Source organism: Canis lupus, chromosome 11, assembly GCF_048164855.1.
Source record: "Canis lupus baileyi chromosome 11, mCanLup2.hap1, whole genome shotgun sequence".
Classification (NCBI taxonomy): domain Eukaryota; kingdom Metazoa; phylum Chordata; class Mammalia; order Carnivora; family Canidae; genus Canis; species Canis lupus.
In genome coordinates, this window is record NC_132848.1 from 41565787 (window position 1) to 41637875 (window position 72089).

The following is a 72089-nucleotide window of genomic DNA, read 5'->3' on the forward strand; positions in this document are numbered from 1 at the left end:
TAAGTAAATGGAATTCAAGTGACTTGAGTTTGGAGATTACTGAGAAATTCCTATATATAAAATTCCTGAGCTCAATAAAGGCCTGTGTAGGATACTTTATTTTTTTTTAAAGATTTTATTTATTTATTCATAGAGATACAGAGAGAGAAAGAGAGAGAGAGAGGCAGAGACACAGGCAGAGGGAGAAGCAGGCTCCATGCAGAGAGCCCGACGTGGGACTCGATCCAGGGTCTCCGGGATCACGCCCTGGGCTGCAGGCGGCGCTAAACCGCTGGGCCACTGGGGCTGCCCTGTAGGATACTTTAGATGGTAAATATATATTTGCATTTTGACCTTGTGATCAATTCCTAAACTTTACCAGCTATTTTAGTTTTTTTTTTTGTTTGTTTGTTTGTTTTTTTTTTTTTTTTTTTTTTTTTTTTTTTTTTTTTGGCAGCTGCTGCCTGGGAATAACCCTTTTTATAGCTTTCAGATACTGCAGCATCTATAAATAGCCTTAGCATTACATTAGGTAAGAGAGAGTCCAATACTCTATTGCATGAGCATGAGCATGGAATTTTGAATTTTGAATTAAAAAGTAGTTTAAATGGCATTTTAGTTTTAGTAGTGAAATTAAAAGCAAGACACAAATCACAGAAGAGGGACAAACAGATGTTTCTCTGATAGTTAGATTCCTTAGAAAATTGACTATAAATTCAGGAAGATAATTATTAACACTGGATTATATAATCAGTCTGATTTGGCTGGTTATCTACAAAGTCATTAAAAAGTGTCAGAAGAATCAAATGTATATTGTATACCCAGCAGAAGCTGCTGTTGGTCTTCATTGAAATCCTTTCCGCATATCCTTTTTGTATAACTTAATTAGCAAAGTTAAAATTAAGATGAGACTCCAGTGTGTTTAGATGAAACAATTTCTATGAGAGGACACTTCATTAAAACATTTTAATAATGCAGTAAACTCTTGGTTATCAAAGAAATCTCTTAAAATTATCTTTTCCAATAAATGTGATTATTCAATCTAAAATATTTGTGCTGTTCAAGAAAAAGCCAAATTCTGCTCCTGCCATGTTACATATGTCAGGCACCTGTTATGTGCCCTGCTAACAATCTTCACTTGCTCATCTTTTTTAATGATGCTATCACTAGAGTATATTCCACAGGTATTTGTTGAGTATCTAGTGTATGTTTGACACCATTCTAGGCTCTATGGAAACAGTAGTGAAGTGGACAAAATAACTATTCTCATGAAGCTCACACTCTGAGGAAGACAGGCAAGAAAACTGATACATAATACAGATATTTAGATAGTCATAATGTTGTGCAACCATCATCAAAATCAATTTTCATCAGCCCAAAAAGAAACTCTATCCTATAGCTATCACCCCCAATTCTCTCATCTCCCCCAACCCCAGGCCTAGACAACCAGTAATCCACTTCTGTCTCTATGGGTAGAATTACCCATCCTAGATATTTCATAAAATTAAATTATGCAGTATGTAATAATTTGTGACTGGCTTTTTTAACTTAACATAATGTTTTTACGGTTTATTCCTGTTGTAGTGTGTATTGATACTTTTTGTTGGTGAATGATATTCTTTTAAATAGATTTTTATTTATCCATTCATTAGTTGATGGGCACTGTGTGGTTTCCACTTCTTGGTGATTATGAATAAAGCTGCTATGAATATTCAGGCACAAGATTTTGTGTGGACATAAGTTCCCACTTCTATTGGGTATATACCTTGGAATGGAGTTACCAGTAAATGGTAATTATTTGTTTAGTCTTTTGAAGAGCTGCTGGAGTGTTGTTCAAAATTCTTGCATCATATTTTATTCTCATCCATGGTGTATGAAGGTTTCAGTTTCTCCACATTTGTTCCAATATATGTTATTATCTGTTGTTGTTTTTCATTTTAGTTATGCTAATGAGCATGAAGTGGTATCTGGTTGTAGTTTTGACTTGAATTCCCTTGATGACTAATGATGTTGAGCATCTTTTCATGTGCTTAGTGGTCATTTATATATATTTTTTGACAAGTGTCTACTCAGATCATTGCCTATTTTTAAATTAAGTTATTTGTCTTTTTGTCATCTACATAAAAGTATTATTTGTTATTTATATATATGTTCTAGATATGGCTCTTGTTGAATAAATGGTTGGCAAATATTTTCTCCCTTTCAGTGTGTTGTCTTTTTACCATCTTGATGATATCCTTTGAAACACAAAAGTTTTTAATTTTCATGAAGTCCAAGTTATCTGTTTTTTATTCGGTTCCTTGTAATTTTTGGTGTGATATATTAGAAACCATTGCCAAATGCAAGGTCACAGAGATTTACTACTATGTTTTCTTTTATAAAAGTTTTATAGGTTTAGCTCTTCCTTTTTAGTCTTTGATTCCTTTTGAGTAAATTTACAAATGTGGTGTGAGGTAGGGATAACATGCTATTTTTGATAGAGCTATTATTTTCCAGGAAGGAATAAACTTTGTTTTGATAAAAGTGGTTTCAGAAAAATAGCGTTAACTTATTAAAAGCTCTTTGCGCATATGTAGGCACTTTTCTGAGCATCATATAGAAAAATCTCTAGCTTTCAAGGGGTTATATTGTACATTGACAGATGTAAATGAATAAATATGACAGAATTATGTCATGTAAAAATATGAAAACTACCAAATAATAAAAGGGGATGGAGAGGGCTGGATGCTGTTTTTATATTGAGTTATCAGAGAAGATGTCTCACGGAGGGCAATTTTTGAGTAGAGACTTGAAAAAAGTGGGGAAGTAAGACCTGAATATATGTGGTAGAAAGGCATCTCAAATAGAACAGCATATACCAGGGCCCTGAGGTGGGAGCATACCTAAGGAACAGCTAGGAGGATGGTATAACTAGAAAGAGGAGGGAAGTGATAGGCACGGAGAACTGTGGGTACTGGTGTGCACTTGAAGCCTCATGGATGGTGGTAGCAACATTGCATGTAACATTGATCAGGACTGGAAGACATTGGAGGGATCTAAAGTGGAGATATTAAGTATGACTTTATGCTTTACAAGGATCACCTTGTTGCAGGTTGGAAAATAATTTGAAGCCAGTTGAAAAAGCGATAATTCAGGCTACAGAGAAAGGAGGCTTGGTTCAAGGTGGTAGTGCTGGAGATGATCAGATAGAAAGCATATTTTGAAGACATAACCAACAGACGGGTATTGTGAGAAAAGGAGAGACATTGGGCAATTGGAAGTATGAGTTGCCATTAACTAAGATGGGGAGTACAGGATATGCTTATCTTAGGAAACAGGTAGACTTCAACTTGGAGCATATTAAAATTGAGATGTCTATCAGAGAACCAAGTGAAAATGAGTATTTGATACAATTCTGAGTATGAAGAGTAGGGTCTGACCTGAAGGTATAAATTTGAAGGTTTACGGCATAGAGTTAGTGTTTTCAACCTTTAGACTGGATGATGTCACTCAGGGAATGAGAAGAAAAGAGGGAGGAGGCTTAAGAAATGATCCCATGAGCTGCTTCTAAGTGGAAGGAAGAAAACGAATTGGCAAAGATGTCCAAGAAGTTGTAACTAACAAGCTAGGAGAACCCAGAGAAGGTTGTGCCATGATTGGTGTGGGTTCTAGAGGAAATTGAGGGAAAGGGAATAGAGGTAGTAAGATGACAGTAAGTTATTTAGATTTAACAAATAGTAGGCACTTCCTATATTCCAGCAATAGTTTTCAAGATAGCTCAGTGAAGAAAGGGACCCAAACTTAGCCTTTGTAGTGATGACATTCTACTGGGGGGACACAGACAATAAATGATAAATATGTAAATAATATAATATGTGAAGATAATTCCTGCACTGGAAAATAAATAGAGCAAGTAAGAATTGTACATTTTTTTCCTGAACAATGGAAAGAGTTGAATATCCTTCACCTAAGATGGAGAGATTATGGGTGAAACATTTGGAGGGTAGAGGTTATTTAATATCTCTGTTTGCTCAATTACTATCTCTAAAACACTAAAATAGTAAGTTTTCAGGGAATTTCCATTTAGTAAAAAATGTTTATCAATAACAGTCCATTGAACTTAATCTTACTTTCACATTTCTTAAGGTCTTCCAAATTCCATGATTTTTATTGTTAATGTGGTATTGTCTTGCCCCTACAAAAAACAAAAAAAAAAGAAAAAAAAAACGTTTTTTTTTTAGATAATAAATCTTTGACATGAGTTAGTAAATGTTTTCTATTAAAGAAATCATATAATATGTTTTTAAAGGCTCTTTTTTTTTAACTCTTCAATTCAGATACTGAATAAACAGCATCTACTATGTATTCGTAACTCATGTTTGTGAATGATTAACGCTCTTAAGAAGCAAACACCTTTGGTCTGGGAAAGTAAAATAAGGCTTTTAAATATTTAAACTCTATGTTTTTTTTATTAAATATAAAATCTACATAACAGAAAAGATCTTGTCTGCCATATTTTTTACCTATAACCTATGGTTCTGTGGTATGTTATTTATCAACCCTGGTTATATATTCACACATTTAGCTGAATTAAATGAAATAAAACCACTTCCAGTGCCTTTTCTTTTTTTCAGTCAAAGTGATTCTGTTGATGACCTGCTGCCCAGATATCACACTCATGAAGCATGACCTGATTCCCCAGGAAGCTGGCTGCTCATTGAGCTGCTCTGTCCTACTGGTTTGCTTATATCTTGATTATAAGCATTATCACATTGTATTTCTTTTCTTTTTTCCCCCCACAGTTGAAATGTATTGTATTTCAATTATATGCTTGCACTTCTATTCCCTTGGTGTTACTAGAGAACAGAGGGGCCCCAGAGTCTTAATGGTTCCTGATATATGGAAAATGTTCAATAGATGTTAAAAGAATGAAGATATCCACCAATGGTCAAAAGCTTCCATTCACTTCTACCATACATAAATGCTGTATTTGAACTTCCTTCTTGGGAAGTTAAACCAGTGACAACGCCAAAGCAGTATGTCCCTGTTCTTTACTGAAGCCAAATTCCAGACTTCAGGGGACCACCTAAGGTATTCTTCTATGGACTGCTAAGTAGCTGAGAAACTGAAAAGAGAGAATAGGGTAGAGTAACCAGAGCCCAGGTGCAAAAATGACCAAACCTTGTGGACCCTTCTCAGAATTATTATTTTTCATTCTTGCTACAAAGTCAAAGTTTTCTTGAAGTTTCTCAAGCTTCTTGAAAAATAGCACTTGAAGGTGTTATTTTTATAAAGTAAAGAACTTAGTTTTTCAGATACTACACCTAAACTAATGCACACAAATAGGTTATATTCTTTTCTGGCTACTCTGGACCCCCAAAACATTCTGGGTGGGGAGACTAAAGCTATAAAAGCTATTTTCCAGCACGCTAAAGGACAGACTTTAGTGGGACAAGTAGACCTTTATAGACAGTCTTCACTGTCTCACCTTTTCCTCTGATGTCACTTACGTTATCAGCATTTTGAAGAGTGCCTATTTAGGCCAAGAGAAAAGGCAGCTACCTAAGTGTTTGTGAGGGGCACGAGGCCTAGTACAAAAATATCCCACTGGTCTAGGATTTCTCCTTTGCTCTGCCGGAACAAGGGAATTCTCTAGTAGCCATAGTTAAGGGTCACTTTAGCAATTGGAAACAATGATCAAGCAGCAAATTGTTGGCAGGGGAAATCCAGACAGAAGGTAGCTTAAATTGATGGCTTCTGTGGAGGCCAAGGGAATTTGAAACAGAATTTGCCTGGGATTTTGCTTGGCCAAATCACCTTTACAAAAGAACAGTGGTGCCCAAACAATGCCCATACCCCAGATCACATTCAGAAAGCTGGAATCAAGAATTCCTAAATGAATAAAAATCATTCTAGAGGGAATGCCCATCTTCCCAAAAAGGCTTCTCCAATTTATTGTCCCAATTTACACTGAAAGTTATCATTACTCTCCAATTATTCCAAGGAATTCATTATCTGGTGTTATCAGGTGCTAATCAACTTCGGAGGATCTTACATATGATTTACATGAATTTAAACTTTGACTGTAATTGCTTACAATCTTTTTCATTAAACTCATTGGACACGGACACCAATCCAACCCAGATAAAAGATGGATGAATCCAGAGGGATATATATCTTTGTCCTGAAAAGATTCAGATGATAGTGAACAGTACAGTACTGACTGTCCTGTTGTGAATACCAAGAGCCCTCACAAAGCCCATGCCTCTCTGTTGGTGCTTCTCCATAGCATGTCCTGTCCTTACCTCTTCTCAGTACTTACTGTGATCTTCTGGATTATAATTGTCAGGGATATAACTCTCTTCTGGCTATTCCCAGTACCTAGTTCCTTGTAAAAGTGCAAAGCATATTTAATGAAAAAAAAAAAGAGAGATATAAAAAATCCACCAAAAACTTCTGAGAATTTTTGCCTTTAAAGAAGGAAAAATGGTATAAAAGAGAAAGAAAAGCCTGATATTGTGTTACCAAGGCATGAGCTTGAACCAGCTCTGTTACTTACTACTCTTGCTTCTTTAGGAAGTCACTTCTGTTCTAGAAGGCCCAGTTTGTGCATCTGTAGAATAAAGGTGATGACACTTTTCTTATAAGGCAACTTCAGTAGTCAAAGGTTTATTATCATGTAATAGAGTCAGTACAGTATTTGGAACATTCTTGGTAATAGTACAATTATTTATCATGTCCACGTGTATACCGGATAAATGTTCATTAGTAATGCTGCTGGGCAATACCAATTTCTTCTTTCTCATGCAGCCTCTTCATACCTTTGGTGAATCTCCATGAGTGAACACCAGAGACTCTGCACAGTTATCCCCTCAACTTCCTTACAGGTGCACACACTGGAAGATTGAGGGGAAAGCAGTGTGGGTCCATCATACCCAGACCCTTCCAGTGGATACTTCCAGGTATTCTGGCCAGAGAGAAGGTGTTGTGGTCTGTCTTTAGTTGATGTTAACTTATTAAATGTTATTAAATAGGGGCACCTGGGTGGCTCTGTCGGTTAAGCATCTGCCTTGGGCTCAGGTCATGATCCCAAATCCTGGGATCCAGCCCTACATTGGGCACCCTGCTTAGTGGGGACTCTGCTTCTCCCTTTCCCTTTGCCTGCTACTCCCCACCATTCACGTGCACAGTTGCTCTCTCTCAAATAAATAAATAAGTAAAATATTAAATATTATTAAGTGGTATTTACTTATGGTCCATGAAAACAATAAATCAAGGAGAGGACTGGAGTAGAAAATGTAGAAGGTTTCAATGCTGTGCTTGTGTACTTTTCAGTATTCATTAGCGGGAATCTTTAATAGTTCCTATTAAAGGGTTAGTAGCTATTTCTCATAAATTTGCCATCATTTTCAAAGGGCCAGGTAGAGTGCTTGCTTCAGCAGCACATATACAGAGGGCCAGGTAGGTTGTTTTATTTTATTTTGCTTAAAAAAGGATGTTTTGTTTTCAGAATACAAAGGTGCTGTCAGCTTTTATAGGTGACAATAGTAAGTTCTAACAACAATAAAAGTAACATTAATTGAGAATTTATTGTGGGCAAATATGGTGACAGAAGCATGGTACATGTACCATTTGATCTAGATATTATTCTCCAGTGATGTTTGAGAAGATTTCAAACGTCAAGAATATACTACCGAATCCCTAGTTTCCATAGGGAGAAGGAAGTGTTTGGTTCACTTTTCAGAAGAGAAAAATACAGAAAAATTTACAGCTTAAATCTGTCCCAGCTTCCCTTCTTCCTGGTTGGGTAGGCATGACTATATGTGAACAGTGAGTTTGAGAATACGAGCTGAGTATGATGGATTCCATGTAGCCTGCTCTCTTGCTTGCACTTGTCCACCAAGCAAGTGTGTTTAGGCCTGGGCTTGACTTTTGGTAAGCTTAGAAGACTGTTCTTGCCCATGTAGGACCGTGATCAAATGGTAAAATGACCAAATGGACCAAACGGGTGTACACCTAAACCAAATTAAGTCAGTTTTGGCAGTAATATAGCTGATACTTTCATTCTCTTTTCTGTCTCCTGTGTCTTAGTTCTTAATGCATTCTAAACCAGGAGGGAAAAGAAGGTAGAATTTTTATTTGCCATCCCAAAGTTCCAAACCAAAATTTTAAATGGAAAATGAAACACTGAATAACCACCTTTGCATTAAGAACACATCGAATGAATCTGTAGCGGGACATGCAGCACTGATTCATGAATGAAGCAAGTAATTTGGAGCAGGCTCAAAGAAATGGAATTTATGAAGATCTAGTCTTCAGAATACTTTCCTTTTGAAGACAGAGAAGAGATAGATTTGAGTAATATGGTACTGCCAAAGTTTTGCCTGAGTTTAAATGCTTTGAGTCCACACACACACACCCTATAAAACAAAAAAACAATCATTACTTCTAAAACACACATCATTCTCATAGTAGAACAAAATGTGACATTTGTTAACAGAATCCTACCATTCACCTTCTAACCTGATCTCACATTTATTGTAGAACATTGTCTTGTTCTGGATGACAGTAGCTTTTCTTACCAGTTCAGAGTAGTATTTGTAAACTATTTGTAAAATAAAAATATTCTGGTCATCAACATATTGAAAGTGGAGGAAGGTAAATATATACAAGTATTTTTTTTTATCATATACCTATTGTTAGTCTTAACAATAAGATTGTATCCTGTTTCCTTCAGATACAAGTGTTTGCTGTGTCTGAATGGCATGCAGAAGAGCCCCAATAATGCTTTTGGGAGGAAAAAATGAATTGAAACCTAGTCCTCCTCCAGCCCTGTGACACATACACATTTTCTGAAAATTTCACAATGATATTAATAAAAAGACATATTGTTTTATTTGTAGGAGCACAGTGTGTTTTAGAAACTCATACAGGTAAGACTGTATTGCAGGTGAATTTTCACAGCTACTCCTAGGAGGCAACAATGCACCAACATTGCTAACTCTGGGTGTTCCAGTCATTTCGATCTCTTCTCTGAGTTATACCCAAAATTTTAAGGGATAAAACCACAGGACCCCAAGATGGAGTAAAGCCAACTAGACCCATGCTTCCTGGCAATCAGACATTGTACAGATTTTTTCCCTTTTCTCTGAGACTATAAAAGGAAGGTTAGATTAGGTCTGAGAGCACAAGGAACTTCCTTGGGAAGTAAACTTTTCTATACAGTCGTGAAAAGTACGGCTCAGAGGAGTCCAAGAGATAGCCCTCTCACCCCAAAGTCAATAGGAAATTCGAGGCCATTGACATTGTTATTGGCAGAAGGAGATCCTGGATGATTGACATAAATTGCTATCTTAGAAGGACTGTATAGAAATGTCATTTCCAAAATTAAATAGCTCACCTCTCTGTGGCCAGGGGAGGGGTGGCAGGTGGATGGCCGGCGCACAGCAGGGAGCTCACTTGGCATTTAGCTCAGTTACACCAGTGCACGGAAGATACACATCTGAGAAAGGAAAAGAAAGAAAAGAAAAGGGGAAAAGGGATTCCATGGCTTAGAAAACCAAAACCTCACTCCACGCAAACCAGACAGAGAGGACAGACCCCGTTTATGCCTTGCCTGGCTTTGTATCATATTTTCATCTCTAAAGAAATGAAAAAGTAGAGAATTTTTTTCTGATGAATCATCTGATGTGACAAACAAGCGAAACAGAAGCCCTTTCTCGGAATCTCTGCCCAGGAGCAGTGACTACCTGGGCTTGCAACATTCCCTGAGAAGGAAAGAGGAGGAGAATGCAGAAAGTTCCCTCTCTGATGAAAAACATCTCAGCCGACCATTTGCCAACGTTTCATCCTGGTACAAGGTATTAGGGAGAAGTCAAACAAGGGCAGCTTTCAGAGGTGGAATTTGGCAACTGCAGAGTCAGTGCTACTGGCCTTAGATGTGAACTTTGTTCTTTGTTGGCACGCTAATTACATTGTGTCAACAGAAGCAATTTCGGAGGGAGAGAATATAATGGTGATTTATTGATGATAGAATCTGTGCCTTTGAAGAGTGAGAAATGCTCTAACAAATCGCAAACATTTAGACTTGTGGAAGGAAGGCTTTAGAAAATGAGATGTGTACTTAAATCATCTCAAAGTAAGTGTTGATTGTTGCAAGGAATAAAGGATTCCGTTAGAAAGTGCACTTTGCAGGGTTCTGTTTGCCTGTGTTTTGTTTGTTTGTGTGATTGGTTGATTTCAGATGATTGGAATCATTTTGCAGATTTTCAGGGGAGTCAAACAGGCGATATATTGTTTATATAGGTATTGTTTTGTCCTTCTGGTTAGTCCTACGTATTACTGCGGGAAGTTGTACCAACTAGCAGTTCCAAAGCCCTAATTTCTACATCTCTTCACCTTGCCTAGACCGACCTTCTTCAAAGTTGCTAGGTAAATTTTCCAGTTATCCATGACTGTGTGGCACATCATTCCAGAACTCAGTCCTTAAGAAGGGCCATTTTATTATACTCGAAGATTCGGTGGGTCAGGAATTCAGAGTGGATACAAGGGGTGCTCGTCTCTCTGCTTCGTGTTGTCTGGGCCTCAACAGGGAGGACTTGAAACTGGTTTTGTTTGTGTTTTGCTTATGATTCCTTGTAATTTTAAAGGGTATTTCACATCTGATTTAAAAAAATATTTATTGATTGACTTGAGAGAGTGAAAGAGAGGGAGGGAGATGAAGAGGGAGAGAGAATCTTGAGCAGACTCCTCACTGAGCATGGAGTCCATGCCAGGCTTGATGTCAAGACCCTGGGATCATTCTGGAGCCAATAACCAAGAGTTGGATGCCTAGCCGAATGAGCCACTCAGGCATTCCTCACATATGATTTTATGTAAAAGGATGGTAAGAAATATATTTTGTCCCCTTTGTTTTAAAATGTAAAAGTAGGACTAATCACAGATGATAAAATTTAAAGTGTAATGATGGAAGATTTGCTATTTTTTTTCTCTGAGAGTTAGAATCAAAGTGTTAAACATTAGAAGCACTGATGAGCTTGGGACCATGTGCAGGGAGGCCAAGGAGGAGTTCCCACCTACATGAGTAGAACTTGAATGGTCAGGGACAGGAACTGGGAAGAAACTTACTGTGTTCTGTACTTGAACTCACAGCCTCTCTGTCTGGCTACTGAGAATCCCATGGAGAGATTTTTATTTTAAAGAATTAAGAAAGATATCATCTGAAGAGGCTGCCTAGTGTAGGACTGTGACTACGTAACATTTTGGAAAAGGCAAAACTCATTTTAGATCAGTGGTCGCCAAGGGATTGGGAGGCAGGAGGATGCCTAGGTTTTTAGGGGTGTGAAACCACCCTGTATGATGCTATAATGATGCATGTTAGTATATATGTAATCATGTACATAGTATATGTGTTGTAAATATACATACATCCATGTGTAATATGCATACATCATACATTTGTCCAAAGGCACAGAATGTGCAACAGTGAGAGTGAACCCTAGTGTGAACTGGGGACCCTGTGTGACTGATGTGTCGATGCAGGGTCATTGATTGTAACAAAAGTGCTGCTCTGGTGGGAGATGCTGACAGCAGGGAGGCCGGCTGTGTGTGGACAGTGGGTAAATGAGAGCTCTCTGTTCAATTTTGCTGTGAGAACCTAAACCTACTCCAAAAAACAAAGTTTGTGTTTGTTTGTTTGTTTTTTTAAGCCATCTCAGGTAAATTTGCTTTAATTTACAATTTGGAGAACAAAACTTTGATAATCCACCCCAAGAGCTTTCTTTGAAAAAAACATGCCAACAAAGTGAGGGTCCAGTTAGTGCAAATAGTCCAGCAAGTGCAACTCTGTTGAGAAGGGTCTGAAAACTCGTGAGAGGAAAGGCAATCAATCCCCTCTCCAGGTGCACTGTTTGAGTGGAGAACATAATAAAGTGCCAGCAGATATGACCGTCTGCCAAGAAAAGTTGGACTATAGCCGTTGATGTTAAGAGGTGCTCACGTTTAAAGCAAGCTGCGCAATTATTCAGTTTGACTTGAGCTGGATGGGCTCCATTTGGAGCCTGTTTTGGGGCATCCCGCCTTTCACAGACAGAACAAATTAGAGGGAGCTCTGACGGGAACATCAGAAATGATAAAAGGTTTAGAAAATGTGACCCATGAGAAAAGGTTAAGAGAACTGGACACATTCAATCTACAGAAAAGAAGGCCTGAGGGAGACATAATAACTATTTTACTCCTACATAAAGGGATATTAGAAAGAGGATGGGGACCAATTATTCTCATTAGTCAATGGGGACAAAACAAGAAGTAATAGGCTTACACTGCAGCAGGGCAGATTTAGGTTAAATATCACGATGAGCTTTCACACTATCAGGAGTTAGAGAAGATGAGCGAGGGTTTGTGTAGGCTCATCTTGCTGAGAAATGGCTGAGGTTGAGTTTAATGTGTGATTAATTGCTATGGGTTTGGGATTTTCAAATTGAGTCCTCTCTCGCTTTATGTATCATTTAATCCTCTCCCCCCTTTACGTCATAGATTCGGGGACCCATGTGAATGGGAACAGATGTATATATATAAGGGTTTCCCATTCTACATCTTTACATTAGAATGTCAAGGGAAGGAACAATATTCTTAAATTAGCGTCAAAATACATTTATTACATCTGTTATTAGAGAGTGCACAGTGTACTACTTCATAATTCGTGAAATGTACAACTTCCATCAACCTTTGAAATGTTTTACAGAAACATAACACTCAATAATGTCTAAACAAGTATGTGACAAGAACATTGAAACATGCTTTCTATAAGGAATAAAATCCTATTGCTGATAGATTCTCTCTCTCTTTCTCTCTCTCTTTCTCTCTCTCTCTCTTTCTGTCATTTCCTGGTTTCAATCAGGCTTTAGAAAACCCTTGGCACCTGAACCAAGGAACGTACAAGCCCAAACACTCACCCCCTACTGTGGCTTATTGGAATTTTATCTGCCTAAAGATTGGGCAAGTTTACCTCATTATTTCTCCACTCTCTTATTGGTCACAAAGTTTGTAGCCCTTGATACATCTTTTCATGGAGCCATTAAGTGAAACAGCCAGTAATGAGTATCTTCATAATGACTCATTTAGTTCCTTCCACTGGAAGGGATGCATATTACTTCTGCAACACTTCACCTACTCCATTCAAGAAACCAGCAGCCCTGGTTAGTTGCCATTACAAACTTAACTTCTCTTGAAATCACTGGTGCTACAAAATGTTCTTTTAATCTCCTATAATCTTGAGTTTTTAGATATGCAATATTTTGTCTATTGTGAAATCAGTGAAATGGTTTTAGAGATCCCTGTGGTTCTCATACATTTATATGTATCCCAAACTCTTTCAACTGCCAATTGTTCATTAAAATAAAGTAAATTGGAATCATTCATAAGAAATAAAAGCACTTTATACTTCACTATGTTGATTTTACCAGAATATCTTTGTGAAAATAGCATACTTTAAAATAATTCTGAATTTCAAGATTGATTGTTTAAAGGCAAGCTCTCATTTATTCGGAAGTATGCTTACATTTCCTAGTAGGTAGATCCTAAATTACCACTCAGGCCCTGAAGATGGCCAAGATCGTTTCACCATCACTGAGCACAAGGCTCTCTATAGAGAAGTGTTTTCGAGTGAACATAATCCAGGAAATATGATTTAAACAATTCAAAAAAAATAAAATAAAAAAATAAACAATTCAAAGTTGCTTTCCTGGCTTTGTATATGTTTTTAATCTACAATAATGAATGATGGGTTTTGTATTCTTAAAAGAAATAAGTCGTTAGAGTATTTCACTAGATAATCACTAAACATTAATAATTTAACATTCTAACTGTATTTGAAATTCTGAGACCAAAATTAGAAGGTGTTTGAATTTCTTAAAAGAACATTTTAGGCAGTGGATGGAAGTCGCTCTGGGAATCACCAATTAAATGAAATGCTTCTAATTTATGATTTATAAATGTACACAATTTCAAATCCTTTATTCCTTTACAGAAATATAACCTCAGTCTGCCTCTTGTTCTCACTGACTCCAAATTCACCTTCTAAATTACAAACTGACCATTCACATACCTTGTTCAAAAATTCTATTGACTCTGCATTGTCTACTCCAAAAAGCCCGAATGCTTGCAGGATCTCACCTTGTTAACCTTGTTTTTTTTTGAGCATTAGCTCTTTTGTGTTTTGATTATACAAACAGTAAAAGTTTACTGCATACCACTTGGAAAATATCAAAAGCAACAAGCCAACCAAACTTCATACTAAGCAACTTTCGATCCAATAAATATGTCTGTATTTTCTGTGTCCATCCTTTCCCTGTAATGATTTCTGCCCAAAATACCTTCCTCCGGCTCAGCCTCTTTGAGACAGACCTTTCAACCATTAAGATTCAGATAATATAGGTCAGTAATGCTTTTGACGGCCTCTGACTCCCAGACCTAAAATTTCATCTATTGTAGTTATTTCTTCTAAGTACCTGCTACTCCTTCCCATAGGATGGTGAGCTACCGCAAGGCAAGCATGGCCATGCATCTTTATATCCTTGGCACTTAGTGTCATGCCTGCATCAAACAGGTTCAGTGAATTTTTTCTTAAAGATTTTATTTATTTATTCATGAGAGAGGCAGAGACACAGGCAGAGGGAGAAGCAGGCTCCGTGCAGAGAGCCCAATGTGGGGCTTGATTCCGGGACTCCAGGATCACACCCTGAGCTCCAACGCCGAGCCACCCAGACACCCCATCAATGAATTTTTGATAAATGAGCAAATGAGTCAAATTCTCCCAGTCACCACAGCATCCAGTCAACCCACAGCCATCCCTGCCCTGCACACCCTGATGGGAGCAGGGAAAACTGTCTATTATACACATCTAGGTTAAAAAGAGCAGCATCCTTCCCTCCAGTTGGCTCATCTCCTGATCTTGCTATTTAAGTCAGGTTTCTCGGACACAGAGTTTGAGTGTATAGTACTCATCTAGTTATTGCATTATCTGTTTAAAAGAAGATCCTTACTATGTATTGGCGGTCTCTTTGCCACTGATGTCAATTAAAGAAACAGTTGTGTTTAAAGCAACCATACGACCCGCTTTAAATTTTTACTAAGCCATTGGTTCTATTTTTTGAAACTAAGTTTTATTATCTGCTTACAAACCAATGCCCTCCAGAAAGAATGTGGCTACACTCACTCTCTCTCTAACTAGATGTGGCCAGTGCCCACTTCTGTGCCAGCTATAAATCCTCACACCCACGAAGTTTGAGGCTGGCATATCTCATTTGTGATGCTACACTTGTGTTCCACTGCAAGATTGATTCCCTGAATTCAAAGAATTCTAGCAAATGAATGATTAGAAATACATAATTTTAGGTGACAGCCATAGGTCTGCAGCAGAATAATTTGATATTTGAACTGAACACTTTTTTTAAAAAAGATTTTACTTATTTGAGTGAGAAAGAGAGCGTGAGAGCACAAGAGGAAGAGGAGACAGTGGCAGAGGGAGAGGCTGACTCCCCTCTGAGCAGGGAGCCAGAGCTGGGGCTGGATCCTAGGACCCCAACCTGAGATGGTGACCTGAGAGGAAGGCAGATAGATACTTAACCGACTGAGCCACCCAGGTGCCCCTAAACCAAACATTTATCATGAGGAATATTATTGTGATGTGATTTGAATGACGATAGGCTCCAAAAAAGGGGGGGAGGGGGAATCATTTGGGAATCTTCAAAAACCACTTGCAGTAGATTGCTTGTTTCAAACCTGTCTAGAAAAATAAAAAGGTCTTAGGTAACAGGGAATCACTTATATATTTTTCTACTGATAAATATGTTACCGCATATTTTATTATATTATACAACATATTTTAAAACTATTTCCAGAGTTTTAATGTATGTAAGCCTGTTAGCATATAATTTAGTTGGGGTAATATGGTCTTTCTGGGGCCTCATATTCTTATTTCTAGAGGAGGCACCCCTGTGTGTGGTGAACAGTGTGGTGTAGCAGGGAACCCGAAGCCTCCGGAGACCCAGGCCCAGGCACTGTCTCCAGGCCTTGGCCTCTGCAATTTTCTATATATCATTCATCTACTTTGTCCTTCTAATTCCTTGTTTTTATCATAATGTCTCTGAGGACTCTTCCAGTCCTTACAGGTGAATGAGTCTATGTCCCATATGGTTTTTTATACTCTTCCCCTAGCTATGGATATCTTTCTTACGATAATTTCACATCTTTCTATGCATTTCATTCCTGTCCTGAGTGTTTTGGGAATGGCCATCTTCACTGGCACCTACAATCGCGATTTCAACATTTGGACCACCTTGGCACCTTTTGGGTCGTTAGGATCTGGTTAGTCCATTATCTGACATGCATGATAGGACTCCAAAGAGTCCTGAAAGCACATGTCTGTGGAAAGGAACAAGGGACCTTTCTCAAGGCCCTCGCCGATGGGGCTCTGCCTGGTCCACGTCCCCTTGGGGTGCGGGGCACAGAGCTTTCCGTGGCCCCTGTCTGTTGGTCATGTGGAGCCCCAAGATATTCGAGGCAAGCCAGACAGAGCCCAGGAAGAGCTTTAGGTACAGAACCGATTGTACCTTCAGTACAGATGTGCAGAGCCCTTGAATTACACAGCCTTTGAAAGAGACAAAGGCTATTGTGTACTTATGGCTTATTTTCCTCTAAGAGAAAAACTTAGTAAGCGTTTTTGACACATGGACTAAGTATGTCTGTGTAGCAGCTGGAATGACACAATGGACCCTAATAGCTTTTTCAGGTTTTTTTTTTTTTTTTTTTTTTCATACTCTCTGCACACTGCAATCCTTCCTCGTCCCCCAGAGGATGTGCTTACAAGCCACTCCCCTGGGCAGTGCTCAGATTCGGATATTTATTTGGTGAGATGGAAAAGCCAGGCAACTTCGAAGGGCCCATCCCCTAAAGAAGATACTTTGTTCTTCACACACTTTTATTCCCCTGAATTCCGAATGCTACTATTTTATGAGATCACTTTCCAATTTGGGTGATGAAATAATTTACAGTGCAACAACCTCAGGTCTCTGGAGTCTGTTTTTGTCTACCCGATTCTGTTCACTGCCAGGCGAACACCCCTGCGGGAGCTGCAAAGGTGGGGCCTTGCAGCAAGAGTGGCCACATGGCTGTGATTATGTATGAATTAACACATCAGCATCACGAAGCTCGGAGAAAAACACATTTCCCAGATGTGTATTTGTGGCTTGTAAGTTTGTAAATGGAATAGATGAAACAGTGACACACTCTCATTTCTCTGTGTGTGTTTGTTGCTTTATTTGCTATGTTTGGGACACAGGGATATGAAAGACAGGTAGGAATGTGTGCCTAGATGTTTATCATTTTTAAACAGAGTGTAAATTGAACATGCCATTTCTCCATCAGCCGTGATTTAAATGCTTGATGTTAGAATGCATTTCTCCACAAGTGATTGTCTTGGCGGCTTTGTTTATACCATCTCTCTGCTTTTCGTGCTGGTAGGGGGAATAGTGGGGGGCAAGGGAAGCAGTGCCTAGTGTGAAATTGAGAACTGCAGCATTCCGATGGCAACTTTCTTCTCCAGCGGATTCTTGTAACAAGCCACAGGAACATGGCTTTAAATAGATCCATAACAAAGAGTTAAAAAGACATTAGGTCTTTTTGTTCTTCTGTGGCAAAATAGCAACTTCAGCTTGTATTTCAAGATGCATATTTGCTGTGTTGGTCCTCAGGACTTAAAAGTGAAGTTGAAATCAATCTCAGATGGATTATCTGTGTGATATAAACATGTGGGCATGAAATGTATGGAGAGTACATATGGCAGGCCCATCTGATATAAACAAGTGGGGCTGAGAAATATACATATATGACGTGATTGATTTGTTAACTGTGTATGTAAATGGAGCTGAAGGCCCATTTTCAAGCATGACCTGCGATAAGCAAATGCATATAAATACACAATAAACGGAGATAACACAAGAATAACATCAATTAAAACAATTATAACAACTTCTAGTCATCACGAGGTATTGTTCCAGTTCCGTCTTAAAACAGGAAAAGCTCCCAATTGTTCTTAAATCGACTGGTAACTGATTCCACATTTGTGAAGCCCGGACACAAAAGGGTTTTTGTCCCTCGTTTCTATTCACTGAGGACATGTGAGTTCCAAAGCCCCAGAAGGGAAGTTATGTATGGCTCTCTGTTTGACTGGGGTTTGACTGGGACAGGTTGAAGTGGTGCCTACCAATAAGACGCTCCCTTTATTTCGGGATCACAAATACACAGCGGATAGTTCCCTCCCAAGCTGAAAGGGCAGAAGTCTAAGTCTTACCGGTTTCCAGGACTGTCATGAAGTATACAGGCTAACGAATCTAAAACCCACAATTCATGCTTTTAGGAAATCAATTTGCATTATCTGGGGGTATAATTGAATTGAACAGTATGCACGGGAACATATCTAAATTTACCAAGGCAAAAAAAAAAAAAAAAAAAAAACAACCACCAGAAATCCACACTCTTATGACATGAGATTATTCTGTTCCTGTGTATGGGTGCATGTTTCACCTAAAGAAGCAAGGTTGTGCCCCATACCCCGGGCACCAGTGGCTTGCTATTTCCTGGCACTTGCTTCTGGGTCTTTGTGCAGACTTTCCTTCCGAGTTAACCCTTTCCCCACCATTATTTAAATGGTGGTTAAAACATCTACTCTATAAAGCACCTCTGAATCCCCCAGGAATCTCCTCTGTAGCAGAAAAGTCTGCTGTGACTCTCACCACTTGACCTTGTTAATCCCAGGTTACACAGGGGTGGTTTCTGGATCTTTGTCTCCCGGGCCCAGGGGGATAAGAGGATATGGACTTGGGCAGAGGAAAGCATGTCTTATGTCATATCTGACCAGTTCGTCTCCGCATCAGAATAGGATCCACATAGAAAGTTGTCAACCATTGTGTACTGAATGGCTTAGAATCCACAAATCTTTGCTTAGACTCAGAATTTCAGATATTTCTTAGATATCAATAAACTGTTGTTATAGCAAAATAGGAAGTATTGCTAAATATGAAGTATTGCTACTTGCCAGCAGCAGTGACTGTCTATTATAAAAAACCGGGGCTAAGTAATTCTGATTTTGAATCTGCATGTCATCTCTGACTTGGCCTATCCAGTGCAATCTTACCTCTAGGAGCAAATACTTGACCATGGGGACCCAATGACATCCTCTGTCCTCTGAGACTTCCTGTCTCTGTGGCTCCACAGATCACCCCCACTCAACCATCTCTTCCTAGGGTAACCAGCTACAGTTGGCTGTCTTCTCTCCCCAGGAGAAAATATATTCATGGATTTTTGACTCAAATGATCTAAGTGGTTGCCTTGAATTCTCATTTACTTTCTTTGTGGAGGCCTGATTGAGTGTCAATGACAAAGCAGTCTTGAGTGTAAATCCTCTTACTCATAGTTTTGTTGCATTTGTGAAATAAGGAGCATTGGTATTTAAATTAAGCTTCTATATGAGACATGAATAAGCAATTTCTTTTAAAACCTAGAGGCATCCCAACACAACCATGTAGGGAGATAGTCTGACTTCTGACTCAGGATCGGATAGCCCTTTGATGCGGCCATAGATCCCCTGGTGTAGACCGACCACCATGGTGAGTTGTAAGAAAAGCCCTTCTTTCTTTTGTCAATGCCTCACATCAATACATGTCATAGCAAAGGGAGCCCCACTGCTCTCTTCACTTTTCTGAGTCTGTTTTCCCCTCTATGAAGCAAGGGGCTGGACCAACAGATGATTGTGTGAGTTCCCTTCTGACACTAGCATTCATCTCTACCTACTATGTACAACCATAGTGGTTACAAAGACCTGCAGATTCTAATTGGGGGAATACAATTCTTCTATTGGAATGGCACATTTCCTCCCTAGAAGGGAAAAATAGGCCTTCACGGCAGTGGGTCCTGAGGTCCCTCATCAAAGATATTTATTTTAAAATGCAACATCCATTCATATTTTGTTAAATGCCACCAAACAAATTGAACAATTGTATTTTTTAAAAATATTTTATTTATTTGAGAAAGAGAGAGAGCATGAGCAGCGGCAAGGGGTAAAGGGAGAAGCAGACTCCCCACTGAGCAGGGAGCCCCATGCCAGGCTCCATCCCAGGACTCTGGGATCATGACCTGAGCTGAAGGCAGATGCTTAGTTGACTGAGCCACTTAGACGCCCCAACAAATTGACCAATTCTAAATGACACTCAGCCACTGAGTCAGATGCGAGGGCACACCTCCTACTTCAATTCTACCAGGAGGGGAGATGTATTTCCTGTGGAATTCTGGAAGACTCGTTTAATCTCTCTGACAACTGCTGTGGCTGGATTCACCTGGGAGCAAAGGTGGGGTGACGTTGATTTGGGGGAAATATGGACAATTTCATAGGACAATTTCAAAACAAGGCAGGGAGTTTAGGAAATGAAGCTAGATCCACAGAGATGGGGCTAAAGGGAGCATGCTTCACTGAGTTAAGAACCATGCTCTACCAGAAGCTGGGGAACTGGTAATCAGGGAGGCCTGTGGTCAGGTTTCCTTAGCCTGAGGCAGCACGTAGGATGGATGGACATAGTACATGCTGCTGGGGGTCTGGCCAATGGGGCTGGGCTTCAGAATACCTACACTGGGTGAGAGGGGGAGGCAGGCAGCCTGGGTAAAACATGAAACAGTAATGCATACCAATGTTACAAATCTCCAGGGAAGCCGGACGTGGGTCTGATTTGTGCCTAGGATCACTCCCAACAGTCAAAGGATTGAATGTTTTATTATGCAGAGCTGACAAGGGAAAATATGTAATCAATTCTGTAAAAACTTTTGCCCCAACCGGCCTCCTTCTTTGGCGTTCCAAGAAGAGTCTAAGTTCCTCCCAAACTCTTCCTTTATGATACAAAAACCTTCTCTGCTAACAGAAGAGCAGGATGCAAATATTCAATCAAAGAGACTTGGCTGTGACACTTTTCACCAGAGACTACTTCCTCAGGTCACCTGGGATAAAATGAAGAGCATCTCGGGTCAGGGTTTCTAGAAGCAGAGGGGAGATGAGGAGTCTTGTGGTAATGGTGTGCAAGGAAGGGCTCCCAAGAGACACTCAGGGAATGGAGGAGCCGGGCAGGCAGGGCAGGAAGCCAGGTGAGGGAGTTGTTTTAGGCAGTGGCATCCTCAGTCTGAGCCTAGGGCAGCTCTGGGGTGTCAACTAAACTTGAGAGATGTCCTGACTTGAGGAAGGGAGGGGGCATTTACACCATCACTCTGGGCAGAAGAGTGAGAAGAGAGGTTCTCTGAAGAGAGGTCCAGGTGCAGATGTGAGAAGCAAGGTCCCCTGGGGTGGGGTGGGGGGGTACAGATGGGGGCTGGGGGCTACACAAGGGGCTCTCGCTGGAGCAGAAGGGTTCTCACATGCCTTTCATCAACCAAGATTTGTGTATAGCCTTATGGGTACAATTTGGAATCAGAAGTGGTTTTTTGTCTCACTTTCTTATGAGATGTAGGCACTTGAGCAAGGTACTTACATTTTCTCAAACATAAGAGCTTGGTTTTTACTTTTGTAAACCAGGAGCCAGGAGTCATGTCACTGCTTCCCTTCTAGGAAGTTGTGACATGAAGAGTACAGCACACAGCTGAGTGTCCGGCCTCGTAAGTGGTTAATAGATGTGAACAATCATGAGAATTGAATTTCTTGTGCTTAACTAACCATCCCTGACTGAGCGTTTTTTTTTTTTTTTTTTCACCAGAAAGATGCAGATAGTGTGGAAGAGAAAAGCTACAGATAAACTTTGTCCTGATACTTGAGGGCAACATATACATAGGCTTTCTGCATTCAGATACCCCAGCTTCTTTTGATCTGAATTATTCAGGGAACCCATTCAACTTTCTGCCTTAGTCCTGTTTTGCTTAGAAAACAAAAACGCTACTGACATTATGATTCTTTCATTACACAAATTATAGAACTTCTCTGGGCCAAAATTTCTCATCTATAAATAAGATGGTTTGACAAAATGGTCTCCAAGTTTTCTTCCCAAAGTCTTGTATGATTCTTGATTCTTTTTTTCTTTTTCTCCCAGTGCTTGCCATTTTAAAGTGAATTAATCATGGAAAAATAAATTTTCCATTCTACAGAAGGTTTCAAACAAATTCTTAACCTTTACAATTCAAAAATATTATGCTAACCTATAAATGAGACTTCAACTGGAGGTAAGAAGATAGGAACATGAACTATTTTGTTTAGGTGCTCTTTTGATGTCTTGTTGTTTGGGGTTTTGAAAACAGCATAAGGCAAGGCAGGGCAGAGGGAAGAGTTATCTTTGAAAGGGCTCAAATAACTGTAATCATTTCTAAAGAAAATTTGCAGATGAGAGAAAAAGTTGCATGCCACATTTTGACTGGCCTGGAGAGAACAGTCAAAAGAGGACACTCTTTACAACAGAATGTTGTTATGTTGAAGACAGTTAACGACAGCGGTCTTTCTTGAGATACAAGGCATGTGGCCTTTGTGAAATACACAGATTCTGAGTTAGGGAAGTTCTCAGGCTAACATATCTTCATTCCTTTTAAAAGGCACCTAAGAATAAATAACAAATAGGGTAATAAGATTTGATCATTGAAATTATTCTGGACAAACTCAAGAAAATATGTAAAATTACATATGTTGAATTATAATTGTGACGATTTCAGAACCTTATTCTTGATGTTACTATGAAACTTAATATTTTTTTGTGGTAGTTCATTTTAACTTTAAAGGAGTCCATTCATGGATGGATTGAGATGAATAAGAATTTCTTTATGGACTGAAATACATGGCTTGAAAACATGAAGATTAACCAACCATATCTACATTTAGGATACTAAACGTATATCCTTAGGTTGCTCTTCTAGTAATTACATACATACTGAGATATATGGCTTTAAATAAGAAGTTTCAGAATATGAAAAATTGGAATTGTTTTTAAAGCTCAAAATGTGATTGTTTTACAAACTCCTCCATAATCTGCCTTCTTCCACAATATGTCCCACAGACAGCCTCGAGGACAAGTCTTAGCTAGGTAAGCAACTACCTTGAGCATGAAATCAACTCTTCCTCGACAGATTCCAGTTAAGATGAGCAAAGGAATATAAAAACTGGATATGGGGTGAGGAAGAAATCAGTGCTACAAACTAAGGTGGTAGTGCAAACATTTTTAGAAATTCAAGTTAGGTATTGTGCAGCTGGATTGCATTTGAAGAAGACACTCATTTACCTTCCATATAAAGAAGTGTGCTTCAACAAGATGTAAGTAGAGATTCTGTAATAAACCTAATGTGACAGTTGGGGGTGGGGGGCAAAAGCAGGTCGCAAACAGGATGGGGAGTACACTACTCAAAATCTTCTTTCCAGTTTTGAATAACAGCACTTAAATGGAGATCAGTCATGGCTACATCAAGAAGCAGAGCAATAGTTTTCATAAACATCCTTGATGCTTGGTGAAGGCAGTAGCAGGAGCCCAAGGCCAGGAATGTCTGAAAGTAATTTACTAGGATGACAATTAAAATAGGATGTATAACTTCAAAATTACTGGAAGAAAACAGGTCAGATAGATCATGGTTCACATTGCCAAAAAGAGAAAAAGAAAATAAAAAGAAAGGAAAAAAATACATTAAAAGGAAACATGATAAGAAAAAGGGACTAAGTATATCACTTAATGATAATAGATGAAAATGAGTTAACATTTTAATATCAGACCATACATAATTAAAAGCAAAAAAAAGTGACAAAACCAAAAGAGTTTTTCTTTTAAAAATTAAGAATATAATCACCAAAGGAAAAAAAAAGAAAATAATGTTTGTGAAAGTTTACATACAGAATTACATAGCACCAAACCTATATAAATAAATGTCTGAAACACAAAGGGCAATTGTCAGAAAATCAACAGAAATGAGAGACTTTGGCATACTTTTATGAATGCTTAACAGATAATAGGCAAAAAAATAATGGATATATAAGATCTAGGTCATAAAACCAATTTGATGTGATTAAATAAATACATTAATTATATTACACATTTTAAATGTCTGTGGACAATTTAAATATGATTTTATTATTTACAAAGAGAACCTCAAGATAGTTCACAAAAAAGAAACTCACACATTCTCTGACGTCAGGCAATAAAACTAGAAGTTAATCACAAAGATACAAATAAACACCCATAAAAATCTTACCTTTTGTAACAAATAAAAAGGCACCTAAATAGTCCCTAACAAAGGTAAAGGAGAAATTTTAGTTATGGAATATTCAATACATAATTACAATAAAAATTCATATTAAAATGTATGGGATGTTGCCACAGTTTTAATTAGACATAAATTTGTAGTATGAAATGGCTTTAGTGTTAATGAGAAAGAACAAAATAATACAATTTAATCATATATGTTAAGGTTAGAAAAACAAGAGCAAAACAAAAACAAACCAGGAGTAAAAGAGAAAGAATCTGCTACTTTTATAAAAGCACATTTGATAAATAAAACTGATGTTTTTTTTTTCTGATTTTTTTTAAAGAAAAATGTTACTTGCAAACAACCTCTACCTAGTCTTTTTAAAAAAATAAGGAAACCCGTATTTCCAGATTCAAAGGAAATCAATTTTTTTTAAGAATTTATTAAGAGTAGGTCCTCTTTTTTTTTTTAAGATTTTATTTATTTATTCATGAGAGACACACACACAGAGAGAGAGAGAGAGAGAGAGGCAGAGACACAGGAAGAGGATGAAGCAGGCTCCATGCAAGGAGCCAGACGTGGGACTCGATCCCAGGTCTCCAGGATCATGCCCTGGGCCGAAGGCAGCGCTAAACCACTGAGCCACCTGGGCTGCCCAGGAAATTAAATTTATGAGAAATACAATGAATTGTTTTATACCAACAGTTTTGAAAATTTTAATCAAACGGTCAGTTCTCCCACTGTTTTGAGAGACAACTTTTCTGATATACAAAATATTTACATATTTTATGTTTTATTTCTGGAGTTTTCACCTTAACTTTAACGTACCTGGCTAGTCTAAGGGCTAACGTCACACTGTTTTAATTATTGCAGCTTTTTAAGACATGTAAGTGGGAGGTAGGTCAAGTCCTCTTTCATTATTTTGCTATTTCTAAATTTTCTTAGCTATTTTTACCCAGTTTTTACAATAGAATAACTTTGGTTAAAATTTCATTGAAATCATGGTAAGAATGTTATATGATAATGGAAGTATTGTTATTTGCAAATATTTAGCCTTATAATCAAAATCATAGTATGTCCCACCACTCTTTCGGATTTTATCCTAGGTCAGTATAATTTTTAGGATTTAAAAAAAATAAATATATTTACAAGTTTATTCTTAGGATTTCTTTTACTACAATGAATTTTATATTCTCTATTAGATTTTTTCACTGTAGACAGCCATTTATTTACATAGGTTTATTTTGTAGCTTGTTGCAGAACTGAAATATCCTATCAATTACATTTTCTTCATTGGATTTCTAGGAAGTCAATCAAATGATGAGAATATAAGACAAAAATCCTAAATTCAAAACTTCTACTCCAGATATGAGCTCTTTTATTTATTTTCTTGTCATATTGCACGAGCTAAAAGTTTCAGAAAAAGTTAAATTTTGATAACGATAGCATGCATTCTTGTATTTCCATGACTTTAAGAGGATGGTTTTCATGTTTTGCTGCAATATCTTACTTAATTGTTTTAAGATTTTTTTTTATTATGTTAGGAGCATAGCCTTTTTTTTTAAGAGCATAGCCTTTCAATTTCACTTTACTAAGACATTTTTAAAAATTGAGCTTTGATAGAGCAACCTCTAAGAAAACTACACAAAGGGATATATTCAAAACAAATATAAATCAAGATGGCGTCCTGAGAAATGTACAACTATCCCATAGGAAGGAAAGAAAAGAGAAACAGAGGGGATTCTTGGGTGGCTCAGTGATTTGGCACCTGCCTTCAGCCCAGGGCGTGATCCTGGAGTCCTGAGATCAAGTCCCACATTGAGATCCCTGAATGGAGCCTGCTTCTATCTCTGCCTCTCTCTCTCTGTATCTCATGAATAAATAAATAAAATCTTAAAAAAAAGAAAAAGAAAAGAGAAACAGAGGAATAAAAACTAGGAAAACAACCAATAACATTTTGCACTTAAGGTTTATCATATCAATAATTTCCTTAAAAGTAAATGACTAAGTATATCAAATAAAAGAAATTGGTAGAGTGGATTTTAAGAAGAAAGATCCAAGAAACTCAATTTAAAAACATTATATAAAGTTTGAAAATAAAAGAATAAAAAATTGTAGTATGCAAAAAATATCTTTAAAAAATAGGAATGACTACATTAATAAAATAAAGTAGACTTCAGAGCAAAGACTATTACTAGAGAAAAAGATGGACATGACATAATGATAAAAGGATCAATCCATAAGGAGGCATGATGATTCTAAAAATAGGTGTGCACCAATTACATGAAGCCTCAAAATGCACAAAGAAAAGCTGATAGAGCTGAAAGGAGAAATAAATACTTATAGTTACAGATTTCAGCACTCTATTCTCAACTATTGAAAGAACCAATAGAGAGAAAACCAGAAAGGATATAGAAATATTGAACAACATGATCAATCAAAAGAAAAACATATCAAGAATCCATAGAATAAGAGTGCCTCTCTGGGTCAGTTGATAGAAGGATGCAACTCTTGTTCTTGGGGTTTTGAGTTGAAGCCCCATGTTGGGTAAACAACATTTTAAAAAAGAACCCATAGAATATTCAACAAAATAGACAATATTCTAGGACATGAAACAAATCTAAGAAATGTATTTTAGTAATAAAGTCATACAGATTGTGTCCTCTGACTACTAAATAATCAAACTGGAACAGTTAACAGGAAAACCTCCAAACAACTGGAAATTATAGAACATTCTTCTAAATAAACCCTGGGTAAAAGAGAAAGTGTGAAAGGAAATTTAAAAATATACAGAACTCAGTGAAATACAAATAGGTTGAAAATACAACCTATAAGATATGTGGGATATAGTTAAAGAAGCACTGAGAGGAAAATTCATAGCACTAAATGTTTACACTAAAAAATAAGAAAGGTCTCAAATTAATAATATAAGGTCTCAAATTAATAATAATATAAGAAAGCAAAGAGCAAAACAAACATAAAACAAAAAGAAGGAAATAAAATAAGAGCAGAAATCAATGAAATTAAAACAAAACAACAGATTAAAAAATGAAACAAAAATTAGGTTCTTTGGGAAAAATTAATAAAGTTGAGAAATCTTTAGCAAGACTGACAGAAATAAAAAGATGGAAGACACACATCACTAATATCAGGAAAGAAACAGGCTATTACTAAATTCTTCATCCATTAGAAGGAACAAAGAGAATTCTATACAGTAATTCATCTTCATAGTTCAACAACTTAGAAGACTGAACTAATTCTTGAAAACTACAAATTACCAAAACTTGGCCAAGATAAAATAGATCATCTGAATAGTCACAAACCATTATGGAATTTGAATTTGTAGATAAAAAATTCCCCAAAAGAAAATCTCCAAGCCCAGGGGAAAATTCAATGGAAAAATTCTACCAAATATTTAAAGAAGCAACATCAATTCTACACAATCTTTTTTTCAGAATACAGAATAAGAAGGAACATTGTACAACTAATTTGATGAGATTAGTATCAATAGCTGATATCAGTACTAGACAAAAAGAAGACAAATGAAAAGTACAGACACATATCTCTCATGAACCTAGTCATAAAAATCTCCAAGATATTAGCAAATTGAATCCAGAAATGTATAGAACAAATTACATACCATGTATAAGTGGGATTTTTTTCCCCAAGTATGCAAAGTTGGTTCAACATTTGAAAATCGATCAATGTAATCCACCATATCAACAAGCAAAAAAGAAAAAAATACATAATTATATCAATTAATACAGAGCAATCACTTGACAAATTCCAATAATCATTCATAGTGACAACTCTCAGAAAAATAAGGACAGAGGGAAACTTCTCCAATTTGATAAAGAGCATCTTCAAATGATGCATGTCTATCATAATATTTATTAGTGAAACACTGAACTCTTCCCCTAAGATCATAAACAAGGAAAAATATTTGTCTCTATCACTTGTATTCAACATAGTGCTGAAATGTCTTCACAGCAGTAAGAAATAATGAGCAGGCATATCTAAAAGAAAAAATAAAACCTATTCCTATGTGTAGTCAACATTATAATTTTATTGTCTAAATAGAAAATCTCAGGACATCACAGCAATATTTCCTAGAGCTAATTCATGATTTCAGGGGCACCTGGGTGGCTTAATCTCTTAAACGTTCGACCCTTGATTTTAGCTCAGGTCATGATCTCAGGGTCGTGAGATTGAACCCCACCTCCACTCCATGCTGGGCATGGAGTCTGCTAAAGATTGTCTCTCTCTCTGTAACTCTGCCCATCCCCCACCCACTGGCACAGGTTCTCTGTCTCAAAAAAGGAATGATTTCAGCAAGGTTGCAGGATATAAGGTCCACACAGAAAACTAGCAACAGACCAACAGAGATCAAAACTAAAAACAAAGTACAGTATGTAATTGTACCAAAGAAAATAAAACACATGGTTATAAATCTAACAAAATACATATGTAGAATCTCTTCTGTGAAAATTACGCACTGTTAACCAATGAAATCAAAGAAGATCTAATGAAGAGACATACCACATTCATGGATTGAAGACTTAACATAGTTAGAATATCAATTCTTCCCAAATAGATCATGGGGTTTTTCTTTGTTTTCCTTTTTTCTTTGCTGTTGTTTCTTAAAGATTTTACTTATTTACTCATGAGAGACAGAGAGAGGCAGAGACACAGGTAGAGGGAAAAACAGACTCCTTATGGGGAGCGAGACTCAATCCCAGGACCCCAGGATCATGCACTGAGCTCAAGGTAGATGCTCAACTACTGAGCCATCAGGCATCCCAGATCATGGGTTTAATGCAGCTCTTAACAAATTTTAACAACAAGAAACACGTTTTTTGGAAATAGACAAGTTTAATTTATATGGAAAAATACAGACCCCAAGATAACTTAAAGCATTCTAATGAAGAACAAAGTAGGTTTCACTTTATCTGATATTAAGGCCCACTATATAACCAAGGCAGGTGGTATTGACAGAGGGAGAGACACATAAAAGTTGAACACAATACAGATATAGTCCTATACAAATATACTCAATTGATTTTTTACAAAGGTATGAAAGTAATTCAATAGAGGACCGATAGCTTTTTCAATAAGTAGTGCTGGAGGAATTGTAATCCATATGTAGAAAAGTGAACCTCTACATAAGGCTCCCACTTTATACAAAAATTAAATCCTATATAAAATGGATCACAAGTTTATACATAGTAAAAGTGTAAAACTTTTAGAAGAAAACACAAGAGAAAATCTTCAGGATCTAGAGCTTGCCAAAAAGTTCTCAGATATGACACCAAAAGCACAAATCATAAAAGGAGAAATTGGTAAATTGGACTTCATCAAAAATAAAACTTTTGCTCTGCAAAAACCCTGTTAAGATAATGAAAAGACAAGCTACAGACTGGTAGAAAATATTTGCAAACAAACAATCCAATTAGAAAATGGGCAAAAGACATGAATAGACATTTCACAGAAGAGGATACACAGATGGCAAATAAGCACATGAAAAGATGTTCAATATCATTAGCCATTAGGGAAATGCAAATTAAAACCACAAGGAGATATTACGGCACACCTAAAAGAATGGGTGAAATAAAAAAAATAGTGATATCACCAAATGCCAGTGAGGATGCAGAGAAACTGGAAAACTCACACACTGCTAGTGGGAACGTAAAATGAAAATGCATATGACAGTTGATTAGAAAACTAAACATATGCATACCATATGACCCAGCAATGGCATTCTTTAAAAAAAAAAAAAAAGGACATTTTGGGATAAATTGGACAATTTATCTGAGAGAAGTAAAACTTATGTTCAAGAAAAACCGGTACATAAGTTTTCATAGCTGCTTTATTCATAGTAACCCCAAACTAGAAACAACTCATAAGTCCTTCAACAGGTGAATGGTTAAAGAAAGCAAAAAACCTAAAACAAAATTGTGGTACATCCATACCATGGAATAATGCTCAGCAATGAAATGGAACAGACTACTGATGTGTGCAGTAAAACAGATGAATTTCACGGGCATAACACTGCGTGAAAAAAAACACTCTCAGAAAGGTCACATACTGTGTGATTCTATTTACATAACATTCTTGCAAATGAAATGACAAAATCATAGAAATAGAGAACAGATTAGTGGTTGCCATGGGAAGTGTCTGTGGCTATAAAAGGTACCATAAGGGATCCTTAGGTTGGAACTCTTCTGCATCTTGGCTGCGGTACTGGTCGTGTGAATCTACACTTGTGATAAAATTCCATAGCATTTTATTTACACATGAATAAGTGTAGGTAAAACTGGTGAAATATGAAGAAGGTTAATAGATTTCATCAATATAAATTTCTTGGTTGTGATAATTTACTCTGTAAGATGTTACACTGGGTGCATTATTTCTGAATTATTTTTCTATACCATTTCTTGTTTCTGAATCCACAATTCTCTCAAAATGAAAAATGTTTTTGTGGTAATAATATCATTTTTCTCTGTTGATTTAATATTAATAGAATTCCCATAATGAACCATCCATGACATTCTTGATTAAAGCCCAACTGGGTTTGGCAATTTTTCTCTCTACTTCTCGATGTGATTGATTTGGTCTTCTAAAATGGTTTAGGATTTTTTACATCCATATGCACAATTGAGATTAAACTGTAGTTTTGTTTTTCAGTGTTGTAAGAGCTATGCAAATGTAACCAGAAAACTTTCTGTCTTTTCCTCTGCTCTGGTTCAGTTTATATACCATGTTACTTTTTTGAAATTTTTGGAGGAACTCACCCCAACACTGCTTAGACCTATAGCATTTCATGGAGCTAAAACTTTGAAAATTATTCCAATGTCTTCCATTTTATTGTTGTATTCAGTTTGTCAACTTTTTCAGCCAATCTTGTCATTTCATATTTTCTTAGAATCTTCAACATTTCAAAATGTATTAGCATTGAATTTGTATTTAATATTATATTACCAATTCTAGATCTCATTTATGTAGTCATAGTTCATGTATCAGATCTATCTCATTTTAACGCAAACTTATGTGTTCCTCTTGTGCTTCCAGTTTTAGTTTTCCATGCAACCTTTAAAACCAACTGGAAACATTTTGGTGTAAGGAATTTTGTAGAGTTCTAATTAATTACATTGAATATATTATAGATTGTATATATTAATTATATTGCATACATAGATATCTATGTATAGATATACATATACAATATAATTAATATACACTATATATATGCAATGTAATGTGTGTCTATGTGTGTGTATATATGTGTATGTGTATATATATATATATATATAATCTCACTGTCTATCAAAATAAATTCCAATTGTATTAACACATGGAATAGAAAAAAAGATGAAGAAATTTTAAAATCCTGCAGAAAATGTGGTTTATTTGACCTCTGGTTGGAAAGGCTTTTTTTATCATAAAAGGAAAAGAGAAAAAATATTGGTATGTTTAAGCCAAAAAGCTAAAAGAAAATATCTATATTTTATTTTTTTAAAGACTTTATATTTATTTCAAAGAGAGAGAGAGTGAGAGAAAGAGAGAGAACAAATAGAGGGGAGGAACAGAAGGAGAGGGAGAGTGAGAAGCAGACTCCCTGCTGAGCAGGGAGCCTCATGAGGGACCCAATCCCAGGACCTCAAGATCATGACCTGAACTGAAGGCAGAGGCTTAACCAAATAAGCCTCTTAACCAAATAATATTTAAAACAATGTAGACATTTCTATACATGGTGCAGGAGCTATGGGATATTCATAACCAAAAATGTGACCTTTGACCTTATCATGTGAAAAATTAATTCAAAATGTATCATAGACCTAATTGTAAAACCTAAAACCACAATTTCTACAAGAAAACACAAGAGAAAAATCTTTGTGTCTTTGCCTTATCTAGAGATATTTTAGATAAAAACGCAAAATCACTATTCATAAAAGAAAAAAATCCCTGATCAATCTCAATTGGACTTCATCAAAATTAAAGAACCTCCTTTCTCAAATTGCACTGTTGCTAAAAAACAAAGACAAGCCACATATTAGAGAAAATATTTTTAAAGCATTTATCTGAAGAAAGACTTGTAGCCAGAATATAAAGAATTCTCAATGCTCAATAATAAAAAAAAATCAATTAAAAATGGGCAAGATATTTGAATAGACACTTCACCACAGAAGATATATGGATGGCAAATAAGCACATGAACAGATGCTCAACATCATTAATGATTAGGGAATGCAAATTAAAATCACAATGAGATACCAGGACGTACATATTAGAATGGCTAAAATTAAAAACACTGATGATCACACGTGTTGAGGGAGACGCAGAGGAGCTAGAACCCTCACACTCTGCTCGTGGAAATGTAAAATGGTACCAATGTGTGGACGATAGTGGCATTCTCTTAAGAAGGTAAACAAACTCCTGCCCTGTGATCCAGCTGTCTCACTGCTAGGTATTGATGAGATAAAATGACATGGGAATGTTAAGTCCATACAAAACCTTGTACACAAATGCTCATCTAGCTTTATTTGTTATAGCCCCAAGCTGGAAGCAACCCAAATATCATAAGGTATTTCATGGATAAACAATATGTAGTATATTCATACAAAGAGATAGTATTCAGCAGTAAAAAAATAATGAACTCCTTTTTTTTTTAATGAACTCTTGATATATGCAACATTATGGGTGCTTCTCAAGTAATGTAGATTCATTTTATATGTGCAGTATTTAATTCCTCATGGTTGTTATACTGCTAATACGTCTCAGATTCAACTTCTTAAGTGAATGAAATCAGAATTTCGCAGTAGAGATCTGTTTCGTGAATCTGTACAGTTTGGAAATGCTCTACTTCTAACCAAACTTTTTTTTCTAATGCCAGTCGGTGCCTCTGAACTACGATCCCCTCTCTGCTGCAAGTCACACCTCGAATCTATTTTTCTTTCTAGGGACAATTCTACATTTTCTTTTTTAGCAAAATAAGTATCTTGGTTTTAATAACCTTCAAGGAAACTCAAGCAGTTAAGGGTTTTTTCATCTGAAGTAACTTTTTGTATGTAAATATAAGTGCACTGCTTTAAGAATCTTGCTGGATTGGTGTTGGTTTATCCCTGTTGCTTCTACCTGCCTCTATATTATTCTTTATTTGGCAAGTATTCAAAATATTTTTCCTGTGTGCCAGTCTTTGTTCTGGAGTAGTAGAGTAGAACATGGTCATATTTCTGAAGGTAGAATAGGTCAAGAGAGGAGGGTAGCGTCAATGCCTAGGAAGCTACAAAGAGAATGCACACAGGGGGTTCAGAATACGGGTAGAGGGGTTCTTGTACTGAAGTGTTCTACTTTCTAACCTATGGATGATGTGAACAGTCAACAAATGCCATTGACCAAATATTCAGAAATTGTTTCACAAGTAGAATATAATACACATGGAACTAAAAACATGTATCTGAAGTATAAAATCGAATATTGAAATATTTTTCAAAGACAGGACAGAAAAGACTTTAGTCTTTGGAAGTCCCCTATCATTTTCATTGGTTCCTTTGCAACATGGCACCTGCTTAAGATCTGATAAAGGAATTCTTAGATTTCTGGTTCTTGGAGCAGGGTAGATCAGACAAAGTGAATGCCCCCCTGGTAAAAACACTTAAAAAAAAAAAGCTAGATACAACTTAATGACGATTCTTTTAAAGCAGCTGACCTCTAAAGTGGAAACTCCCCAGCTGCCAGAAATAAAGAACAGTATCTTAAGTGGACTGAGAACAACATAACTAAACTGTCTTCATAGAATGACAAATGAATAAGCATTTGCGACCAGAGTTGAAATTCAGACATTTTCAAAGATTCCGCGTGTACCACCCACGAGCATCGCTGAAGAAGGGTTACTTCAGGAATAGAAAAACTGAGCACTACAATTAGCAGAGAAGGGCAAAAGGAAATTTAAAAACATGCAGACGAAAGCCATATATTGATAAAATAATCATTAAAATAAGAATCATAACAGAAAAGAGGAAAACCAGTAGAAAGTCTTATTATAAAGCCATACTGCCATTGTGGTGCTTACAAAAGAATAATGAAACTAACACCAGGGGATCCCTGGGTGGCTCAGCGGTTTAGCACCTGCCTTTGGCCTAAAGTGTGATCCTGGAGACCCGGGATCGAGTCCCACATCAGGCTCCCTGTATGGAGTCTGCTTCTCCCTCTGCCTGTGTCTCTGCCTGTGTCTCTGCCTCTCTCTCTCTCTCTCTTTCTCTCTATCTCTGTGTCTCTCATGAATGGATAAATAAAATCTTAAAAAAAAAAAAAAAAAGAAACTGACACCAAATTCCTAAATCAGGAACTCAGGACCAGACATATATACGTGTGTGTGTGTGTGTGTGTGTCTGCCTGTGTCTCTGCCTCTCTCTCTCTTTCTCTCTATCTCTGTGTCTCTCATGAATGGATAAATAAAATCTTAAAAAAAAAAAAAAAAAAAGAAACTGACACCAAATTCCTAAATCAGGAACTCAGGACCAGACATATATACGTGTGTGTGTGTGTGTGTGTGTGTGTGTGTGTGTGTGTATCTCTGTGTCTGTCTCTGTATCTAATCTGTATCTGTATCATCTGTCTATATCTGTTCTTAAGTGTGCATGTATACATGCATAGAGCAGAATATAGTGATCTTGTATTAAGCTGGAATGACAAATAATAAGAGAAATAATGCACTTATCAATAATACAGTAATAATATAGGTACAATTAGATTTTAACCTCATACAATTTTCAAAAATATATCATCGGTGGCTAAGTGCTTTAAATATGAAAAATAAAGCTACCAGTTTTAGAAGAAAATACAAGAGTATACTTTTGACATGGAGTTTGAGGATTTCTTAAATGACAATGAGAAACGACAAACTACAAGACTGATTGGTCTCTACAGAGATACTATAAAATATTAGTTCAAAAACCACATTTAAATAAGCTAGATCTACATTAAAAAATCAGCATCCATAATATATGGCAAATACCTTCAAGGAAAAATAAATCTAGTAGGCTTCAAAAATAGTAGGTATGGAAAGAAAATTTACTGAAAGAATAAATTGAGGAAAGGTGGTGGTGTGATTTAATGGAAAGAACAAAGCGGTAGAATCAGGCCTCCCTGCAATTAAATGGCATATTAACTTTGTCACCTCACCAGGACACAATAGGACATCTAAGCCCGTGTTATGACTTCATCGGATTGTTGTGAGTAGAAGTATCATCATAACGATATTTTATTCATTCAACAAACACTTGGTGCTTACCACGGAACAGAACAGACTCACTGTCATTTCCCTTTATTTTACATATAAAGAAACTAAGTTACAAGGAAAATAAGGAACTTGTTCAAAGTCATAGGACTAGTTAAGTGTCAGGATTAGGACTCAAATCCCAACTGCTAAGTCGGGCTTCAGAGACTGTACTCCAACATATCCTGTCTCAATTTAAAAAAGAAGTACATATATGCACATTTGTGTGTGTGTACCTGTGTGTGCATATATGCACATATATATCTATGTATATAGCAGCAAGATTAGTGCAGATTTGTGGAATAATTAGGGTTTTTTAAATTAGAAGATTTGGGTATTGGCCCTTTGAAAATGCTATGTATTTTTAATTTGTAAGCTGATTCAAAGTAGTTTTGGGGTTTTGCTCTTGCAGTCCGAAATGGTTCTATCTAAAAATATATTGTAAAATGTCTTGAAAATATTGTTATCAAATGGGAATCATTAGGAGTTCAGTCCTTAAGAACAGATTTTTTTTTTTTCTGAAGAAAGGAAGTTGGCAATTTGCCTCATTAATTAAGTCGGAAAAAATTCTCGTGCTGCAACAACCACCAGACAGCATACTTTTAAGGCTTTTTCTTTTCAGTATAATGAACTGGTGTAGACAAAAATGCTCACATATACTCGTAATGGTACACATAAATGCCAGTTTGTGGTAGAGAAGAGCTCTGCCTTTCTCCCACTACAGAGTCGCTCCATGTCTCTGGCTTACCCCCTGTGATCATAAATGTCTTAGGATAACTGAGTTCCTGTCCCCCATCTTCCTCAACCTGGGACATACTTTGGGGTCTTTGTTTGGACTTTAAATATAACATTCACACCAAGCATTAAAACTCACAGATATTTAAATTTTAGTGGCATGAACTTTGAGATGTGGGATGAAGATCTTTTTTTTCCCCCCTCCTTATCAGAGAAATAATAGGCAATCCTGAGCTGCTGGAGCTTGACTATGGAGTCTACTCTTGGCTCTGAAACCGTGCAGAGATATGGTTTGTTCAGGGTGGGTGTGCGTGCGTAGGGAGATGGGAACAACGTCTTTGGAAAATATAGAAAATGTCTGGGCCAGCCTCTTCCTCTGATGTAAACATAATACATAATCTTTCTCTTTTTCACCCAAGATGCCCGGATGCCTGGGATTTGGTTTCATGTCCCTGAGGTTACACATCTCCTGCCCTTCTCCATCCACACCCTCATGCCTGGTTTCAAGATTAGGCTCCTGCTTGGGTGCAGGCCGCTCCGGGAAGGAGCAGTGGTGAGCTAGAACTACTTCTCCATGCTCCCGGGAGGAACAGGATGGAAAGCTGCTGACAGGAAGGCTGGCTGGAGTCGCCCGGCGCTTCAACGCGAGAGGACAAACCAAATCTGTATTGACAGCTCTCTCTGTGAGCAGCTTTCATTCTTCCTAATGACCTTGCGGGACCACTGTGACTGTGCAAGACTGTGCCTCCAATGTGTCAGCTTAACAGTTTGGGGAGGACTATTTGTCTACACTGGCAAGCAGTACATGGGCAATCACTGCATGTCATCTCCCCTCTTCCCTCCTCCCATGTGTGAGCGAGTGGAGGTAAGGAAAAAAAAAAGGGGACAGAGCACAATTCTTATGAATGTGTGTGCTGAGTCAGAAGGTCCTGGGTTTGCATACTGTCCCCTCTCTTCTTAGGTGACCTTAGAAAGTTGTCTAGCCTCGTCTGTGACGTAAAGGTAACAGTAACTACCCCCTTAGTGTTCTTGGGAGAATGAACTGGAATGGTGTATGTCAAGTGCCTGGTGTATAGTAAGTGCACAATAATAATAGATGCCCTGAGTTGATAATCATAAAAATTTCCTTTCCGTGTTAACATAAAGCACTCAGAACACCCCCATTTCTTTAATGATATATTCTGACATTTTAAAATACAATGTATTAAACTATGAACTCACTGAAACGTCCATGCGATTAAAAAAGTAATTGGTCATCATCAGGGAATCAAAACTTGCTGAACATATAGAGTTTGTAAAATTTAAACGTAGTGATTTTGTGAGATCACTAAAGAATACTGAACAAGTACCCAGTTTTGGAGGACAGGGTAGGTTTTACCCATGCAAGGACAATCTAATTCTTAATTTAAGTCAGTGTTAGCAGTAGGATCTCTAATAATTCACTCCTTCTGGACAACTGACGTTCATTGTACCTCCTGCCTTTTTTTTTTTTTCTCCACCCCACAGAAGGTGAGACTCACACACGAAGAAAACAATACAGAAAACCAAGGGTCTGAATAAATCTCCAATTGGATAAACCAGTTACTTACACTCACAGATACAGTGTCTCGTGGTTAGAGAGAATCCATTATTCATGGGTTATTTATTGGAACAAAGTTCTGGCAGTGCAATTTCCCCTCCTAACTGCCCAAATGAACTACTGTGCCATCTTTCCTCCCTAAAAATCACAATGTGAAAGGAAGGCACAGAAGGGACAGGTAAAGGTGAAGCCGATGTTCAACTAACATTTTTGTTTGAAAAGTAAAAAGAGCAGAGATTTCTGTAGCTTGTTTGAAAAGCTGGAACTTTCAGCTCTCTGCCAACAACCACAGCTGAAACTGACAAGGTCTGACATCTCCCCTGCTTTTCCTGCTCCCATTTTCTATGAAAATACTGTAGACACTGGATCAGGAAAGACAGTGGAGCCTTAAAATAATCAGTCTTTCAATTTGCCCCGTGTTAGTTTCCATAGGAAACAAAAGTGGGAACTGTAGCCGGCAGCAAGCAACTGTCTTGTTAGAACCCTCCCTTGTCGATTCAGCTGTGGTTGTTGGCTGAAATCTGAAAGTGGCATTTTTCAAAAGGCCCTTTGGCTTCTGAGTCTATGGAGTTTTCACTTTGGAAAGCAATAAAAATGAATGGAAAGAAGTGAAAATTACTTCCAACACCAAGTTTTCATATACCTTAGGATACTATTTCTCATGCAAAGAACTTTTCATTTCTCTGCCTTGTAGTTTATGGATGAGAACTGAAACGCATTTTATAAAAGCGAAAAGATGCATCAAAAATGAAACCGTGCATCTTTGGAAGGTTAAATCCTAGATCTTGGATGTGTGCTACCTTAACAGTAAACCTTATCGTGTGAAATTGCTTACATAAACATTCCATTTAGGGAGGTAGCTCGGTTTCCATTGGAACACCATCCTTGGTTCCTTCATATTTTATAAACACATTCCACGTTACAGATGCTGGACAGACTGCCACAGAAGGAAAGGAGAGAGGATTTATTAGAAAACACAGCCAGCTATGGAATTTAAATTGTTTTTTAAAAATATATTCGCTTGGGAGAGAATATGATTCAAAACTTTACAGTTGAACAGGACCTCAAGCACTAATTCTTACACAGGTTTAAAATAAAGAAGCCTCAAAACCATCATCATCTTATGGGGTGATGATTTCATTGGGGAGAAAGTGTTTAACAAAAACATCACTGCTGTGAATTATAGTCCAGTGGAGGAATAATTCTTAGATAAAAGTTTTATGAAAAATCTGTGAGGTTTGATAAATATCACACAAAGGTAACTCTAAATGATGTGTCATGGCTTCTCTGCTGTGGTCATCAAATTTATATGCTCCCTTAAGAGGGGAAAAATCCAACTGTATTGTAAGAGGCAGAAAAAGTGGGAAAAATACAAGGAGGAGAAGATTTACTGTACATATTTACACAATGTGAGTGGAGACTAGTGCATCAGATACATGCTTAAACCAAAGAGTAATCCACCAAATCCACCTAAGTACGTTATGTAATACATCTGTGAAAGCTGTGCACTTTCACTTTCTCTTTGATTTTTTCACCTACAGCATCAACAACAACAAGAACACAGCAAAAGGACGTGGAACTGATTCTATTTCTCAGTTCAACATAAAAGCACACTGTAATTTTCTCATTTAACCTTTTTTTGTTTTACTTTTGAATATTTAAGCCTAAAAAATAATGTTCTTTAAACTTATTTCCCACTCCTATCACCTGGGGGCATTAGTGTTCACATATCTTGTTTTTTTGTTTTGTTTTGTTTTGTTTTAAATCAAAGAAGAGATCATGTCTTTATATACATTTAGATATTTCTCTATTTGATTGAAAAATTTTCAGGCAAATACTATATATATATATATATATATATATATATATATATATATATATAGTAAGGCTTGATGTGGAGCAAAGATAAATATCAGGATTGGCTTGTGAGAAAGATCCTGTAAATTGGAAGTCAGAGATTTAGAAAGAACAAGACCATTCTGAAGGAAAATTTCTTTGCTTAAGTACGTCAGGGGACTGGTGTTCCTTTCAAGTGGTGCTAAACAATTTGTATATAAGTAGAATTGTAATAATGGAAACACTGTTCAGCTTGCCTACTCTTCCTTCATAATTCATTAATGCCTGTGCTATGGGTTCTTTATGGGGCATCCATTAGGAGTGTACACTAATAATAGTTTAATCCCCCTACACCCAATTATATATCCCCCTGAACCAGTGTCTACCTCCCTTTCTCTCTCTCCCTGTGAATTACGTCTAATAAAATAGAATATGCTAACAGAGAGGATTAAAAAGACAACAAACCTCTCCCTTCCCAACGTTAAAATTACAAATAGGAACTGTAATGCAACAGAAATAGCCAGAGTGGGCCGAGGTGGATAATGATGTATGGGGGGCATGGGGGAGGGAGTACCAGCCCCTCAGCCCATCTCTTATCATTAATAACGCCACACCCGACAAAAGAAAAGATACTGCCTGCCAGAACAAACCTACATAAACACCCAAGATTTTATTAAACAACCTATTTTAGAACTTAAATCATTAAACTGCATCTCCATGGGCTCTTCAGAAGGGCCGTCTGTGAGAAATAATGGATTGTCTGCAAACTTTTATCTTAGCTATTGCCTCTAGAGTTGTGCTATTTAATTATTAAAATGTGGTATTAATGAAACATGCAATCCTGGAAAGGCAACTACTTTTATCATTGCACATGAAAGGCAAAAATTTAATATATTGAGTACACTGTATACACATTACAAATATATTTGCATCCACCTTCCAAATAGCGAGCACCCCCATCTTCCCCCTCCCCTCCTTTACAGCTGCTCAATCTGCAAGAATGTGCACAAGTAATTTATCTGAAATGGCCACTATTGTTCTTGATTCTGATTTGATTCCAAAAAAGCCAAATAATAGAAACCATTTTGAACATCTATTTTGTGCACCTGTTGTGCGGCATTATGATACTCTGCGATTTTCATTTACGTCACATCTCTTGACATGCCTTTGATACACCATGCTGCTTTGCTCAACAAAAAATCCAGGATGCTGGAAGCCAATGCCATCCTATTTTATTAACAAAATGGCCATGGTAAATGCTACTCCCTGAGAGCTCTGGAAGGAAACCAGGGGCACATCAACCTAGCTGCTAGACATTTAACTATGTTAGTTAAGTAGACTGAGAAGAGCTGAACAGCCTGGGGGGCCTCAATATACAAGATATTAATACCGCTAATGATGGTGCTACTTGGGCAAAACAATAGGACCTCGGTAGTTTCATTTTCCCCCTTGTTGCTTTGGCCTTTGAATGCGATGTGAGGAAAGAATCCGAATAGTTTTTCAGCTCCACTCTATGTGTGGGCTGGTTTCTTTGTGGATCAACTCCAGAAGGCACAGGATCCCCCGTTTGCTACTTTTCAAGCCTGCAGCATCACCTTCATTTCCATTTCAATATTATGGCTCCCACCCTTTCAAATACTTCCTTAGTAGCTTCTTACCTTAGCTTCTCTGGGTAATGAGACCGCAATTGTATGAAGACTTACAGAGAGACCAAAAGGGGGTTGGCTGTGATGCTTTCTGGACCATAGGCTTTGCATTGCACCCACAGACACATGGATTTTGAAGTAATAAAAAACCCAAGCCGCCTTGGCCGTCTGCTGTGTTTATCGGCACGTTCTTCATGCCAAGTGTGGTCATGTACATGCTTCCATTGCCCAGGTACGTAACTATGGCCCTCTTTACTTATGTCAAATGACCATAATGCCAAGATGTTATGGTACTGAGATTTTATAGTATCCCTTCAGGGCGACAGTGTCAGGAAGTTGGCGTGCTTCATAGGGGGTGTTCATGAATCGTATAAAGTGACTCTTCAAAAATCTGAAAAAGTTGCAAACTGTCTGACTCACAGACTCCTAGCATGAAAAGGGACCTCTAAGGTCAGACCCCACCCTGTCCTGATGGAGGAATCAATCCTCCCTTCAGCATCCTTGACAGATGGTCTTCCAGGTTCTGTGTGAACTTTCTCTTGAAGGGCAAATTCTGCTTAACAAAGCAGTCTGCTCTATTTGTAAACAGCCCTAATTGTTGGATAGTTTGCCTTTACGTTGAGCTGAAATCTGGGCCTTTCCAAGCAGAGCTGGATGATGCGCGGAAGAGTTGATGCCAGCCGGGGCCCCTTTTGTGCCTATGGGACCTGTCCAGTCACATGAGGCCGTGTGTTTGGTTCAATGATCTGCTGTCTTCGTCTTGAAATTCTTCATCATTTTTCACAAGGGGCTCCCTTGTGAAAGTCTCATGTTGTATTGGGCCCCACAAACTATGTGGTTCATCCTGCCAGTTATGATTTGAGATGAAGGACCAGTAAGAACCCTTGCAACAGCATGCTTTTGGAGGCTTCTAATGTTATTTTATTTATCTATCTATCTATCTATCTATCTATCTATCTACCTATCTATCCATTTATTATCTATCTATCTATCTATCTATCTACCTATGTATCTAATATCTATCTGTACATCTTATCAGCACAATTACATAATATTCTTTGGGCTTCCTTGCAAATCAGTTTTTAATTCATATTTTTAATCCCATTTCTTAGTACTTCTTCCTTCACATCTGCCCTCATGCCATGTAATTCAGTGGGGTGCCAAATGGGTAGGAATACAAATTCAACTAAAGCACAGTCTCTGAACTTTAGCACTATTAAGCTTCTCTCTCCTTCGCTTTTGAAATACAAACTCAAATCCTCCCTGTCAATCAAAGGAGAAGTACATATTTTGGCTAAGTTAAGCGGGGTCTAAGCTAACAAGTAACATCATCGGAACACTTGGTTTGAATGCTGATTCATGCTCCTTACTGATTCTATGACTTTGAAAATGACACTTACCTTGAATGCCTTCCTTCCCTCCTCTGGCCTGCGTGCCTCCCAGGGCTGCAGCACAGCTGACCTGGGAGGGATGAGATGCTAGTGAGCCTGGGGCTTTGCTGAACTCAGGCAGCAGGCTTTCCCCAGGGGGCCAGCAGAGACCTATGTCACTCCCATCTCACCCTGTTGCAAAGACCTAAGAAGAATATTTTGGAACCCCCATCAGACCACACGCTCACAGTGAATGCAAGCCTGGAGTGTTTCTCTTGGTTTTGCCTGTTGTTCTTTGGGTACCCTGTGTTATCTGGGTCAATGGAAGAAATTCTGTGAAAATTTTCCAAGGAAGAGCAAAACTACTAGAATCTTTTTAGATAGTGGGAATTGAGCATTGAGTCATTTTGTCAATTGAGTCAAAATGTCAATTATAGGTGGGTCATTTAAAGCATCAGCAGTAAAGTTGGGAACATTATCCAATAGCAAGAGAGAAATAAAGCACACACACCCCTGCCAGCCAGGATTTTGTATAGTGTGGAAGCGAGGACCACACGTGAGTAATGTAGGGAGAAGCCACAACTCCAAGAGATTGGAATATAAAATATCTCCTGAGAAGCATAATCTAATCACTCTGCTGGTCAATAAAACAAAGAAATATTGGGGTATCTTTAATCTCTCTGCTTCAAAAAGACACACAATTTTTATGAGATGTAAATATTCCACTCTCATTTGAAAGCTAACTTCAGCAGATATGATGGAAAATGCGTTAAGTGGTCACAATTTGTTAAAATCTATCATTACAGCCGGGTTTATCTTGTATGTGAATTTTATTGCAACTCTACTTTTCTTCTACCAGTTGGTTAAATAAAATTCAGTTATAATTAAATTAAAACCTTTTTGGTAATAAAAATTGAACATTTCTTAAAAGACAAAATGAGAGTGCCTTGAAAAGATATTTACATATAAAGTATTATTATCTTAAAAGTAAATTGAACTGTTTGGAACTAAGAAAAAACCCATCCTCTAATCGAACATAAGAAGTGAGTATTTGGAGATTTTAATATTGCATATACTGTTTTCAAGGTACATTTCAGTGACTTTGAAATATTTTCAGAGGAGTCATATTTTTGGAGTGAAAACACTTTGGTGCTTATTTCAGATGACTAACGTTGCTCGGATTCCATATTTTGACTTTAAGAAACCCTAACTGGTGATCTGGGGACTTCCTGGAACATGAGCTCAGATATTCTTTGGGAGGCTAGAACCTTAACCTTGAACCTCACAAAAACAAATCACTTGCCTTCTTAGCCATAAAATGTAGTTTGTCAGCCATCAAGGCCTCTTGTCAAGAATGGAAGAGAATAGATGGGGGGAAAATGTGCATGGTGTTTCTGTACTCATGACACTGTTCTATGCACCATGGTATCCCAGAGGGAGGTCACGGTCAACAGCACCATTATAGGTGTTGGCTGTAGCCTATGGGTTAGGACATACCTGCCAATTGTTCAAGAACCTCAAGCTCACAACCCAGGACCCGGTCATTTCCTAATAGCATTCTCGATAAGTAAGTGTCACACAGATCTGTTTCAAGCAGCAGTTTGAAGCAATAGATTGCACGTAAGTCTATGAACTCAGAAACATACATTTCTTTGTGTATGATCACAAGTTTCTGAAGAAATTTTTCCCCACAAGGGAAAAGAAGGTAATTTTTTGAGGGGGAAAATGTTCATTTTATGTGTGAGCCCAGTTAGTAGGAGTGAGATATTTTTATTGATTTAGACTCCAGTGATTTTATAATCAAATACAACATTGAACTTTTCAAGACAGAGATAATTTACCATGAGGAAGAAATAAAGGAGCCAGACCAGCATATGTAATATGGGAGTTATAATTTTAATCTTTTCTCTTAACTGTCTTCCTTCTTACACAACAATTATCAGAAGGGAGACTGAAAGAAAATCATACTTTTATTCTCTTGCCCCAAATTACCTTCTCTGAAGACCAAGGATTACCTTTGTAGCCAGTCTACTAGAAAGGGAAGAAGACCAATGAGAAACTTCCTTAAAATTAAATGGAAGTAAGGCTGTTGACATTCTACTCGGTTCTACAGCGGAGGAGGTTGGTTGTATTTAATGGAGAGTTTCAGGGCACAGTTCTCTCTGCCCTCACCTCCCCATGGTGTTCAGGCTCCTCTGTCTCCTCCGGCAAGTGGAGGATATTCAGCACTACATGCCTGATTGTGACATTCACATTTGGAATCTCACTGTCCCTTCAGTTCAGCAATTTATATAGAGAGATACATTCTCAAGCCTTACTTCTTTTGTGAAGGCTTTTGTAAAAGCCTGGGCTTGTTTATTTAAGCCAGAACAGAGAGACATTCTGAGAAAAAAGAAAAAAAAAACTAATCTAACGCCACATGGATATAATATTTATAAAAAATTTTATTATGATTGACGGAACCCTTATCAAAGAGTATGAGACACAGTTTCATTAAAATCATAAAACGTACCCATGTCTTCTAGAATCCATTTCTAGAAATGTTCCCATGAAGTGCAGGAGCCTTTTCTGAAATGGACTTCCAGGTCCACTGGAATGGGCTCCAATACGCATTTTTCTTACCTAATTGTTCTTCCTTACTTTTACCTAGAATATGGTACAATGTTCATTGATTGCTAATCTGATCTGTTCTCTCTCAATCTGTAGTTCTCTTCCTCATTTATGTCTTCCTACAATGACATCCCCTCCATTTCTGTCTTTCTACAATGACAAAACATATATGCCCACGACTCTCATGGTAGCCATATTATTAAAATGACATTGGCCTGCTTGCTCCATATTTTACTTGATTAAAAAGCAGAGTATCACATAACACAAGACACTGATTTCTATGAATCTCACAAAGATGTGAACTTTCTAGGTAGGAAACGTATATCTTTGGGAAAGCCTTTCTTGCCAACAGAACTGTCTTTTGGGCGGGAAAGGTGGGTTATGTGGAAGTGTTAGGAAGACTGTTCCAGGTGAAAAGCCGAAGAAATATTTTTAAATGATTACTTGGGCATGGTGGGTCTGTGTGGGCCAAGCTGGGATTGTTTTTCTTTCCTTCTCTCCTCAGGTCGTGTGGAAGTTTGAGCCTATAAAGGCAACCAAGGTGAACTCGCTCATTCCACACAACGGGGTAGATCATTCACCACAGGGTGTTCTTGATAGTACTCTGTCCACTCGAATTTTAAGCATCTAAGCAATGGGAGTCCCACCACTTCCCTTGGAAGATTACCCTACAGTCTAATAGGCCTCAACATTAAGAAGATGTTCAATTGGTAATCAACCTAAATTTCCCTTTTCTTAATTTCATCCCATTACCCCAAACCCTATCCCCTTGTTCCACCTAGCTCCTCACCCTCATTAGTGTTTATACTCCCCAAATACTAATAGCTAGCTGGCAAAATAAATAAATAAATAAATAAATAAATAAATAAATAAAACCTGCTCTCCATCACTACTTAGCTAGACTTCAAATAGTTACCTCTTGAATAATATGTCTCTTCCCCCCATATACTGTTCTCTTTAAGGGCATTATTTAATATTAAAAGATTCAAGTATTTTTTTAATAAGCAAAAAAAAAAGTAAGTGTAAAGCACAGCAGTCTGTAATGGGCTAGAGGGGAATAAATGCATTCTTAATGTGGGCGGGCGATAATGGTATAGCTAAATTCACCTTCTTTTGCCCTTTTACACAGACACAGAACAAACCATTACAACAATTGGTTGAAGCCTTCTCCCCCAAAGTTGTCGATTTCTATACTAGGTTTGATTTTTTTCTATAACATTGTCCTTGCATGTTATAGACTAAGAGTGTTTTCCCTGCTTTATGAAAACATTTGTTGATAATATATTACCTATCAATAATCATTATTTTAATAAAACCACTGACACTAATATGAATAATCTGTGTTACTGCATAGGGTCATAAAATATTACAGGGTCAAAGCTATGTGAAAACCAAGCCTTAATGTAGGTCTTATTCAGAACACTCACTGTTTTGTTTTGTTTTGTTTTGTTTTTGACCACTTTATCAATTTGATTTACTGGTGAAGTGAAAAGACTATGCTTTAGTAGCAAACTTTCAAAACAATATAATAGTTTTTTAAAAATCGAGATTTTTATTCATTTTCTTCTGATGTTTGAAAACTCCTTCCCTGGTCTCTGTTTAGGAAATAATGAGATCCCTATAGTAGTGGCTGGGTTCAGCCTTTATCCTCAAATGCTGCGATACTTCTTGATTCTTTTGACTTTTCTCTTGAATTTTCAGCAGTTTTCTGCTTATGTGCATGATAACTGATACATGTCTTACATGAATCAACAAGCCAACAGAACCGAAGGAGTATTACAAAAATTTTGCAAAGTTATTCTATAGACCATACCCTGGGACACTTAAGTCTATAAGATAACACCCTCATGCTATTAACAACAATTAGCATTGCTAAGACACTTAGGTGCCTTTCTAGAAAACTTCTGGATAATATCGTGAATATACGTATCCACCACCAGATTCAATAACTTTCAGTTTCAGCACTTGGATGCAAATTCAAGACTAAGTGAGTGTTCATCATTTCTATACTTCCTTCCTTAGGTTGCACGGTTCAATATCTAGGGTGTTTCACTGATTTCTAAGAATTTGTTGTTCACATGTTGGCTGGCAGCATGTTAAGTTGAAAAAACTAGAAACTCGAGAAAACTTAAGTGGAAGGGGGAATTCATTAACATGGTAGTCCTGTGACATTTCAAGGCACTAAATGCAAAGAGGTGACCAATCAGATCTGCAGAAGAAGAAAAGTGGCCAGTTTCTAGGTCTTCTGAAAAGTGGTATAAAGTGGATGTGTCCTCTGCCGTGTTGACGTTAGTGTCACTCAGATCCGACAACCTCCAGCAAGTGGACTTCTTGGTTTTAAATTTCATATTCTGGGGAAAGAGAATCTGGTTTTATTTGTGCCCCTGTTGAGATGAGCCTATGAACTAGCTCAGGATTTGGATTCAAGATAATTGCAGTGCAGCCAGGAGCCCACCCTTGTGTATCAAAGATCCATTCCAGAGATGGAGAAATTGTTATGAAAAATCCATACATAAGAGAAGTCTATCTTCTGGAGTCAAAGTTATATTGCATGGCAGGTACTGAAGATTAATTTGACATATTGCAATCAGTATTTGTTCAACATTACTTCCTCCTCTTTTTCTGAGATTGGCATATGAAGTTTCTAATATTTCCTCGGGTTATTGGTGGTAGGCATGTATGTGAAAATCTAGGATCTTTTAAGAGTAGTTTGTTGCAAAAGTGTCGTCACAATACAACTGGTATATAAAGTGAAAATATAATTTATTTTCCTAATTTTGGTTGCAGCTCATCTGCGTCTTCCCGAGCCCTCAATCAGTTGTGAGTGAGGGTAAGGGAGAGAAATTAATTAAATGTCCAATCAAGTTTGGAGCTGTCAGGCCTGATAATTTAAGCCGTCTTTCTTAATTGGTGCTCATTCTTCCATTTGGATAAAATGCCCATTCTCTTATGTATTTGCCCCCTCTGTGCATCTTTCCCTAAGATGACATTCTGCTGTGTCAGGAAAGGTGGGTGCAATTTATGAATTCTACTGGCCTTGGGGATAAAGTAGGAATTCCCAGATTCACATGGTAGCTTTGCATTTTCTTACAGTCTTCTCCTTGCTGAGTCCACTTGTGTCTGGTTTCTAGATGCCTGCTTGCGGTTCCTGAAAGCAGTCTGGAGCTAGTGGACTTATGATCTTCATTTTGGATTGGACAGAACGATAGGGGAAGAGAATGTAACTCCTCCTCACCACATGACCTCAGCACACCCACCGTCTGTGTATAGAACTGCTTCCCTGCCATGTGCTTCATCCAGCTCAGGGGCCAGTGGTTCACTCCCAGACCCTGCTATGGGGCTGCTTTGCCCTGTGACAGCAGCATCCACCCCTTACATAATCACAAGTAGCCAGGGAAGCTCAACCAGGGGGACCCCCTCTGTCTAATCACGTGACTAGAGCAACGGCCATTTTGATGTGGGCTTCATAAGAAGCATTATGACCATTCTTCAATTTTTTGAGGACAAGCATCGGCATGGCAAGTGTCTAGTGTTATACCTTCACACTCAGGTCCTGTTTATTCTGATATTCAAATTTCCTAGACCTTTTCATGAGATAAAAATATTGAAGTCTAAGATGATTTCCAAGTGCATGAAAGTCACAGTTCACAGACATTTTCTGACCATACAACTTTTGATTTCATAGGTCAAGTGGAAGTCTTCCTTCCAATGGTAAATTTAGATTTCAAATTGTTCATGGACTAATTTACTTCACTCTCTCCCCTAATCTGCTACACTGTGGGGATTTTCCAAAGCTGCCTAAGTCTTAACAGAAAATTCCAAATGTTCATAGTTTTTGGTGGAGTTTTTGGATCTGTAATGACCTTTAATATTATCACACCATCTAAATAGAGTATTTTTTTCAGATTAAAATCAGTATAGTAAATGGCATCTCTATTAAATGCAACTATTTTTATAAAAACAATATAAACTCTTTTGTTCCACATCTAATGTGATGCTTTGAGAAATAACTCCAAAGATATTTTTTCGGTGACACCTCCCCAGTGCCCAGTGTCTGGACTCTGACTTGCATTTTCTTTATTCTTTCTGGTTTTTGATTAGCACGACTACAAAAATGTAAAATAAACTTTCCACACTGGGAAGTAGTCACAGAGTATAAATAAATTAAACTTCTTTTCTTTGTATCATCTGGACCTTTTCAGAGAATGCTATGACTTTCCTTCTGTTACTTGCGATGCTCCTCTAGCTAGATCACCTTAGAACTCCTGGATCCTTACCATTTGGGGTCCTATTTAGACATACTTGAGCATGTCATATGACATTTCTTTGGACAAACATAAATGTGTTTTCAGTGGATTTGCACACCTAGGAGGACTGTGGGACCCAAGTGGAGAACTTGTGGCTTTGAAACCTTTCTCTCCTTCATGTGTGATGACTTCTAAGTGGTGCAGAGGCAGGCTCCAGCCAGTGAAGGGGCCTCCGTTCTTCTCCTCCTGTGCTCAACCAGGGTCATTCACTCACTCATTCAGTCTCTCAAGAAAGATTCCTTGAGTATCTGCTGTTTCACAAGAGTTAGGAGGAGTCAACAGAAAACAGAAATCTGTCCTTGGCTACATCGTACATTTAGCTTCAGTCAGTGTTCTTTCTCTTAATTGTAGAGGGATCCAGATAATGAAAAATGGAAGGTCAGATTGTGGTCATCACAAACATTAGCAAATAAAATATGTATAAACTCTACTCACATGCCACGCACCACCATTACAGTCATTACCTTCAATATTTTAATCAAATTATTATATTAAGTGCTTGCAGACACACTGAGCTATCATATTTATGGAGCAACATGAACTAAAACGTGGGGAGAAAGAGACATGGCGGACACCAAAGACAGAGATGCATGGACTTATGTAAGGCAAACATTTGTTCTTCATTGAGGTGATTTCAAATGACATGATATAGTAATTTGTCTCCTGCAGGTGAAATCCACGATGAACTCATGAATTAATGAAAATATCATGTGGCTCAATGCAAACTTTTGGTATATATCACATGTGTATAATAAATCAAACCTTAGTGTAGAATTTTGTCTGCTAGATATATTTATTGATTTTTATCTTCAAAATAAACTTTGTGATGCTTATTAATAGCATGATTACTTCAGTCTCTCTTTTTCTCTGTATATATTATGTATAACTATATATACACACATAAGGTAGATATATATGCCAATGTATTTTTATGGACACATAGATCCTTCATGAGTATCTTGTTTTCCAAATCAATGTCTGTGTTGTAATTTTTAAAAAGGTCATTTGATCTTTGCTAAATAATTGCATTTTTGCTTAAAAAAGCCTATGTAGCAACATAACAGATTTTTTTCTTAAAACAATCACTTGGTTATCAAAAACTCCCTATAGTGCCAGTAAGTGGCCACCATAAGACCTCGTACAGACCAGGCAAAAATACAAATCTGGGCTTTTTAATGTCAACTATCAAGCTATGAAATAACCAAGGGGCTCTGTTAGCAGGTGTAGAGCAGAAAAAATTTACTACTGGATAATATTGGAAATCATCCATCTATCAATTCAAACCCTACCAGTGGTGCCCAATACCGCCATTTTCCTCTTCCTGGTGTATGACTGTGCCATCTCTATCAAATAATGTCTTAGGCTGTTTTCAGGCTACTATTTTTGCCACATTGTCCTTAACTAACTTTTACTTTATTCTTCAACCTGTTGTACATGGTAAGTAGGGGAACTCTCAGTAAATTCCTAAAGCTTTTGATGAATCCCCTCGCCCAAGGATCTTGGCTAACAGATGCACAATGGTGAATTTAAAGATTTTGTGGCAAAAAAGAAAATATGTTGTAATGACAAAATCCTCACCCACTGAATTTCAGAAATGGCATCAAGAACTCACCACAGACCACTGGCATGGCTGAAACGTGGATTTATGAAAGTTAATTTCTGACCGTCTACCAAGCTACATGACTTATCTTGTTTCTAACTTCTGGGTGAATGAGTGGATAGGACCCTTATGCTAATTAGTATATATATTTTTAAATTACTATTCTTCTCTATCCTAGGTGGAATTACTTATGCTGAGCCCAGAGTCAGAGAGCAGTCACTCTTTGCCCTTTTCTTAAGCAATTTATTTTCATTTACTTTCTAACCATCTTCACCAGTTTTCCATAATCTAATTAGATTATTAATTACAGGTCAATATGTAAACCAGGGAAAAACTTCTTTTCCTTATGGTATCATATGAGGTCATTCAGGGCAATGACAACTCCAAGGAGAAACTGGGTTTGAAAGCAGAGTTCCCACCCCTGTCAGCCTCCCTGGCCCTTCACCATTGTATCCAGAGCTGCTTCTGAGAACATCACAGCAGGTTGTCCCCAATTGTCAATACATTCTCCAAAAGGTGGGACAAGTGTAAGAAGAGCATTTGCCACAATCCAGTCTCTAGTGAGAGAACTCCATCCAGATGAAGGTCATCACTTTACAAAGCATCATATTGAGCAGCTCTTCAGGCAAACACCACGATGCATTTTATAAAACACACCAAGGTAGCAAAACAGTTCAATCCCATTGGAAGAGAGTCCTTATTTTATATTTTCCCCCTTATCTAAAATGGGCAATTGCTTTTCTGCCAAATAGGCTCAAAAGGGCCATGAAAACTAAAGTCCTTCAAAGCTGTTAAACGCATCCTCAAATTTACAATAAAATTCAGCATGACAAATCTTCCAGTAAAATCTCTGGAGCATCATAGCAGCACTCAAACAATTTTTCTTTTAAGTTAGTATTTTAGTCTTCAACACCCTGAGAAAGAGGAGGAAGCGAAGATGGGCAAGGAAAGCAAAACAAAACAAAAACCAAAACAGAAAAGGAAAAAAAAAAAAAAGCCACCACCAACAAAGAGAGTGAAAAAAAAATGCGAACAGCCACGCAAGCTATTAAACATATGCCAAAGTAAACAATCGGTGTGGGTTTGCCACGGCTCTGCCCTGCAGGTAGACGACAGGCAGCACGGGAGCAAATGGAAGGGGAAAGAGAAAAGACGAATGGAAGGTGAAAGAGAAAGCAGACTGGAGGAGCCGCGGAGCCCGAGCAGGACGGCCTGATTTTGAGCCTCAAGACACACCATCAGCCATGCAAAACAGGACATACCTTTCTGGCTTGCTGGTTCTGTCGGCTGAGACAAAGCAGTCCTATTCACAGCGGGAGGCCAAATCAAAATGAAATTTTATTTAGTCTGCACTGTCCCCAGATTGGGTTTCAGAATGACTGCTTTAGGAGATAGCATGGATGTGGCTGATGCATGCTTTGCATATGAAACTGCAGTAGGAAAAGAAATCTACATAATCAAAAAAATCTGTGCTCTGTGTATGTGACAAAAACCCTGGACTCCAGTGATTTTACTGCAGTGTGTGTTTTCAGGCAGGTCCTTTTGGGGTGAAACGCATTTAAAAAAAAATGTCTTATACAATATTAGCCACGAATAGTAAGAGATCTGTAATACTCGATGAAAATATATAGATTCCTGCTTACAACTCTGTCTCGTCGAGATCAGTGTGATTTTTTTCAGTACATTTATGAATGCATCAAAAATCTGTGTGAGAGAACAGATCAAATTTTAAAACATGCACAGAATATTTTGAGGGGGTTTGTTCTGACAATTACTATACCCCTGAACCTCGACAAAATAAATGAAAAGCTGAGATCTGATGCAATACTGAAATTAACACTGAGAGCCCCTTGGACTTTTCTCTGGGAAGACATTTAACTCGTTCATATTTAAAGGCTGTTTTTAAAAACAGGGAAAATATCTTTCAAAATACTGTTTAGCTGTTGGAAATATTTTTAAAATCAAGGAAAGGGACCGTAGAATGTATATAGAATGCACACCAGGGAATCTTTGAAAAAATTATATCTATACATATGTATGTATATATATATACATATACATATGTACACACACACACACACACACACACACACAGATACACTGACGATGTTCTCAATACGGGGTTATCACTGGCCTTGGCCAGGAAAGGGAAGTGGTATGCAAGGTACAGTGAAACAAGGGGGCAGAATAGAGCCTGTTGATAAATATATATTATTTCTCAAAGAAATACTTATCCCAGCTTGATTTTGATAGATCAGTTCCTTGAGGTTGGATGCTGCCAATCATTTTCTTTAAAGAGGAAAAATGGAATAAAATTTAAAAAAAAAAAAAAGATTGAAAGAAAGAAAACCTACCTGTATACAATGGTAGCAAAAAAAAGGCAAGGCAGGCTGTCCCACTGCTCAGTGCTCTGAAAACCATGGACAGTCCTCATTCTGTTTTACGAAGTATTCCTAAGGACAAGAGGACTACGGAATCTGCCCATTTGAGCTCTGAGGAGCCAGTCTCCAAGCCACAACCCAGAGCAGCATAAAAACTTCTCTCCATAATGAGATACAAATAGCTCAAATAACATGCTTCCACACAGCCCCAGCAGAAATCCCCAACTCCGGAACTATGGACCGATACCCCTTAGAGAAACAGTCAGAACTAATTCTGCGATTCGGGTTCGGACCGAATTTCTTAGAAAAGCTTTCCCCTGCTCCAGCTTAGCTTGGCGACCTGTCAATAATAATATTTACAAATGTAAAGGTCTCTTTAAATTGATAATTTTGCATTCGGGAAGATGGCATCGTGTTCGGCTGTGCACGCCACCAGCATAATTAAAGCCTAAAATCCAAATAGAGCAGGGCATTTGTTTCCTTTACGCTCCAGGACCAGCGCATCCAGGTCTCCCTATAACGAGGGCACTGCAGTGGCTTCTCTGCTGCTCTCAGGCAAGACCCCCTTTGCCTTGGCTTTCTGTTGTATCGTAATTATTCAGATAGTTATTAGGCAGGTGTTTTGCCTGCATATTATTTTTAGTGACAAGACACCCCTTTTCTGAGGAACGGAAAGATGTTAATTCTTAACAAATCCTGTCTCCCCCAAATTCAGTGCACCTGGCATTCACTTTCTACCTAATAAGCATCCGTGAATATGCAAATGTTCAGTGTCTCAGTAACCTCATTAATTTATTCCTCAGGCAATCATAGGATGTGAACCAGTCCTGTGCCACCAGTGCTAGAAACGGTGCGGATCAGGGCGTTGAGAATCAACTGAAAAGCTCAGGCTGCATATTGAAACACTGTTTCATCTTTATTCCGTCCTTTGGCACTCTAATTCAAACAAAGACTCTTACCTTCCTCTACTTAGCTGACAGCAAAAAGCAAAAGTAGGGGGAAAAAAAAAAAAAACGCCGAGGGATAATCATTAGGATCTCCCCCTTCACCATCACATACAAACCAGAGGTGATTCATGGTTTGAACAAAATCTCCACAGCAAAAGCAGTTTCCAAACTGCCCAAGTTCTCCGGTTTTGTTATTTATTGGGGGTGGGGGGGTAGGGAGGGGGGGTGGAGGGCGACCTGCTTTCCATACTGCAATGCAGTTGAATCATCTTTCTCTTTGCCCACATTAAAAGCCCTGAATAATGTTTATAAAATGTTAGGGAATCCCGGTAGGTTTCCTATTTAACAAGCCATGTATGACAAATCACAGTGTAATGTACTACGTTCTTAATCTTTAATTAGAATGTGAATATCTGCTAGAGAACGCAGTTAACTTTGACACGTTAAATCTTCTGGTTAAAGTGCCTTACAGGAAGAGCAAAGATGAAACACTGGAACAATCTCCTGCTTCTCTCCATTCACCCAGACAGTTGGGGAAGGATGATAACATCTTGTAATACCTGCTCTGTAGTAATTAATCGCTGTGGTATTTAGGACCATTCAAGTAGACAAATATGACAGAGACAGGGACAATTAGGAACCTTGTTCAAGCTACATTAACTTTTCCAGCTATTACAACACAGCAGCTCAAGTTTGCTTGTAAAAGCTGCAGAGGGATTGCTATGCATTAGCCGTGCGATTATTAATGAAAGAAAAGGAGAATTGTGTTTATTGTAGTTTGAAAATTGCAAATAAATTTCAATTATCTGCTATGTCATTTTGTTAAACATGCATTCTGGAAATGCCTTTGTACTCTAAATCATGAGCTACTTATAGCAAACTAATACCAGAAACCCTCAGGGAGCTAGGAAGTCAATATTTTTGTTGAAATGCTTTTTTTTTTTTTTTTTTGGTAAGTGAAACCAGAGATGGGCAGAACCACCTGAATGGGTTTCAGGTAGCAAGCCTCTGTGGCATCCTGACATTCATTCGGCCTCACCATTTACCAACAGACCTTGAGTCAGATGTCCCAGGCAGGCATCAGGGCAATCAGAGCCACACTGTTAAAAGAAACCAGAGAAGCTCTCCTTCCTTTGGGAGCATCCTCAAAACAATTATAAGAAATCAATTATGATAAATAAATCACGTCTGCCATCTTGCCATCTCTGTCCCTTCCAGTAACAAAGCCACTTTTTGGCGGGGGGAAACACCTACAGAGGGGGTTTCTCAGCTGTGGAGGTGATGGAGAGTCAATGTTTCTAGAGAATGGCTCATGTCTGTTCCCTTTCACGAGGACAACTGCCAATCACTTTGAATGGCAAACTTGATCTTGAGAGGGGGAAAAAAAAAGAAAGAAAGAAAAGAAAGAAAGAAAGAAAAAACAACAAGCCACACTTGGGAAGCAGGAATAAACACACCCGTTTCTCTGCTGCCTTTTGTGAAACTACTCATTTCTCAAAGCATTCAGACATGTGGATCTAGTACCAAACCTCCCCTCGGTGTCTCCCACCCTTCCCCTCCCGCAGGCGCACTGGCAAGGCCCTGCCGAGAGGTGTGCCCGGTGGCCCAGAACACGTCTCAAGTCCAAACTTCTCGTGTGCCCCGCTCTGTTCCTATGGCCAGGGCCAGCCCATGACCCATTCCCCCCCCATTTCTTATCCGATCGATTTTACTGGCCACGAAGAACTGAACACGAAAGAATAATCCTGGTATGTCCAGGAGCTGGGGACCTGGTCCAATTGTCTTCTGTAAATCAAAGAAAGACCAGCTTAGCATGGCACAAATCTGCATCCCCACCCCAGAATCTGTTGTCACACACACACAAAAAAGCCGCTCACTGCTCAGGAACAATCTCCCCTCTCAGCCGAGCTGCGATGATGTCAGCTTTCTGATTACAAACTGCTTATTTATGCTTCAACAGCTGCCAAGAGGAGCAAATAAGTGGCTAAAAGAGTGTCTAGACCAGGCTTTCAGTCCGCTATTGTCTGGGGGTTGTTACCTGGTTGACAGCGATGGGTCCAGCTGCCTGGTGTGAAAGGGAGCAGGGATGAGGAGGCCGTGATTGACAGAAGGGCCCTCGGGTCAGCCCGGATGGCCCCACGTCTTTATATTCCCGGCTCCAAAGGGAAAGCCAGGGCCCTGCCTTGGGGTTGGAGGTGAAAGGAAATGTTGGAGGGTAATGAAAAAAATCTTTTGGCCAAATTTGCGATCATGAACACTTCCCCGGGGGGACGAAGCCAGGCCAAGTGGCCTCCGAGTAGCCAGCAGTGGGCACCTGGAGGGAAAGGAGCGGGGTCATTTCTGGTGAAGCTCATGGGCCCCTGGGGGGGGAGGCCACAGAGGCCCACGGACGTGCACTCTCTTCCTTTTCATCTTCCTATTTTCATTTTGTCCTCTGGTGTAGGGTACTTTGTCCCCAGCCAAAGCGTTTTGGGGCCACCTCTGAAATTCACTGGCCTGAGAGTTCCACGATGGTTTCAGAAAGCTCCCCTCCTCTTTTTTTTTTTTTTTTTTTTAGGACTTTCAATTGAAGACTGACAGAACAAGAAACACTCCAACATTTGGGAGAAACAAGGAGCTTTGCAAGCTGACGTAAATGTCTAATTAGAATTTTCCACCACCACTTGCAACCTTTGAATCTTGCTTTCCCATTTGTTTCCAGCCACGCTCTCCATTTTAACACTTTTCAGGGTAGATTTGAATGTACCGAATCGCTCCCTTCATCCCCGTGTCTCACGATTCACTGCGGTTGATTGGCACCAAACATTTGTGGCTTTCATTCTGCTCCTCCCCTCGCCCCCATTTTATAGTTTGGGGTTCTTGCGAAGAAAAGAATACTGTTCCATACTGATCACCCAGAGGCACTCATTTGAATATAATAATAATAATAATAACAACATCAACAACAACAATAATAATAATGAAATATCTTCCTCCATGAGGCCCAGCCCCTACTTACTGCTCCTCAGATACTTTGTGTCTTCTCAGGGACTGGAGAGCCTTATTATTTAGACGCCACTGTTCCTAAAAGGACAATTAAGAAGTACAGTTCCCAGGGGGTGGCAACTAATGCGTACACTTCCACATTTATATTCGTATTTACTTTTTCCCAAGCATTAAAAAAAAAATACTTCTTCCAAATGTTGGCTGTGATCAGTGATGCAAGGAAGCACAAATCTGATGGTTCCGTAGCCTTAAAAATTGTTGCATTAAAGAAAGAAAAAGATGAAGAGTAAGCTTTCCAGCATGTGAAAAATAACATCCATTTAACGTCATGGTAATCCCCAGAAGTGTCAGACTTGAATGAAATGCAAGAGAGCACCTGAGGAGTCAAATTTGTGTATACAGTTGGCTTTCTCCATAATATCGGATTCAGACTCTGTAACGAAAATGAAATCACGTTAAATTAACTGTAAAAAATAAGTTGATTTAATTAAGCACAGAAAGACTTAATAGATATAATAAAATGTTAAAAAGTCAAATGATGTGCAGTTACATTTCAGTTAACACTGCTCAACAAATGTACTAAATTTATTCCTTTCAATAATGATGTGTTTTGAACATTTAATTAGATAAATAATGTCTAATCACTTCAGCAAATCTGAACTAGAAGAATCCTTGTCACCAAAGGTGACTCATGCTCCTCGCATCTACCTTTTAAGGGAAGGTAAAGCGGCAAACTTCAGCTCTTTTCAAGGAGATGCACAGAGACGAAGGTAAAGTCTGTCTTTCAAGCCTCATTAAAATTCAGGGTTTGCTAAACAAACTATTATTTACAGTAAGATGAGTGTTATTCGAAATAGACTTCTACTTGTTTGCCTTTTTTGTAAGCATCAGAAACTATAAGCAGCTGATAAGAAAAGGTATTCAGTGTTAGATGTCCTATAATTCATCATAATACTGTTTCCTTTAATAACTACTTTGCTCAAGTGATTGGCATGATTACAAGAAAATTACTTCAAATTATTCATCTCTTATCTTTCCTCTAAGATGTCCTAAGTTGGATGATAGTTAGCATAATGGGGCCCTATTAATTGCTAATGTGGAAAGTCCTTCACAATTTGGATAGAGTTTGTAGCCCAAATAAAGAAAATAGTGCCAAATGCAACCTTACATCATCTGCTCCTTAAGATGGTGCCACCCACTGTCTATTAAATGGAATGTCAAGGACATTTATTTCTTCATTTAGAATTTGCTACGATGAACCCAGCCTGCATATGAAGAGCAGACTCACAATTAACATCTATATATGCATGCACACACAGGCACACACACGCACAGACCCACACACAAGAGCACATTTGTGCATTGCACAAAAGTATCGATGCACTCTGAAATGTGGAAGATGATTAACATAAAATTACCATTTCAAGCTTATGGTGTTAATTCAGCCATATATTTCTGGGGAGAGAAAATCCTTGGTACAGAAACTTTCCATCTAGGATATTGCCTCAAATGATTTGTTTTGGGAAATTTACCTATAAATCTATTTGGTTCATCCCAAGCCAGAGAGTAGTGTGAAAATCTGTTAAACCCCGAGACTATTTTGAATTTATAGAGAGATCATTGTTAAAAGCGTTGTTAAAAACTTCCCTTACTTTGAGGGAGAGCGGCTGAATAAATAGAAGGCAAAGTAAACATAAAACTCAGAATTTTCATTCGTATTCATTCCAGTCACCCTGTTTTAAGTTCTGGGTTTTTTTTGTTTTTTTTTTTTCCCTCTTTCCCCATACAATGCTTTCCGGGATATTTGTCTTTTAGGACTGCTTCTTTTCTATTCTTAAAAAAGTCTTTATTTTTCCTCTGATTATATGAGTTTTATAAACCAATGCTAAGAAGCCAGGAGCAGGGAAGGTCAAGCCCACCAACACGAACAGTGGAAATGTAAAGGTTATTTTATATGTAAATGACAACACTGGCTTTTGGGGGGTAATTTTATCTGCTTGTTGGTAAGTTTGCAACTTAAAGAATCCTTGGAACTTTTCACCTTTTTAATGTTGTGCTTAAACATTCTAAGTGGTTTGTTTTGTTTTGTTTTGTTTTGGCATTTATGGTACCCAGAATAAGCATACTCACATGCAGACAGAGTTCAACATAAAAATCAAGAAATTGTAATCAAAACCATGAAGAGCTAGAAAGAAAACCTAGTATCACTGGTTATATTTATTGGACGTTGAGTGCATTACTAAAGTCTCGCATTTGTAGACTGGGTCCTTGCAGCTCTAGTTAGAACACTCTCAACCCACCTGCAAATCCTGCTTACACCTGCTAGGCCAGGACATTCCATCCTGATCACCCAGCTCCTTCCCTACCAGAGAACACAGGAAGAGACCAAAGGGCAATAGCATTTGGCTGAAGGTCAGACCTGTTTTGTGCAGGGGGGCCTGCCTCTCTCACCCTGTGCCCTTCTTCACTCACCTTGGCTGTGCCCGTGGATCGAGAGCCCTTTGTTATTTCTCACCACAGACTTCATTTTGTCTGTTTGGACTTCTGGCAATCGCTGGGATTTTAATCTCTGGGGCCACTTCCTGAGGTCTCATCCAGGTGTCCTGTCTTGCCACAGTGTTGCTCATATTTGGGGCTGGAAATGGAAAATTGTGGGATGTCAATGTACTCTGGTGTACACATCATGGTCAAATATACCATACAGCGAAATAGTCGAGAAATTTTAGTATAAGACGCAAACATGACTCCCATTATGATTGGTTTGTTCAGGGGTCTGTCATTTAGGTAGCTTTTTTTTCCCCAAGAGTCACGGGGGGAGCCCAGAAAATGTGAAAGAATATTCCTAATTGATGGGGCGCCAGCTGGGCAACTGATTTCTTGATTTCAGCTCTGGTTGTGATCTCAGGGTTGGGGTTGTGGGATCGAGCCCTGCTTTGGGCTTCGCAGGATGGCTGTGTGTGTGTGTATGTCTCTCTCTCCTTCTCCTTCTGCTCTTCCCTCCACTCCCACTCTCTCTCTGAAGTGAATAAATACATCTTCAAAAAATATTCATAATTGAGCTTAAAACACAGACAAGGGGAATAGTCACACATAACTATACCTTCAGTGTACGTTGGTAATGCAGGCCATGAAAACTATACACCAGTAAAAATATTTTTATCTCCTAATAGGCACAATGCGTCCTGCGATATAATTGTAATGTGAAAAAGGTGTTTTTTTGTTTTCATTCTAGTCATTTGCCTGCTTATTTGTCCATCTGTGTGCCTATACTATAGGATTTTGCACAGTAAAAACTTGGAATTTTATGCTTACTTGCAAGCAATTTAAGACTTCTATTTAAAATTCAGGAAAGTAGTCTTGTTTGGGTTGCCTTTTCATGTGTAAGTTGCATAGTCTGGAACTTGGCCCTTCTCTGGAATAAATTAAGTTCCAAAGTCCAAGCGGGCTTGTGCTCAGTCATGAATGGCCCCGAGCAAATCACTAAGTCACTCTCTACCTCAGTTTCTTCCTTTACAAATGGTTGTGTCTGACCCATCTTTCCTAGCAAAACTATTTTTAAAACTCACACTTATGAAAGAGTAATGTGCCTTGGAAAAAAGACAGTATGTATTGCTAAAGCTCGCTATTTTAGAACATAAGAATATGAAAAAAATGTAGAAGGAAAGAAAAAACTGAATTTTATCTATTCTTTGAATGGCCTGATTTAAACTTCTTAGAGTTTCTGTTCATGATGTCCATAAATTAAAAAAAAATAATTATAATAGGAAGAAAGGAAAGAAGAAAGGAAGGGAGGAAGGAAGGAAGGAAAAAGAAGAAAGAGAAGAAAGAAGAAAGAGAAAAAAGAAAACAAGGAAGGAAGAAAGAAAGTAGTATGAACTGGAAAGATTTTTGGGCAAAAGACTGAGTTGACAACCAAAAGCCCCCAAATTCTGCTCTGATAACATACACTTGGTATTGTCCTTGGGAAGCCATTCTACTCAGGGCACCTCATTCCTCCACCTGTACATTCTGCTCCAGGATGGATATACATGATACCTGAGATTGAATTAAAAGCAAAGCATACGGTAACAAAAAGGTGCAAACTATAGACGTTTTAAAAGAATGCAGCTGGAGAAGAGTAAAAGAATAAAATATTATGGACAGACATAAGCAAGGTCATAGAAAAAATATTTGTACTGCCCAAATCCAGGGTAGTAAAGTAGAAAAAACATAGGAGAGCTATGATTCTTACAGAATCTACCAAGAATACTTGGAAATATCCATTTTAAATTCATGGCATGAAAAGGTCTTCAGAAAGCAATGCCCAGTAAGACAGTATTTCAGATTGGATCCTCACTCCCCAGCCACCTCAACTGGGAAACTTTAGATCACCACTATGACCCAGTTACGATTCCACTAATTTCTGTCTTTGGATAGAAGGTGTCTGGTGAGATATTGAGCTCCTCCTAAGCAAAGAATTTGTAGTAAATTCCTTTCAGTGGAAAGGCCACACACTACTTTCATTTGCCAGTGGCACTCCTAGTGTGGTAACAGGGATAAATAAAAGATCTTCCAGATTTTTTTCAATTATAAAGATCCAAAGGAGTTATGAAATTGGTATAAAGTTTAATCTCTGTGTTCCTTCTTTACCTGTGAAAACAAGTTTCCTCAAGTCCTCCCTAGGAAATGAAGAACACTCTCAAGCATTAAAAGAAATCCGTTTGTTTCATTTTCAAGAGTAAAAAAATGTCATGCAGATCAAATATTATAATGATTTAGAATTTTAAATCTATATATTTTATCATTAAATTTATGCCTCCATTAATTTATTAATTAACACATCTGGATAACCATCTTATAGGTGGCAAATAAGAAATAGGATCTCCACATACATTTATTCATTGGGTTATAGGACAGTCATTTATCATAGAGCTATTAAGTTAAATTCAGAATGAGCATGATGGTCAAGTTTCCACCGCACATCGCTAGTGAGCCTATGTTATAGGTTTATGTCTATAGCACACTCACATAACCGGTTTAAATAGTGTTATCCAAAATTAGCCAAAAGGATAGATTCGATTTAAACAAAATTTTATATATGTGCTTAGCCAATTATTTTATTCTATGATTTTTTGGCTTTTATAAAGTCAAGGAAATTGAGTGTTTTAAGGGAGCTGGTTACATAAGGTCTATAAATCAGGGTGGCCAATTTTTACTTATTCATCCAACAAACATATACTGAGCACCTATGATTAGTAGCTTCCTATATATTTCTGGGATTAGAAGAGGGACTTCTGCTTTTCTCTATTTTCATGTACCTCATGTTTGTGAGGTAGACTGTAACTTCAATAAATCTTTTTTTTTAATTTTTATTTATTTATGATAGTCACACACACACAGAGAGAGAGGCAGACACACAGGCAGAGGGAGAAGCAGGCTCCATGCACCGGGAGTCCGATGTGGGATTCGATCCCGGGTCTCCAGGATTGCGCCCTGGGCCAAAGGCAGGCGCCAAACCGCTGCGCCACCCAGGGATCCCCTAACTTCAATAAATCTTTAGGATGTAATGTGGTAAGTAAAATCAGATGTACGTCTATGGTGCTATGATACTAGAGAGGAGGGTCCTGAATTTGAAAGTCAGAAAAGATAGCCTCTTGGTTGGCAAGGGGTAAAAGGATACTCCAGGATGAAGTCAAGTTCAGACAGGTTGGCCCCCAAAGGGAGAAGTAGCCAGATGTCTTAGACCTGGGAAAGCCATCCCCAGAGTGGAGGATGTCTGTTTGCAAGTCATGATCTTGGTTAGGAAACTGAAATCCAAATGTTTGGGCCCAGTGAAAGGTCTTGGCATCAACACTGAGAAACACATGGAGACCAAGACAACAAGAAGAGGTCTAGGTCATGGCTGTGGAAGTACAAACAGGAAGGATGCAAATTGATAATACACTAGAGAACTTCACGTGCTGTAATATACAGAACATTTCCTCCCAGAAGCCCTACTTGAACATATTTCGTGGGGTTTGTCTACATATGGCAATCCCCTTCTCTAGAATGATGTCCTGACCCAGAACTACGATGCTGGCTAAAGGATCTTGCTTCACTACAGATTGTAATCCTACAAACTGGATGTTTGCTGGTCTCTCCTCCTCTACCCGACTACAAGTGGCATTATTGCCCAGACACCTGGGCTGTGCCACACCTACAGAGTGGGCACCCTAATGCTCCAAATCAGACCTACATTCTTTTTAAACTCCTCTGATAATATTTGGACACCCACTCACGAACATCCGTGATGTAGATAGGCCTACATCCTTTTGGCCCTGTTAAGTCCGCCTCCTCTCCTCTTCCTAAATGTTCATAAAGGAAACAGAGAAGAGGGGGACCTGGGTGGCTCAGTGGTTGAGCATCTGCCTTTGGCTCAGGTCGTGATCCCAGGGTCCTGGATTGAGTCCTGCATCGGACTCTCTGCAGGGAGCCTGCTTCTCTCTCTGCCTATGTCTCTGCCTCTCTCCCTGTATCTGTCATGCATAAATAAATAAAAAATCTTAAATTAAAAGGAAACAGAGAAGAAAGATCCCTTAAGAAGCATAAAAACAGATGAAGGAGCCAGGTACAAGAGACAGCTTGTGGGCAGATACATGATAACAGTGATCATAGGCTTCCAATCCAATGACAATTGTGAAGAAACCCTATCCCCTAAGGTACTGTTCTAGGTAAAAAATCTGAAAAACAGGTAAAAATCTGAAAAGGCCAAGTGGAGCCCACTGCTCTGTGCTGAAATTAATCAAGGTCTTTTACGACCCAATATTAAGCAAGTATGGCTGGCAGGCTTTGTCTGCAAAAGAGAGATGCCTGCTTTCTTCCTGCACTGTCTACTGTCTTAAGAGTGTCAAAAGATCAGGGAATAGGACAGAAAAGACATTTTTGACAGCATAATGATTTTAAGGTAACAATATAGCACAAAAGAGAAAAGGTAAGGCAGACAATAATGGGGGATTTTTTCAAGGATCTATGCCTTCATTTATTTGGGGTAATTTGGTGGCATTGGAGCTTGTTGTGTTCCTTATACAAGTCAGAAAGAATGGGACGCCTAGGTGGCTCAGCAGTTGAGTGTCTGCCTTTGGCTCGAGGTGGGATCCCGGGGTCCTGGGATCGAGTCCCACGTCAGGCTTCCTGCAGGAAGCCTGCTTCTCCCTCTGCCTGTGTCTCTGCCTCTCTGTGTATCTCTCATGAATAAATATATAAAATCTTAAAAAAAAAAGAAAGGAGGGTGCCTGTCCCATATCCACGTATATCAAATGAAGACTAAGTCCCTTGTGTTATTGATAATGATCCTTGGCTGTTAATGTAACCAAGTCACATCATCAGAAAGCCATGCTTCATGTGAGGAATATTTAAAAAGTGAGTGTAGTTATTTTGCCAATTCTTCAAATTATAATATTTCTAAATATTTATTATTTTTTAAGAACAATACTTACTGTGAGTTGTAAAAATAGCTATTAGAAGGTACAGGGTCAAGGGGTACAAACTTCCAGTTGTGAGATAAGTAAGTTCTATCATGTACAACATGATAACTATAGCTCACAATACTATTTTGTATATATGAAAATTGCTAAGAGAGTAGATTTTTAAAAAATATGTATTTATTTGTAAGAGAGAGAGTCATGTGCATGTGCATGTAGCTGGGGAAAGGGCAGAGGGAGAGGGAGAGTCTCTAGCAGCAGACCCTGCACTGGGTGTGGAGCCTGAAATAGCTCTTGATCTCATAACCCTGAGATCATGACCTCAGTTGAAACCAAGAGTCAGATGCTTAACCACCTGTGCCACCCAAGAGCCCTGAGAATAGATCTTAAAAGCTCTTATTACCAGGAAAAAAAAAAACCTGTAACTATGTGAGATGAAGGATGTTAACTAAGCTTATTGGGGTATTTGTTCCAAACATATATATATGATTGATTTGATTATATAGATAGATAATCATTATGTTGTATACCTTCAATTTATACAATGTTATATAGCAATTATACTTTTAAAAGCTCTGAAAAAAAAAGAGAGCATTTAAAATAAAAACCAATGGAGAAAAAGAAACTAAGGGATAATGCTAGTAAATGTACCCTTTAAACATTTAAAAATGTTTTAGAATAAAATACTTCTCTTCCTATTCAAATTCAATTCTCTCATGTAAAAATGGCCACCACTATTAGGTGGTGTTTGTTTGTATGTATTTTGGGGAGGAAGAGAACATGAAAAATATCTGCTTCTTTGTTATCTTGCTGTATTAACCTATATTACATTAATGAAAATAATTCAATTTAGTATGTTACCAGACAGATGTCAAGGTCTTTTTTTTTTTTTAAGATTTTATTTATTTATTCATGAGAGACACAGAGAGAGAGAGAGAGAGAGAGAGAGGCAGAGACACAGGCAGAGGGAGAAGCAGGCTCCACGCAGGGAGCCTGATGTGGGACTTGATCCAGGGACTCCAAGATCATGCCCTGGGCCGAAGGCAGGCGCTAAACCGCCGAGCCACCCAGGGAACCCCAGATGTCAAGGTCATAGTGAATATTGCATTAAGTAGAAAAGGTGTGCCTATAAATAAAGACACAGGAAGACAATGTTGAAGAACAGGACAGGACTTGTTTGTTCTTTAGTTACCTTTCTCAGTTATTGTTTCTTGGCAGTTCCAACTGGTTAACTTTGCTATGCACTTGAAGATGAAGAATAAACTTAATTTTAACTTTGTTGGTCTAGCAGAGTATGGTATCATTCTAGGCCCATAAGAAGACAGATTGGTCAGTGAATTGCTCAGTGAAGAAGGCCTTCTGGGGAGCCCTGAGTGCTCTGATGTCACCTTTGAGTGATCAAACCTTCCCGGATAACAGGAATGGCAGCAATGCAGGTAGTATGCCTTTAGAAGGAGAAACATCTGGAAATCTTCTCCCAGCTTATATTCCTGCTTGTTAGAACCTGTAATTCATGACAGAGGTGGTGGATGTTTGGGGATGGATCATGATGGTTTTCAGAATTTGCAACAGAGTTGGAAATACGATGTTCCTCCAGACATCACTGTGGGTTTTTGGGGGGTTTTCTTTTGTTTTTTTGTTTGTTCTTTTTTTTTCAGACATTGTTGTTAATTTATAGAATCACATCATGGATCCAAAGGCAGGTTTTTGGTAAATGTTATTCCATTACTCTCTTTCCTTTTTCTATTTAGTTCCTTACAATATTTAAGAATTAGCAAAAAGCACGTTATTCTTTGCTTCCTATCCTTTCCAGACCATTCCTGCATTGTGGGGTGCGTAGGCACATTTGGAAAGACCCTACACTGTTCATCTTATGTTAAGATCTATTTTACCATCTAGCATGATGTCTTTTGATACCTTGGCCAACTATGCTTCCCCAAACCCCAGTACCAACCAGGTTTCAATGTAGGGTTGGATGTGCAGAGTGCCCAATGAAGGCTTCCAGTTGAGGGGGCAAACAGGGATTAAAATCCAGCTCTATTGCACTCTCCAAAACATGGACTCTGGCCCTTGAGGAAGGACGACCTCTTCCTAATTCACACAGAGGCTCCATTTAGGTCCATGGTGGTTCTCACCTGAAAGGACATGATCCTCTACACCTATGCCTTTCTGGGACCAGTAGGAGGTGTGAAGTTTTCTATCTATAGGATAGAGTATATCAGAATGCTTCACAGATAGTAAAGCTGTATTGTTTTGTAAACTTTCTAATCAGCTTGATTACATAGGCGTGTCCTGGCATACTGGATAAAATGTCTTTCTTTCTTTAGGTCATGGCTATAAACATGTGAAAGCCATGTCTCTATCATCATAGTAAGGGATAGATCAGTAATAAATAATGATAATAATGTATCAACATGGTACATTCCAGAATATTTAGAAGTATGAACACATTATTATACTCGATCCTCAGAATCTTGAGAAGTCGCCTGGGATTATTACCTTCTCTGGATAGTCAGATGAGGAACAGAGTTTCAGGTGGTACATCAGTTTGGTGGTAAGTTCCTTTACCGGATCTAGGACTCAGGTGGATGAGAAGGACAGATGGAATTGTACTTCATAAGATTCAATGTTGCATTTTTGGGCTGTCATGGATTGGTTTAGAAGTAACTGGATGTGAGCTTAATCTTCAGGTGAGACACAGGTCAGATGGTTTTCTAAGAGGAAGTGGGGCTATAAGAGAGCAGAATGCTTAGAGGACAACGTTCAGAGGTGCTTCCAGAGCAAATAAAGGTGGTCAGACTAAAGGTGCTCATAACCCTGAGTAGGAGCCTGGGGTCCTGTGGATAGAGTGGGCCAGATGTAGCGTAGAAAAAGAAATTTCTACCTAAAGAAAAGGGGATTAGGCTGGAAGGGGGAAAAAGAGAAATAAAATACAACAGAATTTCTTACATTATGTTGTTGTCACCTTATCTTAGATGCAGGAATAGTCTCAGAAAATATAGCTCCTTTGCAAGTACATTTGATTCTTTTCTGCCTTTCTGTGGATTGTGGATCAAAATCTTGAGTTTCAGGGTGTTCTAAGTCAACAGAATACCTTGTATACTGTTCTTTTTTTTTTTTTTTAAGATTCTATTTATTTATTCACGAGAGACACACAGAGAGATGCAGAGACACAAGCAGAGAGAGAAGCAGGCTTCCCACGTGGAGCCCCATGTGGGACTTGATCCCAGGATCTCCGTATTACACAGGAGTTGAAGAGAGATGCTCAACCACTGAGCCACCCAGGCGTCCTCCTTTTATTCTGTTCTGAGGCCATTTCCTAAATCCTCCTGTGGTGATTTGAAGAATTAAGACAGCGGCCCGCTTGCAGGGAACCCAGATCATGCTGGAACTACTCCCTGGTGAGACGATGCTCTGCAACCCTGCCTTGAACAGAAAGAAGAGAAATCTTCGATTAAACCAGTTCTTGCTCAAATTCAGTGGAATCCCAACTAGATCATGTCAAACTAGAAAAGATCCTTAGAGACAATACTGCACACTCTCCTCATCTTACAGAGTGAGAAACTGAGGCTCAAGGTCTCATGTCTGAGCAGAAGTCAGAGCCCTCTTCTTGGGCTTGGCTTCCTCTATTTATACCTTCCTGTGCCCCCTGATCAAAGGCAAAAATCTCCAGGCTCTCTCAACACTGAACACCATCTGAAGGTAGTTTGTGGCACCCTCCTTGATGCCTCAGAGTAGAGTGTGGCCCTCAGATTAGCACTGTCACCAGCCCAGCAGGAATGTCCTGGTGTCTTTTAGCAGCAAGTTGTCTGGCTGCCCAACCCCACTCAGCTCAAGCGCCGCACACCTGCCTGGCCTCTCATGGGCTTACAGCCAAGGGCAGCAGTACTTACAGCTGACCCTCCGGTAGGAAGAGGTGCGGTGGACGGGAACCTGCCAGCACAGTCACACACACCACAACCCACTCTGAGGAACTGAAGAATGCCAGGGAGGCCATATTTTATATTTTTGAAACTAGTAAGTGAAAAAATAAAAAGATGAAAAAGACCTGCAATTTTGGGATGGAATTACCTTTCAATCCAGCTAAAAATCATTTCCTTAACTTTTTCAAAAAGGGTTTCGGATGACCACTTGCCCAGATCACAATCATTATTTCCCAGCAACATGTTGAAAGTCTTTTTTTTTTTTTTTTTTTTTTAGAGAAGAATGTTTTAATAGTCTTTTCAGATAACTGTGGGTAGTCTTTTTTTTTTTTTTTAATTTTTATTTACTTATGATAGTCACACACACAGAGAGAGAGGCAGAGACACAGGCAGAGGGAGAAGCAGGCTCCATGCACCTGGAGCCCGACGTGGGATTCGATCCCGGGTCTCCAGGATCGCGCCCTGGGCCAAAGGCAGGCGCCAAACCGCTGCGCCACCCAGGGATCCCTTTTTTTTTTTTTTTTTTTTAATGATTTGAACATAGTTCTCCATGCTGTTATCACGGGATTAATCTCTTTTTCAGCTTGGAGGAGGGGGGTTGATTTCAGGGACTTGGTGAAAACATTCATTGCTGCTATTGAACATGTTTGTTTTTCCTCTTTTCCATGTTCCCTGAGAATAATTAATTTAGTAACAATTAAGACAAGAAATAACCCCCAGTGAAGAAAATAGCACAAAACACTGGCCATCAAACGCACATTTTCCAAAGTGTGGAGGTTCCTCCTGTGGGTTCTTTGATAATGGAAGGAGAAGGAGGTTTCTGTCCCTGCTCCATGAAGCTCTTGAACACAGATAAGTGGACTTTCTAATATTATTTTACTCAAACTAAGGTCACTTTGTCTTTAACATTCCGGCCTCAAATGAACACTGGCCTCAAGAGATCTGAAAGTCATTTTTTAAAAATTAACCAACGATTGGTGAAAGAGATCCTGCTTTTATTTTTAAAAATATAAGTTTTCTATTATGTTTTCCTACAATGATACCTCGGTCCCCCCTGGACCCCCGCCCCCCCCCCCCAACTCTTGGGTGGAAATGAAAGCCCGGGGCCCACCCGTCATGCGGGTGAGCAGGCGGGGGATGCGGAATGCACGCCTGGAGCCTTCACCAAGGATGATAAGCCTGCATGAATTTTACGAGTCTCAGTATCAAGGTTGCCCTCGCCCAAGGGATTTAAGAATAAGGGGGGGAAAAAAGAGAAGGCAGATGTATGAATAACTGGCATTGTAAATCTTCACCGTGGCAACCTACAGCTAGAAAAAGTCTGTGATGGGTTCATGACTTAAGAAGAAAGCGACATAGCAGAATGTGAATGGATTTTCTTCAGCTACTTAATACACTGCTTAGAGCGGCTTAAGGGGGTGCATGTGAGTGTGTGTGCATGGGGCATGTGTGTGCGTGCGGGGGGGGGGGAGCGTGTGCAAGAGGAGGAGCTCCCTGGAAATTCGTTAGAAGGAATTACTAGTGTTATACAGCTTGCCAGCTTTAGGGGCAAAAAGAATACCGTTTAGCCTCGGAATATAAATGACTGGATTTTGCTTGGGGGGAAGCAAGAGGCCGTGGGGGAGGGGCATAGGATTATGAAGCGGGTAACAATGAGCAAATTGGACCCTCCGCAACACAGCACAAGGTCACGGGGAAAGTCACGGTGTTGGTTGGTGGAGGTGGTTGATAGGAGAAAATGGCTCGTGATAAATCGCTTCCCATTTTGCAAAATCTGGCAGTTAATGAAAATAAGATGCATTTGAGTAGTCTCTATGAACACCTGATTTTTTTCCTCCTCTCTCCGTGTCTCTCTCTCTCTCTCTCTCTCTCCCTCTCTCTCCCTGCACACATACACACGCACGCACACGCAGGGCCTGCTGATGTATGAAAGCAAAGCCCTAGCTCTAATTGTGCAATTATAAAACGGAAATGATGCAGGTTTGGCAACACGGGGAAAGAAGGCAGCTCAATAACATTGTTTAATAACAAGCAAATAAAGCTCAGAGGGGAAAGAGGTGACTATTTCTGCTTTAGACTCATTAAGGAGCCTGAAACATATTGTAAAAGAGTGATATTTAATTATGGGCTGGACTGATAACAGAGAGCAGGGCCTCACTGGGAGAAAGAGACCCCGTGCTCCTAGGAGCTCACAGCTCCAAACATCAATTACCATGATTATCTACCCGGTGCTTACAAAATGCACCGGCTCCATGTTCCATCAGCGACCCGTAAACAGGCATTGCTTAGGCAAATTTATGGGCACAGGCAGCCAGGGCCAGGTGGGAAAGCAAGCCTCCCATTGGTGCTTTCCCAGCAAAGGAGGAAAGAAGCAAAGGAAAGAAAAATCTGTCTTCTGCATTGCTGAAGGAACAATTTATTACAGAGCATTTGCAGAAGACAGCATTTGTTGCCCTGCTTTTTTTTTTTTTTTTGCCTTTTTTTTTTTTTTTTTTTTTTTTTGCCTCTGTTGCCTGTCTGAATGAGAAATGGGAGTATATTAACCAAGTCCTGGTTACAGGGAACCATGTGCCAAGGTCCCATCAAACTTTTTGGTGCTCTAGAGGCCATGGGTCCCAACCACAGGGAATTAGGAGTGAAATACTTGTCCTTCCCTTTCACCTCAGCCTCGGGGAATGGATAGGACAACCTGTTTGCCGGCTGGCTTACCATTAGAATTTGGGAGACTTAAAAGTGATAGAGGAGGGTGGTGTCCCAGCTTGTACACGTGAAGGGGTGTCTTTTTCTTGTGTAGTTCTGCTTTCAGTGTGAACTGTGGAATTCCAAGATTAAAGAGTGCTTGGAGATTGTCGCACCATCAAGTCTGGTCTTCAGAAAACAGTGGAATCCTAAGACGGTGTCTGTCCACCTATTACCAGTTCAACTGAAAATCCAATATTTCATGTGCAGATCACTCCAACCACTGGAGGAAATGTTGACAAAATCGCTCAGATATTTTCATGCCCTTGATTTATACTTATATCTCAAAACAGTTAGTGTCTTCCTACTTTAATCTTGACAGCAAACTTCTTTGAGGCAGTCCTTCCCTCTGAAGGCCCGTGCTCAGACACATACCATTTGAGCCAGGTCAAGCTCCTCTGCAATCACTTTTTTAAAAAAAAATTAATTTATTTATTCATGAGAGACAGAGAGAGGCAGAGACACAGGCAGGGGGAGAAGCAGGCTCCCTGCGGGGAGCTGGATTGGAGACTCGAT

The 72089-nt window shown here is 38.6% G+C and overlaps 1 long non-coding RNA gene across 2 annotated transcripts; it reads right to left on the reverse strand.

Annotated features, from left to right (window-relative positions):
- Positions 1-42679: 42679 nt before the first annotated feature.
- Positions 42680-53776, reverse strand: LOC140642268 (uncharacterized). 2 transcript variants are annotated; one of them, XR_012038756.1, is made up of 3 exons: positions 53514-53776; positions 52422-52462; positions 42680-42733 (listed from the first exon to the last, which is right to left on the reverse strand). It is a non-coding gene; the product is annotated as an uncharacterized lncRNA (long non-coding RNA). The 2 variants fall into 2 exon arrangements; XR_012038755.1 differs by lacking the exon at positions 42680-42733 and adding an exon at positions 51389-52073.
- Positions 53777-72089: the final 18313 nt, after the last annotated feature.